This window comes from Uloborus diversus, chromosome 7 (assembly GCF_026930045.1).
Source record: "Uloborus diversus isolate 005 chromosome 7, Udiv.v.3.1, whole genome shotgun sequence".
NCBI classification, from domain to species: Eukaryota; Metazoa; Arthropoda; class Arachnida; order Araneae; family Uloboridae; genus Uloborus; species Uloborus diversus.
Genome location: NC_072737.1, coordinates 170,651,666 through 170,723,754, shown reverse-complemented (window position 1 = coordinate 170,723,754; position 72,089 = coordinate 170,651,666). Strand labels below are relative to the sequence as shown.

Sequence of the window (72,089 nt, the reverse complement as noted above, 5' to 3'; positions counted from 1 at the left end):
GTATGAAAAAGATTGAATTGAGTACTATTTCTTAGCGAATAAAATCACGTTTTCATTTACCCCAGAGTGTTTTCGCTTTTCAACGAGATTAAGGGGCTAATGAAAACAGTGATTTCTTTTCCTACGCAAATGATGTGGGTAGATAATCACAATATACACAATCAGTTTAAAAACTCAAGAAGTTTCATACCAACAATACTCAATCTGGGACCCACAGATTTAATACAACTCACTGTAATGTATCAAAAAGCATTTAAAAAGAAAAATCACAAAAAAAAAAAAACTGCTCTTAATTTTTGCAAAATACACACAAAAGTGTTAATTACATCAAAATTCAATCTTCCAAAACAAATAGGAAGAATGGCGAATTTGTTTGTTGTCTATTTATCCCGGAATACAGCATTTATGGGGTGGATGGAAACACATGAATTGCACATCAGAAACAGGAGTTAAGGTGAAATTTATGAATTGTAAACTTTTTAGTAACTTTCCACATTCCAAATAAAACTACTAGTTGCAATCAGTTACTTCGCGTTTATAGGAATTCAGGAGAAGAAAATACAAGACCGCTAACAAAAACAATTTTTATTTCCGTGTCTGTGAAAATATTATTTCTGTCGCATGTGGTCTGCTTAGGATTAGGAAGGATACACAATAGGGTGTATCGAAAAAAACTTTTTTTCGAAATTCAGTTTGTCAAATTGACAAAAAGTTGCCTCTAAGGACCCACATACTACATAAAAATTTTTATTCCAATCAAAATATATTTAGGTGTCCCGCACGAGGCCTAAAGTTTGTAATTTTCTTCAAACAATCAGTTTTTTCTTTAAAAAAATTTTGAATAACAGAAAAAAATTTTAAAATTTTTTCAAGTTGAAAAATGTACACAGTAAAATCGGAGAAAAAAGTAAGGGAAAGAAAACTATCATAAACAATATATAGATATCCCGCATTTAATTTAAACTTCCGTGATTTTCACAAAATGAGCTGATGTGTGCATCACATGACTTCCTTTTACTCCAATTTACTGTCATTTTCTCATAATTGGCAGTTTTAATATGATTCAATAGTTTACTTTCTAAGTATCACCAACAGTGGCCAAATTGAAACCATTTAAAAAAAAAAAAAATTAAAAAAAGTCATCAAATTTGTAGCTAAGTTGGCGACAAAACTTGGCGACCAAAAAAATGGCGATATATCGATAAGTGTCCGTCAAATTATAACACCACGTGAGTTTACATCGAAATTAACAATGATCCCCCCCCCCAAAAGGGGAAAATACCCCCTTTGGAGCATACGAATGCAACCAAAAAGGAAGGTGCACAACTAGGCCCCACTAGGAGTCTACGTGCCAAATTTCAACTTTCTAGGACATTCCGTTCTTGATTTATGCAACATACATACACACATACGCACATACATACGTACATACAGACGTCACGAGAAAACTCGTTGTAATTAACTCGGGGATCGTCAAAATGGAAATTTCGGGTGTCTGTACGTTCCTAGGCACATATCCACATGTGGTTGGGTTGAAGAAAAACTCAACATTCATTTGGGGGTGAGAAAAATCGAAATTAAGGTCGATTTTTGGGTGAAAATTTTTTCGCGAATACAATACTTCCTTTCTTGTAAAAGGAAGTAAAAAGCGCTTTACAAGGGTGGCTTGGTTAGAAACAGGGTTTCCAATCCTGAAACCCTGATCCAGAATCCTGCGGGGTTTCGGGATTGGAAACCCAAATCCCCGCAGCCATGCCCCGTATGATATTTTGCGAGATAATTCCCGTGGGATTGATAGCAAAATCCCGCAAGATTTCCAATCCCGCAAAGATTTTCTATGCAAACGTTTTCCAATTATTACCGCTCATAAATCAAATATTTTCACAAGCATCATTTGAAGTTCGAATCACCTTACTCGTATTTCTGCAAGAAGAGCAAGAAAAACTTAGTCTCATTTGATGAACGATGAAAATGAATTTGTATTCTTATTCGAGATTTCGGTTTCATACGTTCAGCAACTGAGAAAACGCGCAAAAGTTGTAAACGTTTTCGAAAATCGTCACTAAAATTTCAAACCCAAAAATTTGGGCTTTAGAAAAAATTGAGAAAGGTCAGTACAGATTGCAAAACCCGCTGGAGTAGCAAGAATACAATGGGATCGTTTCCAATATTTTAAAAGTATTTTTTTCTAAAAGAACATGCTTAAAAACATAGGACCTAACCATTTTTAAATAATTTGTTTAAGTTTAATATTTTTAAAAAATTACTTAATTCGGCGCATTTTCAATGTTTATGCTTCTTTCCGATGACATCACAAATGATGAAATGCCATTCTGTGTTGCCATTCACAGAGCAAAATATTTAATTCGCATCTTTACTCACGTGTATTGGCAACGATATGGTTGATAGCAAGCGTAGAGCGCAATTTTAATTCGCTGCTTGATTATCATAACGTGGAAACGTGGTACAAAGATGCGCCAAAAAGCATCATTTGTGACGTCATCTAGACCACGCCTTGTTTGAAAAATCGGAGATTTTAAAAAAATAATTAAAAAATAACTGTTGGGAAAATGAAAGAATTTTCTGGGTTCATGTTATTATTATTATTATTTTTTTCTTTTTTTTTTTTTTGCTTATTCTATCAATTTCAGTGACTAAAAGTACAATTTTTGACTGAAGGAAACAACCCCATTCTGGAACGCTTTAGTAAACTTAAAAAAAACACTGAAAAGCTTTAACTTACTAAAAGTGCGCAATACTTTTCTCCGAGGACGAAAGCAATGAAAAATCTATCATTATTCATGCTTTCTCACCTGTAGAAAGTGCTGGCCGATGTCTTTGTCGCAGTGAAGCTATTATAAATGTGGGTGGTACCTAAAAAGTTATTTTGTATGAATTAGAGGACTAATCTGCAACATTCGGCGAAGGGACGACAGAAACTTGAATGAAACACAGGATGACTCGCTGTACGTTAAGTGGCTCAAGTTTTTGAATGTCTCTTTTAAGTGAGAGGTAAAATTAGCGAAATTATATAAAAACTAATCAACGTTCACTACCTGCTGTAATGAATCAAATACGAGGGGGACCCAAAAGAAACCGGACTAATGGTGAGATGCCAATCCTAGATGTAGTAGAGTGTTCCCCAGCTAGATGACTCAAGTAGAGACCTTCACAAACCAGCTATGCAAGTGGCGTCAGTTTAATTGATACCCTCTGATCGTAGGGTTTCTCAGGTGCTGTTTCTTTCCGCCTGCGAACTCATTACATGGCAGATTTAAAAGAACAAACTAAACTTGAAATTTTGCTTCTCCTGCTTGAAAAGTCGGCAACGGATTAGCTTACCAAATGTTTCAACAAGCTTTCAAAACCGATGCTATGAGCCGTACATAAGTTTTCGAGTGATTTGGGCTCTTTAAACGGGGTAGCATGAATGTTGAAGATCATGCTCGCTCTGAGCGCCCTTCAACGTCTCGAAATGATGAAAACGTTGAAAAAATCCGCCAAATAATCAACGAGAGTGGTTTTTTTACGATTGACGAAAATTTAGAGGAAACAAGAGTGAGTTAGAGCTCACTAGGGGGGTTGGAAGGATGGTTCCTTCACAATGATAACGCTCCCGTACACACAACCTTTGCTATTAACCGCTAATTGGCCTCTCAGGGGTGTCCAGTCGTTCTTCGACTCCCGTATTCGCCAGACCTAGCCCCCCGTGATCTTTTTCTGTTCCCGAGGATGAAAAAAAATCTGAAAATGAAGAGTTTTGATGATGTAGAGGCTGTAAAAACTACTTCGCAACGGGCACTGGACATGGTCAAAGTTAGAGAGTTCCAGGGGAGCTTCTAGCAGTGGAAAAAAAGGAATTAACGAGTGTATTGCATCTAAGGGTGAACACTTTAAAGGAGACAAAAGAAATTTTGTGAATAAACTAATACAGTGGCTCCCAAAAGTGTTCGTACACTTTGAAATTTTTTAGTTAAAACCAAAATAACTCAAAACTGAATTCGAATATAAAGTCCAATATTTTTTCACATCATTCCTATGTCATTCTAAATATAACCCATTGGTTTTTTTTTCTTTTTTGAAAATATTGACGCATCTTCTTTTTGAAATGGATCAGAAAACGAAGAGACAGAGAAATAACCCGCCACAAAAGTTATCGTACACTTAAATATTTTCGAATAAATTCATGATTAAAATTATCATATGCCGTTTTATTAATATTTTTGCATTGTGTAGACCCTTATAAGTCATTTGGCTTTAATTTTTTGTTTATTTATTCCTTAATATATTGCTTATTACTGTAAAATGGCTGGTATTCGTAAAAAACCGCAAACGCCGTTCAAAATTTGAATTTTTTTTCCACAGTAGTGGTAAATCGGTTTGAAATGTCTCTAAATTAGTTAATTTATTTGTTTGTATAGTAAAGTGCTTGATAAAATGCTTTAAAGAAAGGAATCGGACCGAAAACAAGGTAAGAAAAGGTCAACCGGCAAAGTTTACAAAACGTGATCGTAGATTTAAAGTTAAAAAATTTATGAAAAATACACATTTGAGTGCTGTAAAAGTTTCTTCAGAGTTAAAAGAAACATTTTACATTTACTTTTCACCTAAAATTGTTCGCCAAGTTCTTTGATTAGCTGGATTAAATGGGACCTCTTCCCGCAGAAATTTCTTGGTCGTACGAAAAACAGAAAGCTTACGCTTTCCGTCCCAAAATCAATGATAAATAAGCTAAAAACAGTTTAGAATCATGTCTTACTTACAGATAAAAATTAATTCAACATTTTTGGTTAAATTGTTGTATGACTGTAAGTAGACGAAAAAATTAGGAACTTAATCTTAAGAACTTAGTTGGATCAGTTAATCGGGACGGTGAAGGTGTTTTAGTGTGAGGGTGCATATCAGCATCAGGAATTGGTAGTTTGTAATTTTTTGATGAAATAATGAATCATGCTGTTCCTTTAAATATTTTAAAAACCAATTTTGAACTCTTAGCCAAAAATTTGGTTATTGGAAACAACTTTGTTTTTCATCAAGATAACGATAAGAAGCACACGGTTTTCAACGTTTGCGTCTAGTGCCTCGAAAATTGTCCTAAAGTTTAGAAAATAGCCCCTCAATCTCCAGATTGCAACTTAATGTAACGTATTTAGAGATATCTGGAGCCTAGATTACAAAAATAGGGCTTTAAAACGAAAATAGAGCTAGAAATAGTAATACTCGAAGTGTGGTTGAACACTTACTCAGAAATTACGCTAAAAAAGAAAGAAAAAGAATGAAATCTATTCCCAGACGTTTAAAAGGTGTTATGAATACTGTATGATATTCTACTAATTAATAACTTAATCAAAAGTTAGATTATTCAATAATATATAGACTTTTTATAAAGTGTACGAAGACTTTTGTGAGATAAAATTTCCGGCACCTTTCGGTTTTTGATTTTTAAAAAACTAAGTTTTAATATTTTTTAAAAACTTTTCATGCAGTTTTGTTAAACATTGATCATAGATCTTATAATTAAATTCCTATCCCGAAATATTAATTCTAACCAATGATTTGGGGCCTTTGAAAGTCGTAGGTGTACGAAGACTTTTGGGAGCCACTGTATATAAATATTTTAGAACACAAAGCCGGTTATTTTTGGGTCCCTCCTCGTACACTGATACAATGAACAACGTTAATGTAGGGAAATTGGATACAGCAGTACACAAATCAAAGACATCATATTTGTCATATTTGTCCGAAAATTTCAGTTTTGAGTAAAAGCCAAACATGAATTTCATAAGAGAAGAAAAATATTAGAAAAAATATCAGAAGGTCATGAGGTTTGTAGAGATCTTTTGTTGAATGTCCACAATTATTTAAACTCTGAAAAACTAACTGCTATAGAGCCATAGCCCGCGTTTTCATCAATTGCATTACTTTTTGGCCAAAAATTCCTTCCCATCCATCCCATACGAAGCGAAGGGCGCACTTTCGTGTACCAAACCATAGTTGCTTATTATTATGTGACTTTGCAGTACTGTACAAATGGTGTACTGAAAAAGCCTCCTGCAAAACTCATGCATCCTCTTAGAGCTGTTAAAAAATAGTAGTATGGAAAAAAACTTGATATAATAAGATAATGTACATAATGTTCTACATATGTTTTGGTGTTTATTTTTTTTATATACTTAATCCTTGTTATAACATACTTCTATATAAATAAAATGAAATCGAAGTTTGCAAGATTATTTTACAATTTTAATTTTTTTATTTATTTATTTGAACTTCACAAAACTAATCTTCCAATCTAATCAGAAAATAAATTCAAATATTTTTTATCTCTTAAACACAAAGAAATGTATCAAAAATTCTTCAATAGCAAAGAAATTTTTAAAACAACATTTGTAAAGAAAAAAAAATAAAAGCTAATACATTTACAGTGAAACCTCTCTGAGCGGGCACCCTTCGTTCCGCAAAATTTCGGCCGTTGAGAGGGGGTAGACGCTATAAAATGTTTTCTCGGTATAGCTGCAATATAGTTCTATAAAACACAACTTAAGCAAGTCTAATACATAGAATGAAGTTTGAGACCGTTCTAAAAGGGAAATAGTATATTATTTGATTATTGTTTACATTTTTCGAAGAAAGGGTACAATTTGTGAATTAAGTTTTCAATCTTCTCCAACAATTGTTTTCAAAATTGAATTCAAAATGTTGCGTGTTGTAATTCAAATGTTTTTCAATGCAAAATGACAAATAAATTGCTGTTATTAATATATTTGTCATTGAATCTGAACTTTCGATGACTTTATTTGTTATCCCCTAAATCGCTTCAGTTGAAAGTTTAGTTTGCTCATGATTGCAAAACATATTAGTAAATTCATTGTCAGAGGCCGAATTAGTGCCTGAAAGGCACGAAAATGTATTTGTACAAAAGATGTTAGTAATACACACAGTGAACTGATTAGTTAATTTAAACCAACCCTAAGCTAATATTAGATTTGATTGAAAAACGCTTATTTTTTCGCTGACTCGTTAAACAGAAAATGTTTCTCAGTCGGCAGTGTAATTATTAAAGCTCTCCAATGCTGTTTCGTGTTGGAAAGAATTGGAAATCGTACTCTATTAATTCTCCCGCCGATTTTCCACGTTCATATTGCTCAGAATTTCAATACGAAGTTCGAAATTCATAAAATGATCTCCGACAGTCTTGTTTGCAACCCAGATTAAACATACACACTGACCAACTAATAAAATAAACATGAGTGACATTTTTACTCCAAAATTATCGGAATTCGTTAAAAGTCAATAAATATTCTCCTCTTCGTACTAAAACGCTGCAGATTAGAAACAGAAAGTGATTAGATTTTCCTGAAAAATGGAATGGGCGCATCCACTTGGCGTTCAGAAGGGTTAAATGGCCGTTGCTAGGGGTATTTTTAACATTAAGTCTATGGGCTAAAAAATCCGTGCCGCAAAAAAGTGGCCGTTGAGAGGGGTGGCCGCTTATGACAGGTGGCCGTTCAGAGAGGTTTCACTGTATAATGAAAGTTCTAAAATCCTTATTTTTGCGTACTCTGCTGGAACCTAAATGCCGCACGAGAGCAGAACCTATTATTTGACGATAATTCCTGGCTTTATTTCTCACAATTTTCAACTAGAAAAATTTTTTAACATTTTTTCTGTTATTCAAAATAAATTTAAGAAAAAATTGATTTTTTGGAGAAAATTATAAATTCTTTAGGCCTCGTGCGGGACACCTAAATATTTCTTGATTCGGATTAAAAAAATTTATGTAAGATGTGGGTCGGCAGGGGCAACTTTTTATCAACTTGACAAATTGAATTTCGAAAAAAAGTTTTTTTCGATACGCCCTAGTACACAATTCTAAAATGGAAACTACTAGAAAATTAATTTGTCTAGTTAAAAAAACAGGGGCAATGGGAGATTAACGGAGCTCACGGTGACATTCCCTTTTCCACAAATTTTGCTGACGATTCGGAAGATTTGGAGACAATATTGCAACACTTAGATTCTTTTTTAGCCTACTTTCCCAGTAAAAGTCAGGGAAAGAAGAAAAAAGCACGAAAGAAGGCTTAATGCATCTTGAAAATGTCGCGAAAAACAAAAAAAAAGTCAAAAATTAAAAATAATAATTAAACAATCGAAAAATTAAAAATTGGAAAGTATGGTATTGAGATGGGGAAAAATGTCTGTCGATCTGTCTGTCTGTCTCCCCCCCCCCCCCCCCAATAACTTTTGAGTGAAAGTCCGATTCGAACAAATTTTTTCTTGTTCGAAAGGTTCTCGGCGAGGACACCTCATTCCTATAGTTCACTTTTTGATCTGAACTGTTTTTCGTTCAATTTCGAACAGTTCAAATCCCTTAACATTAGCGCCTACGGGAAACTGAAAGTCAATGTAGATTCCGCACTCGAAGGTGAATTTACTTCAAACAAATTTCGTTGGAACTAGCTCTTGACGACAAACTCCTGACTCCGAGAATTTTGGGGCACTTGACTCCGACTCCTTTGCCCGACAATTAGTCGGACTCCGACTCCCCGACTTCGACTATGACTTCGTAGTTTTGGCAAAATTTATACACGGAGGAAAAATGACTGACTTCGATTCTTGGATATTCGACTCCAACTCCGACTCCTTTATCCCAAAATAAGTCCAATCCCGACCCCGCAAACATTGGCAGAGTTGCGTACTCTAAGGACAATGACCAATTCTAACTCCAAGCCTTTGAAGTAATTACCTTCGGCTCCCGAATCTGACACTTTTATACCAAAATGAGATTGACTCCGATTCCGCAGTCAAAGTTTCAGATGCGAAATAATTATTGTTAATATGACTTGTTTTTATTTTCACTCTATAGTTTTAATTTATGTATTCAGTTTTCGGCGGATAAACTCGAAGTCCTTTATGTTTCTACATTAAGATATGCGCAGACGATTTTTTTATTTATTTATTCATTTATTTATTTATTTATTTATTTATTTATTTTTTTTTTTTTTTTGACATTGAAAAATATTTCTTTAAGTTGACATTTTATTGCTTTTATTTGTCTTGGAAAGTGCATTAATTCATGTAGAAAAAATATTTTTTGGCAACAGGGGAAAAACAAACGATTTTTTCGAGCAATTACATTGCTTATTGTTTTCATTTGACTTTTGAATGATGTCTTTTGATTTTTCCCCCGCCTCCCTCTGCAGCACCACCGTCAACCGGCCCCTCCCGATACTGCTCCTCTAGCGAAAACCGTCTCCAGGTTGCGTCCATATCCTACATACACACCTACACACACACACACCACCACACACATACGCATACCCTCACACTCATGCCTGCACACAGACCCAAACACGCACGCCTACATACAGACACACACACACAAACACTCGTGATTGCGAAAAACATAATTTGAATTGAAGATGTCAAAATTCAAATTAATTTTTATTATTTATTTATTTATTTATTTATTTATTTATTTTTTGATATGATGTATTTAGTTTAATGAGCTTATTATTTTTTTTTTCTTTTTGAAGGCGGTTAAAGAATTTTTTTTTAATGGAAAAAAGTCTATTAGCTACTTTATTTGAAAGGTGCTGCTATTTTATTTGTTCGTTTATTTACTTTTTCTTTTACGCATCTAATTCTTCAGATGAGTGAGGCATATTTTATTCCTTGAAATCGGCTTAAAATATTAAAAAATTATGTTTGAAACAATTTGCGATTTTAGCTATTTTTGAGAATATTTATCAGATACTAGAAAGTAGATATGGGTATACGGGAAAGTAGGCTCGTTTAGTTCTAGACGGAACTTCTTGTTCTTTTTTTTTTAACTTTTAAACTGTTTTTAACAATTCCTAATGTTTCTTTCATTTGATGTATGTACTCTCTAACCGCTGATTGTATGGAATCGACAAACGTACAGTTAAGACGAGTCTATCTGAATGAGGGGGAAAAGTAAAAATTTGATGCGTGTGTTCCGCTCACTTGAATGAGACTCTGAGGCTAACATGCATCTGCGAAGCTGATATCCCTGAAAACTAATAGATGCGTCCATTTCCGCCTGTAAAACGGATATTTGCCTTTCCATACAATCCGTGGTCAGACAGTATCGAGAGTGATTACAATACCGGTATACTGGCATTGGGAGAGCTCTTTTGCAATTTCGTAATACAAGTATTTTCTCAGGTAAAATACCAGTAGCTAAAACTATTGATTAATTTTTAATTTAGGAGCTTTCAAAACAACTTATTAGAATTTTAATCATATTTTAAGTTCACATTTTTGAGCAATCACGATTGCTTATTGCATTCATTTGACTGTTTTGATGTCCTATGATTTTATTCCCCCCCCCCCCCCCCGCTACCCTCTGCAGCATCACCGTCGACCGGCTCCTCACTATGCTACTCCTCTAGTGAAAACCGTTTCCAAGTTGCATCCATATGCTACACTTACACGCATACATACACGCACGTACACACACACAAACACATACACACACATACATACGCCTACACACATATACACAAACACATACACACACTCAAACACATACACACACGCATACATACAGACACCTACACATACACACACACCTACACGCAACTACCCACACACTCATGCCTGCACACAGACACAAACACATATGCCTACACACACATACACATCCTCCCCCCCCAAACACAAATATTCATACACACAACTATCCACACACTCATACCTGCAGACAGACATAAACACACATGCCTACACACACATACACATACCCCTTACACACAAACACACGTACCAAATCCATCCATTGATGTAAAAAGTTCACTTCAAAAGTACGAATTATAGAATAGTAACAAACAAAAGTTACATAAAGATTACAAGCAGATAGTTTCTTCCCTAGATGGTGTGCTGAATCGCATTTTCTTGCGTTATATGCATCATGTTTTATTTTTTCCCCATTTCCTTATTCACTCACTTTCCCTTTTGTAAGAGTTAATTTCAAGTGCAATTACGCATGTTTTTGTACAATGAATGATTTATTTCAACCATCAATTACAGTAATACTTTATGATATATTTTTTGAGCAATCACGATTGCTTATTGCTTTTATTTGACTGTTTTGATGTCCTATGATTTTATTTTCCCCCGCCACCCTCTGCAGCACCACCGTCGACCGGCTCCTCACGATGCTGCTCCTCTAGCGAAAACCGTCTCCAGGTTGCGTCAATATCCTACACTTACACGCATACATACACGCTTGTACACACACACACACAAACACATACACACACACAAACACATACACACACATACATACACATATGCACACATACATACACCTACACACATACACATTCCCAGTCCCACACACACAAATACTCATACACACAACTACCCACACAGACACAAACACACATGTCTACACACACATACACATACCCCTCTACACACATAAACACACACGCCTACATACACACACACTCGTGATTGCGAAAAACATAATTTGAATTCAAGAGGCCAAAATTCAAATTATTATTATTATTTTTTTAAATATTTGTTTCGACTGTACTAAATTTTGATAGAAATCTTTTCTTGTTAGTGTGTTAAATGGCAATTTCTGAACCTCAGATACAGAGGAATGTGAGTCACATTATGATTATTTTACAGTTGAGAGTTGTACAGTTTACTTTTTTCTATCGCATGCAAAAGATGGGACGCGCAATCTTTTAACCCTGCTAAAAAATTTAAAAGAATTTTCTTTTTCAAGAATTACGTTCCCCATGGCTCGATACGGGATAAACTTCTACATACAATGCACTAATAAATAGAACATTGCAATTTTTGGACTTGCGTCACTCTGTTCTGAAGTACAGACTTGTTGCGACAATACTGTCTAACCATCGATATCCGGTTTATGAGCGGAAATGGACGTATCTATTAGTTTACAGGGGTGGTAGTTTGTTCGTTACAAATGTGCGCTTTTGCCTCTTAATTATTTAGACGCACTTTTGTACAAATGACAATTCGTTCACTGAAATCATTCGTTTAAATTTAAACTATATCCGATCTATATTCTTACTACAAAAATTATTACATAATTTTGAACTTACCATTTTGTTTTTACAATTCCTGACGAAATGAAAACATTTTCTTCTTTTTGTTGTTTCCATAGAAACTCTGATTCAACTTGGAGAATGCAGTAAATTAATTACGCACTAGTGACATTATAAAACACGTTCATCAAAGTCCCATCACTATTTTCCCTTCTCCCCTGCTAGATTCATTCAGGTGAAATAGTCTTAACTTGGCCGATTGCCAAATTACATACAATTCGTGGTCAACTGTACTTTCGAAATAATATCTGTACCTCAGGGCCAGAGCGACGTAAGTCCAAAAATTGCAATTTTCTGTTTATTAGTGCATTGTATGTAGAAACCTATTCCGCATCGAGCCATGTGAACCTAATTCTTTTTAAAAAAAATTATTTTCAATGTTTTACCAGGGTTAAAACAGCGCGCATCCGATCTTCTGCATGAGCCAGAAAAATGTTTATCCTGTTACTGTAAAATTATCATAACGTGACTTTCGTTCCTGTGGTTCTGAGGAACAGATATATAGCAGTTATACAGTGTCTTGAAAATTTACATACAGGAAAAGCATAATCAACTGGAAAATATTTTCAGATATTTAGAAAATTTTAAGAATTTTGAAAAGAAAACGAAAGCAGATAAAATAAACAAATAAAAAGATAAAATTTGCTCATCGTAGGTTGAACTAAAGGGTTAATAGAAAAGTGATCACAAACACTATCCTAATCATGAGGAAATCGTTGAAGTTGATGTAAAAAAATTATTTCTAGAAGATAAATTACAACGAGGTATGAAAAAAATTAATTTGAATTTTGACATCTTGAATTCAAATTATGTTTTTCGCTATCACGTGTTTTTTTTTTTTGCGTGTGTGCAGGCAAGTGTGTAGGGGGGGGGTATGTGTGTATGCAGGCGTGTGTGTTTGTGTCTGTGTGCAGACATGTGTGTATATGTGGGTATGTGTGTATATATGTGTATGTGTGTGTATATATGTGTATGTGTGTGTGGGTATGTGTGTGTGTGGGTGTGTGTGTTTGTGTCAGTGTGCAGGCGTGTGTGTGTGAATGTGTTTGTGTCTGTGTGCAGGCATGAGTGTGTGGGTATGTGTGTGTGTGTATTTGTGTATGTGTGCGTGTGGGTATGTGTGTATGTGTGCGTGTGGGTATGAGCGTATGTGTGTGTGAGTGTGTGTGTGTGTGTGTGTGTGTAGGCATGCAGGCATGCGTGTGTGTGTATAGCAGCATCGTGAGGCCGGTCGACGGTGATGCTGCAGAGGGAGGCGGGGGGGGGGGAATAAAATCATAGCACGCCAAAAACAGTCAAGTGAGAACAATAAGCAATCGTAATTGCTCAAAAAAAGTACAATACACAATACAACTGAAACACACACACAAAAATGACTTGTCCAAAATCAGCACGAAAACGACCGAATGATATGAAGATGAAGGACTTATAGGCAATTAGTAGAGGTGGATGTATCGCGCATTATTAACCCTACCACCGACTTGTGTGAATTCAGAAAGAATATTTTAGCTTTTATTTCAAAAAGAAAATATCTGCACTAATATGAGTCCCAGGCTAAGTAACAATTCAATAGATGCGTTTTGTTTCTTATTATGAATGATTTTTTATTGTGGCATTTGGTTTTTCATTTTATACTTGCTTACAATAAGTTTTTATAAATAATGCACTTTTTGCATAAAGTTATGAAATGTGGCAGCAAAGCAATACGTTTTTGATCATTTTTTGAGAAATTCCGAACATTAGTATTAATATCGGTATTGCAGTATCCATTTTATGTACCGAAAACTAGTATTGCATTTTTGGTTCGGTATTGCAACCTCTATGCATGCATATTGCATATGTGTGGTCGTGTGGATGATAGTATTTTATTATTCGATAAAATTAAAATTTCTTTCGGCAAATTGAGAATTTTTCTGCTCACAAAATATTTAGTTCTGGTGTCCTTTGTGGATATGTTTATTTATTATGTTTTTGCAACAGGGGTGCCCACAGGGAGGGATTCTGGCGCAAGATGCGCCATCATTTTTTTAGAGAGAGGGGGGAGAGGGGATTTTTTAATTTTTTAGCTTATTTATTTAAATTTACTTATTGATTTCATTTTTATTAAAATAATTTATTTTATTTTATTTTATTGTATTCTGTTAAAACTTTATTTTGTTTATTTATTCAGTTTGTGTGAGTGTTTATGTCATTGGCGTAGTGCAGAACTTTTCTAATAAAATAACAATAATAATAACAAAATAAAACGAGCTGATGTGTGCATCACATGACTTCCTTTTACTCCAATTTTAATGTCATTTTTCCATTATTGGCAATTTTAATGTTATTCAATAGTTTACTCACTAAATATCACCACCAATGGCCAAATGGAAACCAGATTTTAAAAAAAAAAATCGCCAAATTTGTCGCCAACTTGGCGACCAAAAGACTGGCAACATATCGCCAAGTGTCCGCAAAATTATAACACCACTTGAGTACACATCGAAATTAACAATGATTAACCCCCAAAAAGGCGCAAAAGACCACTTTAGAAACAACCGAATGCAACCAAAAGGGGAGGTGCACAACTAGACCCCACTAGGAGTCTACGTACCAAATTTCAACTTTCTAGGACATACCGTTCTTGAGTTATGCGACATACATACGCATATCCGCACATACATACATACGTACATAAGGACGTCACGAGAAAAGTCGTCGTAATTAACTCGGGGAATGTCAAAATGGATATTTCGGGTGTTTATACGTTCTCAGGCACTTATCCGCGTGTGGTCGGGTTGAAAAAAAAACTCATCATTAATTCGGGGGTGAGCAAAATGGAAATTAAGGCCGAATTTTGAGTGAAAAATTTTTTGCGAATACAATACTTCCTTTTTTGGAAAAGGAAGTAAAAAGAGCTAAAAATGAAAAATTAAAAGGGGAAAGAGGGTTGAGAAATTTATTTGGAGGGGGGGAGGATTTGCGCCATTGAACTTAGGAAGGGGATGGGCACCCCTGTTCTGTAAGCATCGCGTTTCATTTGCACCGCCTAAAAACCTGCAGCAGAACTGGAACAGTCCCCCCTGTTTTTAAAATATACTTACACATAACAATAAAACTTTTCAACGACACGTATCCAGCGCTACAGTTCTTGACAGGGGTGCCCATCCCCCCCCCCCCAAATTCAATGGCGCAAATTTCCCCCTAAAGTTTTCTCAACCCTCTATCCCTTTTTATTTTTTAGATTTTAGTTAATTTTTTAACTTTGTTTATTTTTTAATATTTTTTTATGAATTATTTTTTACAATATGTTAATTTATTTTTTTTAAATTTGTTTATATACTTTTATTTATATTATTTTAAAAGAAAAGTTGTATGTCTCGCCAAAAACATATACACAGTACACACACAAACTAAATAAATGAATGAAACAGAATAAAATAAAATAAAAAAATAAATTAAAAACAAATCAATACATAAATTTAAATATATTAATAAATAAATTCAAATAAATAACTTCCAAAATCCCCCTTCCCCAATTTTGATGGCGCAATCCCTCTCCCCCCCCCCCCTGTGGGCACCCCTGGTTCTTGACGATATCGCAAATTCCTGAAAACGAAATTGAGCTTAAGTACTCGTTTAAAATAGCCAGACTCTTTTAAAACTACGAAAAAGGCTGACGACGGTGAAAATTGTTTTCTTTTATCTTGATTAATAGGACCAGTCTCTCTCGCAAGCTCATTTGCATGTGCCCATGGCCACCTCTCTCCGGCTCATGCATTTAGGTTACTCTGGACGCGTCTGCCAGTCTATCTTTATTTTTTTCTTTCCATTTCTGTCAGGGGGCTTCCAGTTCTAACAGGTCACGGACATTTTATGGACATGATGGAATAAACAGAGAAGAAGAAAGAGAGAGAGAGAAAACTTTTGATGATATCGGGTAGTGAACTTCTTACTAAAATGCTAATGCAGTGCATATGCACTTGTTATTTTCGTCTGTCAAATATGCTTTTTTTTTTGGGGGGGGGGGGGAGGGGATATTACCTGAGAAAAATATTTAAAAGTAAGCTTTATTCGTCCAGTGCAGCACGGATATTACGGAATTTCCTTCAAGCAGTAATAGTAGGTGAACATTGCAAAAAAAAAAGAAGCTATGAAATATTTTTAACCGTAGTGGTCACATTCCACTAAAAAAGAATGAATAATGGGGTAGTTTCCTAAATTTTAAAAGTATTTTTTTTTTCTGAAAGAGCATGCTTAAAAATATAGGATCTGACCATTATTTAAATAATTTGTTCAAGTTTAATATTTATAAAAAATTACTTAAATCGTTGCTTTTTCATTGTTTACCCTTCTGTCGTGTGACATCACAAATGATTAAATGCCATTCAGTGTTGCCATTCACGGAGAAAAATATTTAGTTCGCATCTTTAGTCACGTGTATTGACAACGATATGGTTGATAGCAAGCGTAGAGCGCAATATTTAATTCGCTTCTTGATTATCATTACGTGGAAACGCGAAAGAAAGATGCGCCAAATTGCATCATTTGTGACGTCATAAAACCACGCCTTGTTTGAAAAATCGGACATTTTAAAAAATTAATTAAAAAATAACTGTCGGGTAAATGAAAGTATTTTCTGGGTCCATGTTATTTTTTTTTCTATCAATTTCAGTGACTAAAAGTAGTACTTTTGACTGAAGGAAACAAACTCATTATAAGAAAAAAACTTTTCCTCTTGTCAGGAAAAGTTAAATACTATATACTGTTTGTTGTCGATATCTCAAAGTATCCCTTAAATTTCGTAAGTTTTCGTAAATGTTTGCAAACATATGAGTTCCTTTACATGCAAAATTTCAGAAAGATTCAAACATAAGAGTGCTTTTCTTTTCTCAGATACAGTGGATAAACATAATATTTCATAGGCGTTCCCTTTTTGGAATTGTATTGAAAAAATTGCTGTTGCCATTTCATCTATTAAAAAAAGTTTGAAACATTAAGTTTTTTTGGGGAAAAAAAAAAAAGAAAGCACGAACTATTCATTCATGGAGTGCGTTTATTCCAGGGCTATAGAGTAAGAGGAGAAATGACTATCTCCGGCTCCGATTCTTAAAATTTTAAAGCCTTTGACTCCGACTCTTTTACCCCAAAATCAATTCGACTCCGACTTTTACCCCGTAGTCTTGGCATAGTTGCGAACAAAATGACCTAGCCCGACTCTAGAACTTATAGTCTTCGACTCCCGACTCCGGTCCCTTCACCCCAAAATCAGTCCGACTCTGCAGATCTGGTTTATTCACTGGTCAGACAACCCTTTTTGTATTTTGTAGCTGTAAACAATTTGGAAAACGAGCTGATGTGTGCATCACATGACTTCCTTTTACTCCAATTTAATGTCATTTCCCCATTATTGGCAATTTTAATGTGATTCAATTGTTTACCCTCTAAATATCACCAACAGAGGCCAAATTGAAACCAATTATAAAATAAAAGAAAGAAAAAATCGCCAAATTTGTCACCAAGTTGGCGACAAAACTTGGCGACCAAAAGTAAAAAAGTTGGGTAAAAAAAAATTTCGTAGCTGCTATACTAGTGCTGTGTTATAGTATAGAATAATTGTTTGCTCTGTAATTGTGTATTTATTGGTATATCAATACGAATTCTTCTACTTTGAAACAACTATAGATAATCAAGTGAAAAAAAAAAACATGACAAAACTGCAACAAACTTAATTAATAAAATCTACTCCGAACTCAACTAAAACCAACATTTTTCCGGTAAATTTTCAAAAAATTTTAAAGGAGGATTCCCGGAATTCTTGCTGCAGTGGTGCATTCAGGGGGGATGGGGCACAATACTGGTGACTCTTCCCACAGAATGCTGAGTTGATGCTTTTAAAAAATATATTTTTCATTATTGAAGAGAAGAAAAGATCTCATTTTAGGAAAATGCAGTTATTTTAAGAAGAAAAAAATAAATAATGTTGGGGGAAAACCTTAATTTATTTCAAAAAGAGAAATATTGACCTTTAAGTTTTTCAACAGCTTTAGATTATTGATGGAGAATTGTGTGTATCCTCCCCCCCCCTCCTCCTCGCACAATCCACTTTCTTTCATACTCCCCCCTCCTTTTTTTTCATTTTTTCATTCTTTCTATTTCGTTTTCATTTTTTCTATTAATTCTCAATTTTTTCTCCCCCGAAGCCCTCTTTCTTGCCAATGTTATTACAGAGTGTCTTAATTTTCGTTTTTTGGGCTTCAATTTCGCAACATTTCCAAGGAAGATCCTATGATCACCTAAAAACATCGAAAATCGTTTAAAATTGCGTTTTCAGAGCTTCAGTTTTGGAAAACTGCAGTGTTACTAACGTTACCAAATATGGTCTTCCACTCGTGTTTAAGATTTTAATTTTGGAAAATATTCCAAAAATGGCCTCCCACCCCCTTTCTCTAATTATCATCAAAGATGTTAATATTTTGGTTTTGAAAACTATACTATTTCGTGATAAGTAGGAGAATTTCTTTTGGGGACAGTAGCCTTTGAAATACTCTTTTTAATACCATGGAGTATTGCATAATTACTTCAGTTTTAGGACTTCAATTTCAAAAATTTTCCTGGGGAAATTGTCCACCATAGCGTTTTTGGAACTTTAATTATAAAAAATTAAAGAGGTAGTGATAGGGGGGGGGACATATATTTTTCAAAAAATCGATTGTGGTCAATCCGTGAGTGTCATTCCTAACCCAAACTATAAATATGGACTATGATCACATTTATAAGACTAAGACTAATTTCTAAAAACAGCCTTGGAGCCCCCCATGAATCATTCTTTCCCCTAAAATATCACCAAGAACACTAAAACTGCGTTTTCAAAACTACTATTGCAAGTTTTTCTGGGACGTGAATCCATTTCAAACCAGAAGCTGGATTCGCCCCTTGCTTCTAACAACATCGACTTTTGTTTCAAACTTTTTCTGCAGTTAGAGATGTTAAGAAATGCTGATCTCCTAATGTTACTAAATATGGTTTACATCTCGTTTCTTAGACTTAAAAGTGCGTCCTGGCATGAAATTATTTTCTGATTTCGCCACTGATTTGTTGAAAACCCCCACGCCCGCCCAGATCCCTGTTATTGTTGCACCCCCAAAATTTTCGTCCTAAATCCGCTTATGCAGGGGGGGGGGGGGAGATGACTCGCTAAGCCATCGCTTGATTGTAGTAACCCATGTTTCTTTTGTTTTCAACTGGTTTTGAAGTGCATTCATCCAAGGATGAGCGCCAACAATCCTATGGTGCTCTATAATTGATACGGTAAAGTATAATTTTAATAAAACACGAATCAAATTTCTTCTCAGTAAAAAAAGAGCATCTATCACATGCAAAAGAACTTCCTGAAACTTTCCGCACAAACAATTTTACCTTTGTTACCTGTGTATTGCTCGAAGAATAGCGTAATTTATTCTCCGCTAGATTCTATTTCATTCTATTATCTCTTTGGGGATAAAGTTTGGAAAACTTTTATTATTAACTAAAAAATCATCCGCCAAGATATGACTGGTGAAAATGGCTCCTACATTTGAACGAAGCCATTGCCTGTTTGGTGATATTTTGATAGTTGAAATTTTAACCCTAACCCCGGTGGATTAACCATAAACTCCAGTTGAGCCTTGTCACAATAAAGCCTTTCCCTACAGTTAAATATTACCAAAAAATATTATTCGCAGTTCTAATAAACTATAGGGGCGCTGCAACTACAGTATAATGGCGAATGAAAAAGGTAAAACAAACAAATGCCAGAACTTATAACTTGCTTTAAAGCTTAATGAATGACAGAAATTTATCATCGTGTTTGTGAGAAGCTTTCTTTTCAATTCCTCTGAAATTACATTACACCACAAACTGTCTGAAGCCTGTAATTTACTAGAAAGAAAACACGTGGAGCGGAATATTTTACCTTTTTCGGCAGTATTGTTAATCACCGCAAGGTAGCGTATTCGAGCTCTGGAGTTGCGAATCAAATTATCAAGCCGTGGCGCGAGTTTCATTGTTGATGACGTCAGTGTTACTCAATCATTCGCTGTTATTTATATGAGGATAACCGTTGTATCAACTTACATGAAATTTATTTTCACGTTTCACGCAATCCAGAAGCGGACGTGTTCAAGCGCTTATCTCAAAAACATCACCAGAGCAAATGTGATACTATAAAATAATTGATGCTCTCGAAAAATTCTTGATCGAGTAACGACGCAGAAGGATTAGAAGAAATAAATAAACAATCATTTCATCGGCAAAGTTGATGGTTTAATAGTAATCTCAAATCTGCGTAGTCCAGAGTTCTGTCATCAGCGACCATGAAAACGACCGAACAAAAGCATAAACATGAAAGATTCTAAGATGACCGACTGATCCCAATTATCGAATGCCGCATCCCCAGGCGCCAGAAATACGAGCTGCAAAATTCAGTTTTGCCGACCTCGTTAAGTGAAGATGAATTTTGTTTGAAAATCTACTTTCAAGTGGACAGACAGCAGTTTGAGAACTTAATGAGTTGACATTTTGCATTTCTTTGCGTTTTTCGTTTTTTCTTTTTCTTCTTGTTTATTCATTTATTTCTTTACTAGTGGTACCCGCACGGCTTTGCCCGTAATAGAAAAATTAAAAGGTCTTTTGGTTCGCCTGTATATTTACAAATAACGTATGTTGAGTTTTCTCGCCAATTGGCTTGTACCCATGTTACGGTTCCACGTTATGATAATTTCGTAATTTACTCGTCCATCTTATGATAATTTTGTTCTTAAAATTGGAATAGAAAAAGAACCACATCGAATTTTCGAAAAATCGCTTCGAGGTGCACACCCCCATGGTACAAACTAACTTTGTGCCAATTTTCATGAAAATCGGCCGAACGGTCTAGGCGCTATGCGCGTCACAGAGATCCAGACATCCAGACACCCTCCTGACATCCAGACAGAGACTTTCAGCTTTATTATTAGTAAAGATTTTTCTATAAATTTGTAATCGAACGAATAATGGCTGACTATTGACTTGAGACGACGTTTGAGCCAGAACTATTCGCGCTCTTTGACTTTCCAAACCAAATCCATAACCTTGTTTATTACCAAGAACATTTGTAAATATTCGTTTGTAATACAGTAGGCCCTCGTTTTACGCGGGTTTATTTTACGCGGTTTCGATAAAACGCGGTTTAAGATTTGAGACCTTTATTTTATTTTACGCGGATGAGTTTCAGTTTTACGCGTGTGCGGCAATGCAAACAGATAAAATTTTCCCCTCTTTCAAAATCCATACTCCTAAACATTGCAGATTACAAGTAATAAACTGCATTTTGGCCTACTAATAATCGATATTGGGCCACTGGAGACATTTTATGCGATTGGTTCCAGAGCTCTTTCCAGAAGTAAAGTTATTAAACTCACACAGTTCAGAACTCACTGGAAGAAGAGCTTTTAGGAGTGACAAAGGAGGCCAAAACCAGCGAGGATACCGACGTCGGTGACGCGCAACCAAAAACGTTCACATTGTAAATTTTGAGCCATTCCTAGACAATAGAAATGATACATGAAATACACCGCCAGCTCATCAGTCATTCCATCCGAGGACTGCAGTTTCGTGCTTATTAGCACTCATCAGCCCGGAATAGGAAATTTCTGAGCTGGAAGTGGAAAATCTTGTTTGGCACTTTTGGCTTCCTTAGAGGTTTTCCACCTCCAGCTCAGGCACTTCCTATTCCGGATTGATGAGTGCTAATAAGCACAAAAATGCAGTCCTCTGATGGAATAACTGATGAGCTGTCGGTGTATTTCACGTATTTCTGCCTTAGCCCTGACTATAGAGCGGTAACTTACTGAAAAAAGAAATAATCTTTCTGATTTGTTAGTGAAGGAAGATTCTAGCATGGAAATGACGCAAGTGATCATGGATGCGTTAATGCTCTGCAAAGAATTACGGAGGAAAATATCTTAATGACTGCCAAAAGACTATCATAGCCAACTTCTCTTTGTAAACAGAACAAAAATTAATTTATGTTTTCTTTATGCATGTCGCGCATAAAAGTCGATATTAGTACACATTAAACTTATTATACAATTAGGCATCACTAGAATGAAGTACAGTAAAACCTATAAAGTTGACCAGCTGTCTAAGTTGACCGCTTTTTTTCAGGCACAAAATGAGCCCTTATCATGTAAATCAGCCTCTGTAAGTTGACCACCTGTTTAAGTAGACCACTAAAGTAGTGCACCGCAGGCGGTCAACTTACACAGGTTTCACTGTATTTTGTTATCTATACGGAACCAAACCCCTATTTTAACACTAGTATTAGGTCTCAATGTACGCGGTTTCGATTTACGCGGCATTTCTGTGGAACCCCCGCGTAAAACGAGGGTTTACTGTATCTGTACCTCAGAGCCTGACAAGGGTGCCCATCCTCCCTCCAAGTTCAATGGCGCAAATACCCCCCCCCCCTTTATTTTTTATTTTCAGCTCTCTTTTTTTATTCTATTTTTTAAATATTATTTTTAAATATTATTTATTTATTTATTTTTATTTATTGTTATTATTGATATTTTATTCGAAAAGTTCTGTGCTACGCCAATGACACACACACACAAACTAAATAAATAAAGGAAATTGAATACAAACAGAATAAACTGAAATAAAATAAAATAAATAATTTAAATTAAAAATAAATCAATAAATCAATTTAAACTAAAAATGAATCAATAAATCAATTTAAATAAATAAATAAAACAATTTTAAAAAATCCCCCCCCCAATTTAGATGGGAACTCTCCCCCCCCCCCCTGTGAGCACCCCTGGAGCCAGACTGGAGTAAGTCCAAAAATTGAGATTTTCAGTTTATTAGTGCATTCCATTATTCCGCATCGAGTCATGTGAACATAGTTCCAAAAAAAAAAAAAAATCTATGTTATTATTTACTAGCATTAAAAGAGCGCGCGTCCCATCTTTTGCATGTGCCACCTCTCCAAAACTAAAATCATTATTTTCAAAGCGTCTAAACCAGTGGTGCCCAACCTACGACCCCCGAAGTTAACTCGTGTGTGGTCGAATGTATGGTTCAATGTTACAAATAAAAAAAACACGATTAATTAAAAATGTCAAATTTGGAGTCAAATAATAAGACATTTTTTTAAAAATTATCAGATGCAAACGTGACATTAATGGAATAAACATTTAATGTCAGAGGTGTTCATTCCCCCTCGCCCCCAAGTTCAATGGCGCAAATCCCCCCCCCCCCAAAAAAAAGAGAAAATCTAAACCCTCTTTCCCTTTTTATTCTTTAACTCTCTTTTTTATTTGATTTATATTTTAAATATTTTTTTATTTATTTATTTTTAAATATTATTTATTTAATTTATTTTTAATTATTATTATAGTTATTATTTTATTAGAAAAAGTTAATGAGCGAGGCATATTTAATTTTTAGGTATCAGCTTAAAATGTTAAAAAGTTATGTTTGAAATAATTTGCGATTTTAGCTAATTTTGAGAATATTGATCAGATACTGGAAAGTCATTATTGGTAAACACAGTAGGCTTGTTTAGTTCTGGACGGAACTTCTTGTTTCTGCATAAAAAAAAAAAAGCTTAGCTTGAAATTCGAGAAGACTTAATCAAAAGTGATATTACAGTGTAACATTGTATGACATAAAAAAATAAGTAAAAAGACAGAAAAAGAAACTTTATTCAGTACAGTTTGTATGACCCCAGTAGATGGCGCTGACACCTTATACGGGTAAGCTGATCATGGGAGGCTAAAAAAAATTTTTTAATGCTTTTAATCCTCCCAGGTGTGTGACCGTCGATAGCTCAGTTGGCAGAGCGGAGGACTGTAGACGAATAATGCAGAGATCCTTAGGTCGCTGGTTCGACTCCGGCTCGACGGAAAATTCTTTTATTGCATTACGTTGTCTTTTCGGTTACTCTCCCCATCTCCTTCGAAAAAAAAATTTTGGTCACTGTTCTAGTTATGTTGCTGGCTGCAACATATTTAGCACACAAGCATTATTTTCTTTAACGCCATCAAAGATATACTAAAATTGATTTCAAGATTGAAAATATTTTGGGAAGAAAATCCAATCCTTGTTGGAGTAGGCCTTACGCCACTAGATACAGTCTACATTTATGTGTTTTTCAGTTTAGTTGAAAAGCTTACTGGACAACGCCCCCAAACCCTCCCCAATATCTTCACGTATACAAAGATAGCCTAAAATTGCTTTTTTTAACACTTCAATTTCGGAAATTTTATTGAGAAGTCCCGACCCCCTAGCGTCATCAAAGAAAGCTTAAAACTGATTTTAATTTTGAAAAAAAAAAAAAAAAAAGAAGAAGAAAAAAAATGTGGAGGGAGTCTAAGCCTCTTTTCTATAAGCATTTCTAAAAATTGCTTAAAATTCCGAATTTTGACTTAAATTTTGGAATTTTTCGGTGAGGCTCCGAAGTCCCCCCCCCCCTTTTTTTATTCTGCTAGAAAAATAAGAGGGGAAAAAAAGTTTATTTTATTCTTTATTAAAATACTTTTGACGCTTTAATGTATTAACCACTGATTGCAGCCCACCACCAAATCTTCAGTTGCAGCTGCGGCCCTCGAACAATGATCTAATTACGTTTTCTATTCTTCTCGTTTATGTTTGCTTCGAACACTTTTTTTTTTTTTTTTTCAGTGTTTATGTATTTGGACTCCAAAACTCAGTGTGAAAATAATTTAATGAAAGATCCAAATAAAATAATTTAATAAAGATCCCACTAATTTAAAGATCCAAATGTGCACAGAATTACCTTCTGAAAAATTCACATTGAAAAAAAAAATGTATTAAAGATTTAGGTACTTTGAAAGTTAAACCTTGAAACTCCAACTGCCTCTAATAATAAACGCGACTTTGCGAATTGGATCGCTAGCTAAATTCGTACTTCATTGAAAACCATATGTAAAAATACTCAAAAAATATTTTTTTGCTGTTGTAATTTCTTCTTCTTTTTTTTTTTTTTATTAACACGCTTATATTAGCTTCACCTGTATGTAAATACATATATGTATCTTGTAATGGAATCTTGCAACTCAAATTGCGCCCAATTCCTGCGATTGGATTCTTTTAAAATTTGGGATTCGACCTCAGATCCGAAGACTATGCAATATCCTATAATCAAATTCACTAATAAATTGTTAATTATTAGTTTATTCCAATTTTACTCATTTTTGCATAAATCCATTAATATAAGGTCGAAAAATGCTCGCAAAAATTAGAATTAAATATCGGAACAAGCCCCTGTTTTTTCTGCATCAGACAAAATTTGTTCCTATGTTTCAAGGTAACTAGAACAGGAATTATAATTGTTTTAAACTAATTTCATGTCAAAATGCAGGTAAGCCTTCAATTGGCAATTCATTGTTGATCAGGGCCGTAGACAGGGCAGGGACCGATCCTCCCCCGAAATTTTAAATTATCTCAAAAAAAAAAAAATAAAGAAACGAAGACAATCTAATCAAAAACTCTTCCTTCGATTCCTCCTTCACTATCACTTGACCTTGTTATACAAATCTTCTTTCATTCAGACCTCTTCTTCTTTTCGCCCCTCCCTCCACACCACCCTACAAATTTTTTTAAAAATTTTTCAAAAAGTCCCCATTTTTTCACACCTTGGTCCATTACTGATTGCTAACGACTCTTGTTATGGATAACATTTTAAAAACATTCTTTGATATACACTTCAACAAGAGACGTAATAGATTTACATGATCAAAACTATCATTTTTAATCCTATCATATTTTTGATTACATGCTTAATTTTGTAGATTTTAATAAAGTAAGTCTTTAAGAATATTAATTTATTTTTTGATGTGGTGAGTGTAGATTACTTTTCAACTGTGAATATTTTCACTTATTTGCGTGAAAGTTATTCTAAAAGACCCCGACGCATGCATTTGTAATTGCAAATATGTAATGAACACTGTATCAAGTGTTATAGACCGTAAAAGCGTGCGCAGTCCTCTTATTTTGTGAACTCATTAATAAATGATTCCGATGGAACATAAATTAATTATCAAATATTAATGAAGTAATTAAAATAATTATCTGGTACGAATTTTTCAAATACATTGTTGATTAATTTTTGCAAACATAATAAACATAATTTTTAAATGCTATTTTCCCACTTGATTACATGTCCTGGAACCACCTTTGCTCGACCATGTCCCTCCCCGAAAAACTATCCTGGCTACGGCCTTGTTGTTGATCACTGTCATTGTTGAACAATGCTTTTTTTGAAATGCATCTCAAATTTTTAAAGTAATATAATTATGATTTTGACACACATATATTGATAACTGGTATGGATTAGTTGAATTAGATAATTGCTCGACAGGCTATTTATCCAAGCAATTGAACGTTTTCCGAGATCCCCGTTTCGAATGTTGCCCGAACCATGTATTCATTTTTTAGGAAATTTCTTGAATATAAAAAATCTTGAGCTATGTTAAAATAAATAGTTCTCCATAAAACAAGTAACACTTAAAAAAAAAATATATATATAGTTTAAAAATCTGAAGAAAAATAAACACGTTTTTGTAGCAATATGACCTCAAAAATAAAATAGTTTCTGGATATTAAGAATGATAAAATAATTGACCTAACAATTAACTTTAATGGAAAAAAAGCACGGGGTGCTTCATATCAGTTATCTTAAATTTCTTCCATTTGTTGTAATTGCAAAATGTAAATAGATAGCACTCTACAGTTTTTCGACATAAATGTTAATTGTTTGGTCAATTTTTTTTATCATACTTAACATCCAGTGATTATTTTTTACTTTTTAGGTCATATTGCTACAAAAGAGTTTTTTTTATTTTATTTTAGTTTTTTAAACTATAAATTTATCATTTTTTGGCTTTGTGGCGGTAAGTGGTATAATGTTCTTTTTAAGAAAATGAAACAGCCATAGGCTGCTCTTACGAGTGGGCAAGGGGGCCAACTGCCCCCCACCCCCACTTCCAAAAGTAAAGAGGACTTTCCCCCTCGCCCACATTTTTCAGAGTTAAAAATTAATGATTGATTTAAAAAATATTTTTACAGGGTGGATTGATTTACTTTACGCAAGTAAAAACTAAAAATTCCAAATTAATGAACTTTTCTCATCTTACTTCATATGAATGGAACTTTAACAAACAGAAAGTCAGCTTTTAGGGCCACACCAAATCATTATTCCAAACATACATGTAAGCATAATGAATGGAGCTGATGTAGACGTAATACAATTACCTTTACAAAGAGATGTTTCCCTTTCAGACTTAAAAAAAAAAGTATTCAGATTTTATTTAAAAAAAAAGTCTTTTTGCAGTTTAGTTGAAAAAGAATGCCAAAGATGGCAGCACCATGAATGATTCAAATCAAGAAAGTTGGTTTCGAAAGGACTGGAGGAAAAAATTCAGTTAAAAAAGCAGATACTAAACATTAAAAATCAAGCTTTCCTCTGTGTAATCAAAAATTAGAAATAATAATTATGTGTTGAATAAATAAAAATTCAAAGCAAAAAGTGATCACTTTTATTGTTTTAATCATAAGAATAAATTAATTTTGAGCTTCAACATGTAATGGAATACACTAGTTATTAGTTTACAAAATACTTTGAAAATTAATACTGTATTATAATTATTTTAATAAAATGTCAACACAAATTGCAGCAGAGTGTTTAAAATCATATGAATTTTATAAAAGTTTCAAATTACATTGGAAATAATATTTTCAAGTTCAAATTAAATAATACTACATACACTTGATAAATTTGAATATCAAAAGAAAACTGCACCGAAAGAATGTTATTAAAAATTTATTTAAAAAATATGACAAAATAAAAATTCTGTAATTTATTATAAACACATTCGTAACCAATCTGAAACCAAAATTTAATTTTAATAAATCATAATTTTTACATATAACATCAGTTTAAAAAATAAATTATTATACACAAAATTAAAGATTTTGATTAACAAACTTCTTACTGATTGGAATCAATTCATAACATTTTTTACACACTATTTTCTTGCTCATCAGTTAAAACAAGCTCTTTTATAAGAATTTTAAAAAACATAACAAGAAATGAATCAATCCTATTTGAACTTAATATATTATGTACCACCATAAAATCTAAATAAAAAAGTTTCTTCCAAGATATCTGGACTTAAACATCAATTCAAATACATGTATCATATTAAGTTAGAAGACAAAAAATTAAATACCCAATGTTAATTTATTAAATACTAACAATAAATATAAATATTGTCGGAGATCTCATTATTATGATGCAATTTATTTCATAACTCAATCATGGAGATCTGCTGAATAACAGTGCCCTGCAATAGTGTGGCTCTGATAAGTTGAGCTATGACCTTGATTATGTTTACTTCTTCTTGGGATAATAGGGAAAGAAAATTGGCTTTGAGTATAGTTGGGTAACTTTTGCAGTAGATTTGCAAAAGTATTCCAACTCAAATATGCGCAAATAACACGCTTTTTTTTTCACCGAATTTCGTAAAACATCGACATTTTCAAGGTCATAGCTACACTACCCTCTCTATGAATACTTATATACTCTAATTCATGTGACCAAATATATATAAACTTAAGCAAACATATTTTTTTCCCCTTTCAGACGAATTAACTTTCAAAACTCATACACAGCCACATACTCGCAAACCTGCAAAAAAAAATCAATTTTTCCGAAAAATTTCATATTATTTGTGCTGTGCATTCTGCTTTAGCACTGGCTAATGGCGGTAATTCACTCAATATATTTAAGCTGTGTTTATTGGGTCAGCAGTAATATTAATTATTATGCTGTTATTATCTTTAAAAAATTTTAATGTAGTAGACATGATTTGGAGCAATGCTTTTTGAAAATTAAAACAATCTTTGCTGCTTATAAAATAACCAAAATAAAAGTTCTCATCTCCAAAAGGAGAAGATTTTAAAATACATTTGTTAAAAACTACACCACACCAGAAAAACATAAAATATCACCAATTTCTCTCAATTTAATGGTGAGGTTTTAGTAACGATCTAATTTATCAAGCAAAGATACACGATTCTCGTATGGTTTTATCCCCTTAAAATGCTAATATTGTCCTTTCAAAAATATGATAGAACACCTCTTAAAAAACTACATTATTTAGTTATAAAAATATTTACCCCTCTACTGCCCAAATTATTACTTCCAGTAGAAAAAATATCAACATGCACAGAATGTTAAAAAATAATGTATTTAACACAAAAGGCAGGTTTTACCTTTGAAAATGTTTTATAATTTCAAAACAGGTTGGGACTCCCACTGTGAATAATACTCCCAAAAAGAAATATAATGATGAAATTTGATGTGAGCTCAGAGTCACAGTGGGTAGTTGAGTGATAAACAGTGATGTTCCCATCAATTTTTCTGAGGGTGTACTCCCAGTAATCAGTTATGCACAATATGTGTATGCGATCATATACATAATAGGAAAATTTTTGAAGCTTCAGGGTATAACACTATATGTTTAAAAAAGTTTGAGAGTATATGGCATATATGTAGTATAATACCCTATGGGAACACCAATGGTGTTAAAAGGATTCAAAACACATATTTTATGCTTATAATCTCAAAGTTGTAATTTTTATTATGCATTTAAAAAAAAAAAATGAAATAACTAAAATTTTCATATTTACTCTAAAATAACATTCAATGTCAGAACAAGGGCGCCCATATAGGGTGGGGGGTGGCAAGAGGGGACTCAAGCTCCTACCCCCCCTTTGAAATTAGAACTTTTTTGCTTTTAGTACTTTTTTCTTTGCAAAAATGTAAAAATATTTCTTCTCCCGCTGTTAATGAATAAATTATTAAAAACGTCAAATTTTAATAACTCTAATCTGCACTAAAATCAGTTTCCATGAGGAAAATATCCAGCTAAACCATGGGGAAAATATCTGAGCCCCCCTTACAATTTTGCATGTGAAAATGTCATGGTATCTCTATGAAATATAAACACCATATCTCTAAATTCTTATGTTCAATTTATACAAAAATATTTTTTCATGTACATAAAATTTTGTTTCTTCCATTGCACATACAAACATCTTCATAAACGAGATCAATAAATATTTGAAACATTCTTCACTCACTTATTTCATATTCCAAGTATTACACCTTTTTCAATTTTAATATGACATGAAAAGTTTCAGATAGTACTTCACAAAAAACTTTTCATGCAATGCCAATGTAACTCCTTTTTAAAGATTAAACTGATTCTTTTCCTAATAATACATAATACAAGACGAGAAAAGTTTAAAACTTCCCTTTAGAGAAGAAAAAGTTAGCAAATTAGAAATTAACTTTCCAGTAATCTATTAATACAAATAAAAGTAATAAAATAAAAAAGATCTATACATTTATATGTACACACACGAAAAAACAATGACCATAAGAAAAAATGTACATGGCAATATAAGATTCAATACAATTTTTAACACAAGACACTTATGTTCTCTGAAGATGCATAAAAATAACTTATAATGGTTTGAATTGAACCTTCGTAATAATAATTCGATAACTCTTTGTAACGGAATTCTCTGCTGTAATGTTGAATAGCAAACTTCAGAAAAAGTTCCTTGAGAAACCTATTTCGCATTAAAAGTTTTTTTAGGCAATATTTTTCACAAAAGAGTATTTAAGCAGAGCTTTAAATATATTTCATAGTATGAAGCTTTAGATTCATATTTTATTAGTTACATATACAGTGAATTCGCGATAACTCGAATCTAAAGGTGTCAACGAAAAACTTCCGACTTATCAGAAGTTTGACTTACCGCTGGTTTGGGTTTTCAACATTTTAATATTAAAAACCATCAAATGTTTAAATTAATGTATACATATAACAGACAAAATTACAGAACTTAAAAGTTTTTAAGCACAATATACACAGTTTAATCAAAAATATCAAGAGAAAAAAATCAAAAGCATGGTTTTGATTTTGATACTGCTAGAACCACTTGAATAAAGCTGATTCTAATTAAGGGAAGGTACACATCTTCATTCGTTTCAAATTCAGATTCATGGATTCTACCGCCTTAGAAGTTTCTATTTTTCTTTTAATATCATTGACAGTACTTGCTTAGCCATTACTTTATTCCTGGAATTTTGAAGTTTGGCTTTTAATTGTTATTATATTCTAATATAAGGAACCCTTATGTGTCGTAATATGAAGCATCAAACGTTCTAAAGAGTTTTCTTTTGCAGTCAATTTGCGATAACTCAAATCTAAAGGGACCGACAAAAAAATTTGACTTATCGGAAGTTGACTTACCGCTGGTTTGGGTTTTCGACAAATTAAAAAACCATCGAATATTTTAATTAGTATAACATATAACAGACAAAATTACAGAACTTAAAAGTTTTCAAGCATAATATGCACAGTTTAATTAAAAATATGGAGAGAAAAAAATCAAAAGCATGGTTTGAATTTCTATACTGCCGGAACCACCGCCTTCAGGAAAGGTGCACATCTTTCTTCGTTTCAAATTCAGATTCATGGATTCTACCGCTTTAGAAGTTTCGCTTTTTCTTTTAATATTACTGACAGAGTACTTGCTTAGCTATCTTTAATAGTAAAGAAAACTCGCTGTTTCTTAGGAACTTATCAGCAAATAATCCAACTAAAGAATGAAGTGTAACGCATCTTAAGTAACTTAGGTCAACCTTTGAATAAAGGTACAATCAGTTTACTTGACAACTTGACAGCTTGAAAGCAAATTCGTAGTCCAGCAACATGTCAAAGTGTAAACAGTAAAGTACAACAAAAGAAAACAAGCTAACTCATTTCCGCACGTGTACCTCGTTCCTTTATCGTACATTGGCTCAACAGGTGCTCTTCTTGCTTTAGAGGTTATAGAGGATATTGTGCAGGAATTGCAAGTGAAGGTGTATTAATTTTTCTCTCATATTAACTTGTATCTTTCCTTTTTTTTTCGTTCTTACGAAATAAATTTCAAGTCATCTTGGAAAAAACTTCAACTTAAAGGAAGTAACCTTCGAGATATAGAGAATAATTAGCATGGAATTAAAGACAAAGGGGGTGGGGACTTGATAAAACTTCGAGTTATAGTAATATTCGAGTTATTGGCCTTCGAGTTATCACGAATTCACTCTATATCAGCTAATTTTCAGCAGTTTTTCTTTCTTTAAACCACTTCACAGAACTTCTGAACTAGTTCAAATTAGTACCAAAAAAAGGGCTTTTTGCAAACATTTTCATACAGTGCAATTAGTAATAAGTAAAATATAACACTAACACATTATTTTGATTCAAATGAGCAAACTAAAAAAGTGTAAAATCTAACAAAATATACACTAGTCAAGTAAAAAGAAAATGGTGCAAGAAATTCATTTAAAATTTATAACTCATAAAATTTCATTTTTTTTTTTTTCATTTTAATCACTTATTTTAGAAAGGGCATGAGTCATGTGTGTTATGCAATTGAATTAGCAGTAGTTTTGTCATATTTTTATGAAAAGAAATGTAGGTGATCATGAATTTTGTTTAATACGGAAAACACATGATCAACAGATGCATGTTATTTCCCTTCTCAAACAAGATAAAAGCAGAGCTGGTAACCTGGCAAGTTGAAAAGTAGTACAATTTTCTTCTAATTCATATGTATAATTGAAAATTAGTATAATATATTCCACTGAAAATTATAACATACAAACACTTTCATTTGGTTAATGAATACATCAAAGCAAAAAAAAAAAACCTTTTCCCCCCAAAAATGAAAATTTGGATATTTTCAATGAGCATGCACTATCTCAAATGCATTTGGGAAGGGGGGGGGGAGACTAAAAAAATGATGATAAAAAAAATCCCCTTTTGTTGCAGACAAATAGGTTTTCTGCAAACAATTAAAGAAATTTTCAGAAAAAGGACAAACCAGAAGTAGATGCTAAAATATTGCTACACAATTACACACAATGCATTAAAATTGTGTAAGTCTGTTTGTAGTGCGCCAGTGCATACGAAAAATGGATAAAATTGTTAGCATAATATGAAAAAGCTGTACTCATACAATGTAGATGTCAATCAGTTCGAAGTTATTTTATGAGTCAATTTTTCTTCAAGCAAAGCAATAAATACCTATTTAAAAATGCAGATGATTTTTTTTTTTTTTTGAAAATGGCAATTTCTAAAATTATTTTTGTGAATTTGAGGATTTTATTACAATATTTTTGTAAAAAAGAAAAAAAATGATTTTGCAGCAACAATTTTTCTGAAAGTACACATAAATACCAGTAAAATCAGCCTGTATTGGGTTCTGGTTTCCATAATGCTATAAATGGCAAAGCTGACCCATCAGCATTAAAAAGGATCATAATTTCCATCTTACATTAATAGCTTTATGCATTCATACTTCGACTTTTTTTTTCTTTTTGTCAGTTTATTATGTTTTGTTACTGATTATATAAACGGTACAAGTTCTAATTTAAAAAAAAAAAAAAGTAAAATTGATTTAAATAACTAATAAAACACACTTTAAAGTGAAATTGCTTCCTTTCCTTACAGCTAGAGTAGCAAATACATTTTTTGAATCTATATCTATGAGTAAAATAAATATGTTGAGTTAAATGCTTCATGCCCTTTATAAAATCAAATTCATTTGTACAACATCAAAGACTTAGCATAATTTTCAATAGGTATTTTTGAAGCAAAAAATAAAGCTCATAAACTAAAACCTATAATAATTGATTTAATTATAAACAGAATAGTTTCAAAGATATAATTATGCAAGTAGATCCATATAATTAATAAAATCCATAAATGAAACAAATACATAAACTCTTTGGAGCATTTACTTCACAAAAACATATCTACTTCTAAATCAGTACACACTTTTGATAACACATTTTGCAACGTTTCATACCTTTTCCGAGACTATTTTTAAACATGGGAGGAGGGGGGGGGGGGTATTATCATAATGTGGAACATGCTAAGTTAAAGAAAAAATATCCTACTGTTTAAACAGCTGCAGGCTTTGTTGCTCCTCATTGTTGAGCTTTACATTTTAAGATGCTTTTCTTGTTAGTTAATGGCTTGTTTTTTTTTTTAAATATTTGGCAGATTATTCAGTACTTGAATCGCTAAATTTGGCTATTTAGCAAAATTTTTTCACTTTCATATAATTCTTAGTCTTCTTAATGGCTTATTTTGTTTGAAAATTAAACATTAAATTTCAGCAATAAGGATTTTGGCAATGTCTGACAAGCATATAAGTGTTTTGTTTTGACTAGTTTTTAGGAAATTTTTTGAAACCACACCCAGTGTTCCATATGATGATAATTCCCCCAGTAATTTAAAGGACTGACATTCTTAACGATTAATTTCTTTTGAGGCAATTGAATATTGAATAGCATGGACGGCCAATAGTTCAAAATACTGTTCGTTGTGAAAGTAGCTCAAATTCAATGTTTTAAGTAGAAAAATGTACATTCATTTGCATCCTTTACAATTGCATTCACACACAATATTTAAAATTTCAAGCCTTCTTTTTCTTGAAAAACTACTTTACACAACCATTATTTCCCAGCAGAGTATTTCAATGATTACAAGAACCTCGAAAACACCCTTCTGATCTAATCAGGAAGTAAGGAGGCTCTTTGAAATAAAAATGTATAAAAAATTTACACGGCATGTAGGTAACTGTCAATTTTGTTGAAATGAAGGGAAGGTCCACTAAATGGAGAAAACCAAACTAATGAAAATCGCCCAAATACAGAGCGAAGGCTGCGCCATGGTGATCTCTTCTGCCATCGTACAGATTCCTTCTTCAATTGCTCAATGCCCTGAAAAGAATTTTTAATTACAATGTTTTATTTATAATAAAAATGGGAGTCATCTTATGTGAAATAGAAACTTGAAAATGATTTCCTGATGAAAATAAAACTAAACCAAAAAGCAAGAAAAAATCTTAATGTAAAATAAATACAGCAGAACCCCGATTTAACGAATTCACCAGGACCTAAACTTTTATACGTTAAATCTGGGTTATTCCTAATATTGGGGTGGGAAAGATATTGGAAAAAAAAAAACATTTACCTTACCTTAAAACCCCTAATAAGCAACTGCACAAAATATAAATAATTAGAAAGTGTACACTTTTTATTCAGCATTCTATGACTTATTACACACTACAGAGTTCATACTCTATTTGCATGAAAAAATTCCGTGACTTTTCCAAGACTTTTTCATGACTTCAATGAAAATTTTCATGACCTCGTTACACGAAGAGAGTAGCGCTATTAAATCTGAAACTTGGTAAGATTTGGAAATGAGCATTAGCAAAACGTCTATATGAATGCCACAGCCTCATTGAAACATTTACTCGTAATGGAAAAAATATAAGTGCACACTTAAAAAACTAAACTATTCTTATTTTGTCTTCATCGTGTGAATTTAAGTAAAGTAAAAATGCAGTAAAGCGAATATGATGATGCTTAAATGTCTGATTTTTTTTTTTAACAGGCAAAATGATATTGAATGGGACAAAGGTTGAATGAGTCATCATTAAGTTTCAAAAAATTAGCTTCAAAAGTTACTTTTTAGTGTCAACAGTGCCTTTAATCATCCACGTAACTTGACAGTATTTTGGTTCTTTAAAGTAAAGCCACATAGTTTAGTTCTTTATGTTTCTAAACCAGATCTTTTTTGAAAAAAAAAAAATTCAGTGATGAATCAATTTTCTGATTCAAAAGTATATTTGTTTTGTTTACAAATTTGCATATTTTCAAATGCATATAAATTATTAGGTTCAGAAATTCCAGAGCACGTTTAATTCCCGACATTGAACGTAGCAGTGGGTCGCATGGATTAGTTTTGCGTGCCGTATGTTGGGCACTACTGTTTTAGAGCATTAGAATTCCTTCTTTTCTGTATTCTATCGCCTGACTTAAGATCTTTATTTTCTAAAACATTCAACAAATTAAGATAAACTCTGATAAATTTAATAATAAAGTCCTTATGAGTGACGGAATCGAACTTGCATGCAATTGAATTGATTTTTTTTTCTTGAGTGGGCGTGGCAAAACTAAGAACGTGAAATTTTACTACTACGGAATATGAAACATAAGAAGTGTTGAAAATAACAGAAGATTCAAAATATGTGATGTCCAGGCAGTAAAATCACATTGCACAAATTGCAAGCGGTTGCGACAGAAGTGGATGCAATGAGATTTCAAAATTCAGATTTGATTTTTGGATCGTTCAATTTTCCACTTTTAATAGCTTTTATGTGCTATACTGTTAAATCACTCAAGATTTCTAATGCTCCTTTAGCTACTGTTCCTTTCTCTTTGTCCAGAACATTTTTCCATGACTTGAAATAAATTTCCATAACTTTCAATGAAAATTTCAATTTTCCATGACTTTTCCAGGTCTGAAATTCTGTTATTTTTTTTCCATGACTTTCCAGGATTTCCTTGACCCGTACGAATCCTGACACTAGTTAATTTGAAATTTAAACTACTGAGTAATAGATGTTTGACAATTTCCTTGATACTGGACTCTAAATAGTTCTCTTTCAACTTTATGAAAAGAAGTTTTTTTTTCGCAGCCTTGAAAAACTAAGTTTTATTTGCGAGTTTCACTATCGCTTTCTGCATCAGAATCACTATTCGTTGGTTTCCCTCGTGTCCTCGCCCGTCAAAAATTGCCGACTTCAAGAAAAGTCTTTTTTTGCTTCGGACAATATGGATTTAACATTTGTAAAACAATTCAATATTTCCTAACTCAAATCAACAAAAAAAAATTTTTTTCTGCTGCTAAATAACTCATTATTTTGGGGTTATTATTCCGTAAATAAGGGTTTTTGCCTTCATTTTAGTCAGAGAAAAAGAAAAATTCGCTAAATCCTGAAATTTGTTCAATAGAGGTTCGCTAAATCGGGGTCCGACTGTGCATGATTGTCATTTTAAATAAGTAATTCACAAAAATAAGCTTAAAAAATGATCTTTCATGCTTTTTATTCCCCTTATCAATAAGAGCCTAATCAATCCTGCAAGTATTTTTGAATAGAAAAAATATATATATGCTTTCAGTTTCTACCTAGTTGGAATCAATGGCTAATTGACAGTTTAAAAAATGCAACTTTTAATTATTTTTCCTAACTAAAAACAGGAAAACTACTTTTTTATTTACACTGGAAGCATAGGTTGAAGTACCCTTTTCCAAAACACTTCCAGAAACAGGCACAAGAACTCTGAGGAAATAATATAATTTTTTCATTCAATTATAATTTTGCTTTGTCCACACTTTAAGGACCTGGCTATAGGGAAGGTAACTTACTGAATGTACCATGCCTTGCCTTTAATCTTTGAGTTGAACCAAACCATTGCTTTGGTCACTCGTCTGGTCAGTGTTAATTCTATATTAGCTACCAGTTTGTTTGGTACTCTTAGCTTCCTTAAGAGGTTTTCCACCTCTAGCTCAGTCACTTCCTATGCCAGGCTGATGAGTGCTAATAAGCACGAAACTGCAGTCCTCGGCTGAAATGACTGAGCTGGAGGTGTATTTCATGTATTTCTGGCTTAGCCCTGGCTATAGGGCAGTAACTTACTGAATACCCCTAATTATTGTTTTTCAGCAACATAGCCAGTGCTCATATGTTAATACTAGATGACCCATTTGAAACATTTGCACTCGAAATTGGTAGCCCTGCTGTGAAAATACCATGTAAAAGCAGAGCAGTCCAGTTGAATTAATTTTAATACCTACATTAATTTTATGCAAAATGCTTGCATTAAAAAAGATATACCCCTCCCCCCACCACTCAATCAGGGACTTGAACTGAAGACCTTTCAGTTGAAAGTCCGAGGGTCAGATGAGCTACCCAGCTTTCCCAAACAATATAAGCAGAAGTTAACAGTTCAACCATTTGAACCCATCCGAATTTTTAAATTAGTACTTTTTTAAAAAAACTGTCAAAATATGAATTGTTTGCTAACTTTCACTGAAAGTGAGGGAAGGCAATTTAAAAATGATACCTAACTAATGAAGTCTGATGATAAATTAAGAACTTTATGGCGTTCCCACCAAAAAAAAAAAAAAAACAACAACATTGGAGAAAATATATACATGATTGAAACAAGCAAGGGCATTTATGAAGCCTAACACACTCCACCAGAACATAACAAATGTTAAAACTACAAGGGACGAAAATTTTGGTTGTGGTGATGCTTTAGACACATTGTTCAAGTGCTACATACATCTTCAATATTCTACATCTAAGTTGAACTTGAATCATATTAAGATAATTCATTTTTTATTGTAAATTATTACAGTAATTTATCAAATTTTGATACATTTACAGAATATGTAATAAAAATAAAACTTCAGACACTAAAATTTGTTCAAAACGAACAGAAATGAATTCTTTTGAATATTTTAACTCAGATTTGTACTTGATAATAATAAAAGAAACAATTATGAAGAAAATAAATACATAAAAAAAGGTAAATACTCACTGTTTCATCATTCCAAATGGCTTGTACTTGGGTACTAAACATGACAAATGTGAAAATTGCAAAAAGAAGAGCCTCAAATATTAAGAGAAGCAGAAGAATTACAGTAGCAGGTGGAGATGCACTGGAGCATTCTGGTTTCATAAAATAAGATATATCAGCTCACTGTCATTCAAAAATTCAACAAATAGAATAAATTTGCATTACAATGTGAAGCATAAGTTAGTTATAGTGACCCTTGTTGTTAAAGAAAAAGTGTTGCTATATAATGTAAATGTACAAGATATTACACATTATTTAGTCATATTTAAAAAAAAGGAATTTTTTTACAAGTCATGCTTCATTTTAAAAGATAATCAAAAAACTAACAACGTAATAAATAATTATGGGTATCATTTTTTTTTCCATTTTATGTTTTCATTATTATACATAAATGACTTATAACTCTAAACCAAACTAATTTAACCATAAAACACCTTTAAAATTCTTAAATTAAGAACCATGGTTTGCTTCTGCCTTGTTTGAAATTTTTTCAAAATTTATTTTGCTTCATGTATAGTAGAAGCTTTCCGCTTCCAAAAAAAAAAATAAATAAATTATAGGGTCTATCATTTGTAGTTTTCAAAAATTATTTGACCCTTTTATCAGCAAGTAATAAATTTTAATGGAAATATTTGACCTATGGGATTATAAACATTTTAAATATTTAAATATTAGTTTATTGAACAGATAGTCATAAGAACTGAACAATAGTTGATACTATTTTTGGATGTTTTAATGAATTTAAAAATAATATGGCATCTATAGAATAGCAAGCAGGACTTATTGCATTGCTTGCAATAATGGAAAGTCGTTCTAAGGAGCATTGACTGTGTTAACTATATTTCGCTATGCAATAAGTGCTGATTAAATTGTTAATGAAAAAAGTTCATAAAAATGCATGATAATTTCAGATTTGGCAGATCTAGTCACTTGGGAGTGGCAGGCAGAGCCTGTCTACCGAATAGGCCAAGTAGGCCTAGAGCTCCCCATTTTGAGAGGCCCCAAATGACTAAAACTAAAAAGAAAGAAAAAAATATCACCTCTTTTATTTATTTTGTCTTTCTTCTGCTTACTAAAGTTGGGACATCTTCTGCACCCCAAAAAAATTACAAGCAAATGATTGAGCACCACAGCACCAAAGTTCATCAAGTTTGCCTACATCAGGCCCTTAAAAAGTGTTTTGCCCTGGCACCCCCCCCCCCCTCCTCCCATTTTAACAAGGCCCTGATAATCCCAATGTAGATACACCCCTAACTATCAATCAAATGAAGAAAAAAAAAGTTCAAAAGGAAAAAATGGTAAGAACTACAGCTGAAATGAATGAAGGTCTAACTTTTGACGCTGACGAATTAGAAATAGGTTGAAACATCATTTTTGCTAAGATGCTAAGAATGCTGGTATTTTTAAAACATAGTACGAAACAAAAAAATAATTACTCACAAAAACAAAGTACTTGTTAGAACAAAACTTGACACATATTTCCCAAGGAAAAGTTTAACGCAAAACATTAACACTCAAAACTACAAAGAAATGTGCCACTTAGGCTTAATCTGATCATGGGCACCACAAAGTAAAATTTTTTGGGGGGAGAGGAGAATTCTCAATTTGCTGCATGAAATTCCGGTTTTACCGAGTGATAAAACATGAGCACACACACATAACATCAAATGGGAAGGAACATCAGGTATCATTAGAAACATTTTAAAAAGATTTTGAAAAGAAAACAAATTCCGTTTGTTGCATTTATTTGAATTTTGGTGTCTTGAATTCAAATTACGTTTTTCGTATACCTCAAAACTCAAATTTTGAATTGGTAGCCAATGGCAACCAGATCCTCACAAAATGGTAGCCAAATCTCAAAAAATGATAGCCAAACTTTTTAATTTAAATTACTTAATTTATTTTATACCATTTATTTATTTAGTATGTGTGTATATGTCATTGGCGTAGCAAAGAACTTTTCTTATACAATGATAATTAAAATAAATAAGTAAATAAAAAATATTTAAAAAAATTAATAAAATAAAAAGCGAGCTGAAAAATAAAAAAGGAAAAGAGGGCTGAGGAAACATTTTGGAGGGGGGGGGGATTGAACTTGGGTGGAATGGGCACCCCTGCCCAGATATTATTTAACACATCTTTTGCAAACTATAATCTGCATTAATTTATCTTTAAGCAAAACACATCACGATAAATAAATAAAGAAAGAAGATCATTATTATTTTTTTTTTCAGCTTTTAAAACTTCTAGAAACATCACAGCTTTCAACCAAAAGACGAGTTAGTTCCTTGATAAAGAAAACAACAAAATACCAAAAACTTGAACAGCATGTAAAGCCTAAACCATTTGCGATTCTACAAAAATATTTTTTTGCTTTTTCAAATGCATGCAAAATTTTATAAAAATCGAAGCCTGAGTGTCAAAAAATGAATAAATAAAAAAAAGGCAAGCAATATAAAACAAAACGAAAAAAAAATGAAATAAAAGATCCAGCAGAAGAAAAAAAGGATTTCAGCAGTATTCTTTCCACCTTCTCTAGACGCAAGGGTTCCATTTTTTTTTTATTTATGTGTTTTATAAATACAATTGTACTTCTCTTTATTTATTTTGGAACAGACATTTTCTTCTTCTAACTGGTGAAAAAGGACAATCTACAACGTGGTGCTCTTTTGAAAATGCGGGACGCCATTTTGAAAATTTACCGCGAAACTTAAAAATAACAATATTTTCCAGGAGAAATAAAGTAAATAAAAGGATATGTCCTCTCCTCCAGTAGGTTTTATATTTTAAAAAAGAAAAAAAAGGGAAAAACAAACAATATGATTCAAAAAAAAAAAACTCACAAAAATTTTTTTTTATAGCGATATCATTTTTACCTTGTCTTGATGCATTTTGACTCAAAGGCGCCATTTTTGTTTATTCATATGTAAACCAAATGTACAAAATTAATTCTTCTCATTTATTTTGGAAAGGACATTTTCATCTTAACTGGTAAAAATGAACAATCTAGCAACGCGACGCCATTTTGAAAACGTGTAGTTTAAAAATACTGCAAAACGAAGAAATAGCCATTTGTTAAAGAGAAATAAAGTTGAAAAAATGAATTTAAGATCAAAAAAGCACAATTTACTAAATTGGTGTATGAAATTTGTCTATTTTTACGATCGCGTGTAAAGAAAGCAGAGTTTTCGAAATAGCAAGTTTTGTAACGAATTTGCAGTCGTGATTGCGATTTTTGTTTCTATTCAGAACAGGAACACATAGCACAATTGCATATAAATATAATAGTATTTAAAATACATTAAAATATTTGCATTTTGTGGTAAAATAATTCTTAATGCTGAACGTAGAGACATCAGAAAGAGGACAATACTCCCCCCCCCCTTCATCCCCGGCGATCCGATAGCCGAACTTTTAGTGGACAAAAGAATTTGGGTAGAGGTCATATGTCAAGATTATAGGTCAGGGAAGGTTGCATTGGTAGCCACATTGGCGACTGAAGTGAAAATAATGGTCGCCAAAATTTGAAAATTGATCGCATTTGGCGACTGGCGACCGCGAGTTTTGAGCTTTAGTTTTTCGCATCCACAAATTGTGAACCGACTACTTGTTGGGTTTCTTGTTTTTACAAATAGAATGTTATTGTTAAAACATCCTAATATCAATCGTTTTGGGTTTTACTTTCTTCCGATGTCTACGCTTTATAACTGAATCAAAAGGATCCTTAAAAATTGTGAAATATGTTTGCAGTTTTGATGAAAGTTTCACAATTAATTGGTTACTGCGAGATCTATCACATTGAAAAGAGTTTTCTGTGGTTGGTTGTCTATAAAAGCATATATATATATATATAGTTATATTGCAGAAAAGTTAACCATTTTTTTTCCTTCTAGCACACTGTTAACTGGAATATTGAGTGTTATTAAAGTTTTCCCAAATATAAATTTGAGTTTATGTTATAATTTTCGACCAAGACGTATATCCTATATCATAGACCCCATTCTCAAAAAGTTGTTGATTGAAAAAAATAGAATTTTACTTTAAATATGTATTATTGTGCTTCTAGTTCGTATTTCAAGTTGCTAAAAATATTTGAATATATTTCGCACTTTAACTATAATTTGTACAATTACTCAATGTGATACCAATAGAATTACACACATTTTTAATTGCATCAAATAACTAAAAAAAAAAATTTTAATGCTAAGGAATTTCTTTTTTTTTTCCCCATTCTGAATTATGTGTTTTTAGAACTTATCTTGAGTAAATTTATATGCATGGACAATAACCTACATACCGGATAGTTTACGATGCAAAATAAAACTTTTTTCTCAAGTCATTTTTTTTTTTTTTAATTTTTTGTATTTAAAAAAAATAATGATTTTAACCTAACATCCTTCAACTTCTTTGATCAAAATGAAATTTAATGAGAATTTCAGAAAGGTAAGAAAATTTGGCAGCACTAAAAAAACAATGCTCCCCACACGTCATTATTAATATTTTGTAATGCTAAAAACTTTCCATTTCATCAATGTACAAATGTATATAGAGCAAATAAAAAACATACAATATTTTCAAGAACAATTTCAGCTTAAACATAAAAAAACTTACTGTTCCAATCACTATTCACACATGTAATAAAATGACTTATCGCAAGAATAAAGGCATGAGAAGATATCACAGCAATGTAAAACTGAAAAAGAACAGACTGTTTTATCATTTGAAGAAAAACACTGTTAATTTCAATAAAAAACAGGAACACAATGCTTGGTGAATGGAGTTAATGTTAAAAAATATTATCTAGTCAATGAAAATCTATAAGCTTTAACAGTTAATGTCACTAGGTATGTGCGGTCCCTGTTTGGGAGACATTCTTTTAAGAGGTAGTGTACAATACAAAAGTGATGACCAGCAACAGGCTCTGGGCCCAGCCAGGCTGGTCCTAACCAATTTATCAATCCCCAATGAAGATCAAGAGCTATCTAAAAAATATTCTCTCTATTTCTCTATTGCAAGTAACAGCTGCTTTTGGTAAACTGTTCCAAATACCTGCAACCCTGTTGAAGTGGTAATTTTTTGTGATTTCAAGATTAGCTTGGGATTTGAAAAACAACAATGAACCCTGGTTTTGCAATCTGTGCAGAAATTTAGCCCATAAATGTCCTTCATTCTAATTACTTTAAAAATCAGGATCATATCCTCTCTTACCCTCCTTTGCTCAAGACTATACATATTAAGCATTCTGAGCCTGGAATCATTATCTAAGAAAGCCCATTTCAGACTTGCCAACTTTCGAAGAAACAAAAACAGGAGATTCCACTAGAGGTATATAGGTGATTCACCAGCAACATATCTTCATAACAGAATTATTAAATTATGCTTTTAAATAACATAAATACAAAATTTAAAGTGATTTGTTTTTTTTTTTTTTTTTTTTTTGCAAATGTAAGCAAGTTGCAAGACAGACATACTGCAAAGGAAAAAACAAATAATAAGGAATAAATTTGCATCAAGTTTTTTACATTCCCCAGTCTCTACAAAAAAGTTGCTACAAAAATTTAATTACCGTATTCTGAAAAAAAAATCAATATATGATGAAAATAAAATATAAAATAAGTAAGTATAGGGTAGCACATGTTAAAATTACTTTAAACTTTCAAAATAATTGAAATATTTTCAAGATGCAAAAGGATTGAAATCAGTGGTTGGAAGTAGCGCGCTACAAGTAGCGACGCTACTGTAGTAGCTACATTTGTAAGTAGTTTGTAGTGTAGCGCACTACTTTTTTAAAAAAGTAGTGTAGTGAGTAGTTAACTACAAAAAATAGTAGTTTGTAGCGATTTCTAGAAACTACTTTTAAATAAACTGAAAAAAAATCAAGGTTCAAACGAATTTGACTGGCGCAAATTTTACACAAGTGCATCAGCGGATGCAATGAGAAATTGAGAGGTGCCATGAAGTTTTTACACATTTTATTTCTGTTTTAGTGTGTGAATTGACTAGCGAAATTACTTAATTTCAAAGACCTGTATCTTTTTTACAAATCAAATAAAAAAAAAAACAATATGTATAACATGTATAGTACTTGAATGGAATATTCAATTGGCCAGGAAATTTTATTTTTAATTCAATACTCTTTTCGTTTATAGGGGTCTAAAAATGTCATTTTTGTCATTTTTTCCGAATTTTGAGGGGCTGTAATCTATAAAGGGTGCACAAACACACAGCAACAGTTACATACTCTATTTAGCATGGTTCCAGTGATTATTTTTTGCCGTATTTCATCTTGTGTTTCCGTCCCCTACGTGAGTTATTCCCCTTTGAAATGAGTAAAATTTTTACATTTGGTCTTGAACTAACCTGTTGCCATTATTTTAATTATTAACGTACAGCTACGTAACTCAGCATGTAAGACTATCAACTTATGCATTTTAAAATCAAAGCGTTAAAATAACTGTCATAAATGTAATTCAAATAGATTTTGGCCAAAATGCAAAGGTCTAAAAGTCCCATTTTTGACTACGAAAATCACTTTTGATGACCTCCAAAAAATCAAAGTTGAGAGAAAAAATAAAAGAGGTTTTAAACATCTTTCATATGCAACTTTTAGGGATATGAATTTCAAAAAATTTAAAAATGGTCGAGCGCAACCATCCGTCGAACCTGTATGGATTGACCCATAAAACAGAAAGAAAATGCTATTTTTCTGAATTTTATTTTACGTTTGGAAATCAAAAACCAATTTCGAGTTTCTTCAAGCAAATAGTAGAAACACAGCTCTATATTCTTGAAAAATTTAAAAGTTGTCTGAATTTTTCCCTCATTTGAATTTTTGTGTGTACGTGAAGGGGAAAATCATCATTTTACAAAATGTCACTAAGTTTAAAACTGATTTTGAAGACAAATGAGTCAAAATACAACTTCAAAAGTAAGGTATTTCTTTTATGATACTTAGCACAGTATTGGGTATTAATTTCATCAAAGCTAATGCATTCCTTAAAGATTGAGATTAAAAAATAAAATGCTTAATTATGAGAAAATTGAAATATTTTCAGTTTTTGAGACTCGGTTAAAAGTTAACTATAATAACTTTGAAAATTTTACTGATATCAGATTGATTACCCTACTCCATAGATTGCAAAAACATATAACTTTTATGTTTTCATTAAATAGTTAACAAGATACAAGCCATCAAAAGTGCAACATTTAGCATTTATGAGAATGCTGTTCAATTTGACCAATTTTTAATCGCATGTAACTATTTAAATAAAAAATTTTAAGCAAAAATATTTTAGATATTTTTATACAGGCATAAAAGGAACCTGTATACCAAATTTCATAAAAATCTGTTTCCATGCGGCCACCACTTTTTTGCGAATTTTGCTGATTTCGCATGGAATGACCCATATATATATATATATATATATATATATATATATATATATATATAATATAATTTGAACAACGGCAGCAAGTGCCGATTATGTCTGAAAGTGTGAACGAGCACTTGTGTAATGCTAGGCCAAATTAAAATAAAATGTTTTTTTAGAAACTCAAAATTTCTGTTGATAAAACGTTGCTCCTATACCCCACATATGCACCACAAAAACATTTATTCAAATTAAAAACCATTTAGATATCCCACACGTGCCTAACATTTATAATTTTCTTTAAAAAAATTAAGTTTTTGATACACATTTTCAGCAATGTAAGATTTTACGAAATTATCAAGCTGAAAAATATAAACAGTAAAGTAGAAAAGTAGGTAATTAGCCTTAAATAGAAATTTTTGTTTTCCTGTAATTTTTAAGTCTCCCACATAGTACTCAAAGATCTGTTTTTTTCCAGGTTGAGTTTAATTTTTCATTTAAAATATATTATTTTTTTATTATTCGTTTGTAATTGTTGATCTGTAAATGTGTTCGCCAGGAATTTTTGAACTTCTTGATATTCTATTTAAATTTATAAGTAATTTTTTAAAAGATGACTGAAAAAAAAAATGAATTTTTTTAATAAAATTATAAATTTTAGGTCAAGTGTGGCATATCTAAATGTTTTTTGAATAAATGTTCTTGTAGTACATGTGGGGTGTTGGGTACAGGGGCAACGTTTTATCAACAGAATTTTCGAGTTCCTAAAAAAAGTCCCCCCCCCCCCCCGATTTGGCCTAGCATACAAGTACTGTTTTACACTTTCAGGTGCAAGTCGGCACGGGTTGCCGTTGTGCAAATTATATGAAACTTTTCTCACGATTGTTTTGACACAAGAGGAAAAATACAAGAGTGTATGATGCTTGAAAAATTGACTTTCATTTTTTGAGGGACAACCTACTGTGTATGCTTTTTATTTACTTATTTTTTTGGAAAGTAGCGAAGTAGCGACTACATTTCAAAAGTAGTTTGTAGTTGCTACATTTTTAAAAAAGTAGTTGTAGTTGTAGTTAACTACATTTGTAATAAAGTAGTTGTAGTTGTAGTTCGCTACAAAAAAAATGTAGTTTTTCCAACCACTGATTGAAATATGCTGCAGTTTTCGGCAAAGCACGTGCTTTGTTGAACATGCAATGTGGAAAGCTTCCAAAAAATTAATTTTTACCAAATGAGCTATTAATTGTAAAAATTCTTATTCCCTGACATTGGTAGACTAGAAAAGGGTGCTATCTATTGATAAAAAAATTAAACTTTTTGATGATTGACTGAAAAAACTGCAAAAAAGGGGGAGAAAATCCTAAAAAACGAGAAATCGAGAGATGGAAGCAAAAAACGGGAGTCTCCCGTTAAAACCAGTAGAGTTGGCAAGTATGCCATTTAGTAACCCATTAGTAACCATTGAATCCCTTTCCAATAAATTGATATCTTTATTAAGATAAGGAGATCAAAACTGAACAGCATACTCCAAATAAGGTCTTACCAAACTTATGTATAAAGCTAGAAGAAATTCCTTAGAAATTTGTGGAATAGATCTATTGTGAAAACCCAACATTTTGTCATGTTTGCTACATTGCACTGCTGACTAAGCTTAAAGTCCTAACTGATTAAGACACTCAGATCAACAACTGTTTCTTTTTTGCTTAAGAAAGATTCCTGTAACTAGCTCGCATACTTATTTCCATGATCTAAATGAAGCACTTACATTTTCTAACCCTACTTAACTATTCACTAAGAAATTTGATCTAAACCCCCAGATAATATTAACAAACACACCAATTATGGTTCTTTTTAAATAATAAATTTATAAAAAATTTCACTATTTTGTATCAACAGGTAACAAGTAACAATTACTCTCAAATATGATCATAAAATACAAATTAGTAAAAAAAATCTGAACTACCCGATTTAATTCACTGAATATTTATTTCAATTTCTCACTTTTCTCATTCAGTTTTACTCTGTTTTGATTTTTTTCTAAGACTGAAACCCATCAAAAGACGTAACTCTTTCAGTCCTGTGTACTAAAAACTCAAAATTTTTAATTGAAGGATTAATAATTAAGGAAATGCTTTGGTTCATTTGTTAATGTTTTCAGTTCATTTTGTGTAAATTAAGTACAACGGAACACTGTTTATATGTTTTACTTTGGATAACAGTAAAAACTTTCGGCAGTGAAAAAAGTATATACTGTATAACCTTGATATCTTGAATCTCTCGGGAAGGAAAAAAATTTGAGATATAGAGGTTTCACGTTATTAAGGTTTTGAAAAAAAATAAGTATAAAAAATAAGAAAAAGATAAATGTGAGATAAATAAGAAGAAAAAAAAAGTCATTGTAACTCTCACAATGACATGTAGATATATCACATTGCATAAATGACAAAAACTAATAATTCCCAATTTACTAAGTTTTAAACACACATTCCTTTACTTCAGGATAAGCAGATTTTCGAATTTTCATTTTTTTACAATTTCCTTGATCATAGTTTTTTCGATAGCTTGACCGTTTTTTCATTACTGTTGAAAGTAATAAAAAAATATACGTACTGGTAGGGATTTTAAAATTAGCAGCAATTTCAATTTTCTTCATCAGCATGTTTTCATCAATAAAATTCAAAATTTTAATTTTATCCTCAATTGATAACACAAGCTTTTCACCAGCCATTTTGCAGGAGTTAAAAATCAGACTGAAGAAGAGCCTGTTTTCGCTGGAAAACTGATCAACTACAAAAACTCGACCCCTTGTTGTCAAAGTGAGCACATGTTCCAAACCGGAAGAAAAGAGAAAGAATCTAACTTTTAGAGAAAACAGACAAAAGACATCAGCACACCCCTCATACCAACGCTCCTCTACTTTCTTACCCAAATCCTCTATCTATATTCTTATAGTTTCCAGGGAAGAAGGGTGAAGGGCTACATGCAGATGTATTCATAACTGGTTCTGCTACAAAATTTTACAATGGAAAAGCATAAATTAAATCTTGTTTCTGTGGCAAAAATTTAGACATAGCGAGGGTTGCTAAAATTAAATTTCAATATAACTATAGAAAACACTTGAGACTTTTATGCCAAATGCAGGGAAAAAACTTTTTTCGAGATATCAAGGGTTTTGAGATAAGGAGGTTCGAGATATCAAGGTTTGACTGTACAAAATTCACATAGGTACTAAGCTCGTTGTCAATGTTTCAATTTAAATTCATTCATCAAAACTTTTTTTGAAACACTCAATCTAACTTAGATCCAATCATAGTCTAACATTTAAAAATTAGCAAATTGCAGTGGAAACTGATGCATATAGCTCTTTATCTAAGGGAAAGTGAGGAGCTAAAATTCCTCATTAAAAAGATTTTTTGTTCAACTGGAAAGAGTTTGATCAATGACATGCAACTTTTGTAAGACTGGATGATCAGGAGGTAAACAGAGGTGGAAAATATGTTCTAACGCCTAAACTGGGTTCGGGGGAAAATTTTGCATTTAAGGGAACTTTTCAAAAAATTATTACTATTATTATTTTAGACAGTGGATTTTTGTTAAATATTTTGATGTCATTCAGAAACATATGATTGAATTTTTTAGAACTCATAAAATTATTTTTAAGAACTCATAAAATTAATTTTTTTTAAGTTATTTTTTTTTATAGTTTTTATAGATTGTTATTTTACGTAAGAATTTTGGCAACTGACATTGATTAGGCACATTCAAAATATTTATGCTGAATAATAAATGAGATTGCTTAGTTTCCCCCTCAACCTTAACTCTATAAATATAGGTGATGTAAATACAGTTTGGGGAAAAAAATTTCGTATAAATTGTTTGTCTTGAGGAAATTTCAAGCTTGAAAAATTCTATGCACTCCTGGAGGTAAGAATCCAAGTTTGAAATGCGCGTTTTCTCAACTTAGGGGAAAAACTATTTATGAAATTTGATATTTTCAAAAACGAAAAAAATGACAGAACATAACATTAATATTTATTGGATTCTGCTGAGGAAGAAAAACTATAAATGACAAAAAATGCATAAACAGTGCTTCATTGTAGTTCTGCATTTTACAATAAATGATAGAGGATTGAAAAACTCAATTTTGGCACATTTAACATCATTAATAAGATCTTTAAAAAATTTTATCATAAAATTAAAAAATAAACAATCCAGTTCAAACTCACAGTAAATAAAACAAAATATTTCTGGTTTTTTTCACCAACGCAATTGTTGACCCAAGGACAATGATGATCCATCTTTCGTATGCATCGCTGGCATACGCTGCAGTGATGGGCTCTCTCTGGTTTTATGCAGCAACATTTAGGGCACTTGTATACTACTTGGCCATCACATAAACCCATCTGTTGTATAGTTTCTTTTGTTGCATTGCCTCTAGGAACAGCACCCTAAAAAAATGTTAAAAATTGATGAGTGTATCGTATAGTAGAAGACCGTTATAATGCACACCTTGGGACCAGAGCTTTTGCGTTATACAGGTTTTTGTGTTATATAGATTATTTCACAAATTTTGAAACTAATATTCAGAATATATCTATAAAATAGCACAATAGCACTTCAGAGTGAGTTTTATCTGCAATGAGCATTAAAGCACTAACATTACAATTAGTCATTCACAAATAAATGTTTCACAATTAAAAGAAAGTGAAATATCCTGCACTTCTGCTAGCTTCATGGTTTGCATAACAGCTGCATTTTCAAGAGTCATCTGGTATTTTCTGCTTACTATGAATACTAATTTTCATTTAAAAGCTTTAAATTAAGATGGAAAGATAAAAAACTGTTCCAAAATTTAATTTGCCTAACAATTTTTATGTTTGCAAAGCAAAACAGAGGGATTTTTTAAACTACAAAACCTATTGTTTACTTTTGAAAAGTTGTGCGGTTTATAGAGAATTGTGTTACATAGGTCGGCGTTATAAAGGTATTCTACTGTATATACAATAGAGATGAGACGGGCTCAGTCTGGGCCCGACAGCCCGAACCCAAGTCCCAGTCCGAAGCGGGCTTGGGCTCTAGAACCGAAAATAGGTTTTGGGCTCGGGCGAGCTCGGACTTAAGCAAATATATTCAATCATCAATCTCCAAACAAATTCAAAGCAAATAATATGTTCCAACTGTGAGAAAATGAAAAGAACATTTAAATCAGTTAGATCAATGTGAAACTTGAACCAAAATAATAATAATAAAAAAATAACGCTTATTTTTTAGTGTTTTTTTGCAATTACTATTGCAATATGTCATACAGTAATGCATTTGAAGTGGAGCATTTTGAGAAAATTTAGAAACTTCTGTTAATGAAGAACATTTGACATAACATTTTTCATTAACAAAGAGATCATGTCAGATTGTAGAAGGTTCGGTTTTTGGTACAAGAAAGTTTCTTTCGGGCTCGGATTTTTGTCCGAGACAATATCACCCGGGCTCAGTTACAAATTTTCGAACTCGGGCGAGTCCGGGCTCTCAAAAATGAGCCCAAACTCATCTCTGATATGCAAGAGGTTCACCACCAATGACAAGACATTGATATTTCAAAACATTGATGTTCAAAATTAAAATATCAATTGTACTGATAAATCAACCCAAAAACATTGAACTTTTTAATATATATTGAAACATAGTAAACTCTAACAAATGCTTTGTTACTGGGAGAACTAAACTCATGGTTTTCTAACACTAATCATACTAAGTGTAATTTCTAACATAATTTGTATAAATTTAGCAATGAAACCTGTGTAAGTTGATCACTTGCGGTGCACTACTTTAGTGGTCAATCTAAAGAAGTAAAACTTACAGATGTTGATCTAAGTTACAAGGCCCCCTACAAATTATGTTAGGACTAAATCCGTACCTGAAAAAAGCGGCCAACTTAAGATAGGTGGTCAACATAGTAAGAGAAAAATATAAAGTATCTGCGCACATTAGGGATGAGTTCGGGCTCATTTTTGAGAGCCCGAGCCCAAAAGTTTGTAACTGAGCCCGTCCAAGCCCGAGTGATATTGTCTCGGACCAAAATCCGAGCCCGCCCAAGCCCGAAGGAAACTTTCTTGTATCAAAAACCAAGCCCTCTACAGTCTGACATGAGCTCTCTGTGAATGAAAAATGTTACGTCAAATGTTCTTCATTAACAGAGAGATGTTTCTAAATTTTCTTAAAATGCTCCACTTCAAATGCATTACTGTATGACATATTGCAATAGTAATCGCAAAAAAACACTATAAATAAACGTTAATTTATTTATTTTGTTTGTTTTTTTTTTTTTTTTTTGAGGGGGGAGGGGGGTAAATTTGACATTGATTTAACTGATTTAAGTGTTCCTTTCATTTTCTCACAGTAGGAAAATGTTTATTTGCTTTGAATTTGTATGGAGATTGGCTATTGAATATCTGCTTGAGCACGAGGCCAAAACCTATTTTCGGTTCTAGAGCCCGAGCCCGTCTCATCTCTAGCGCACATAGCTCAAAACTATCTGCAGGAATGAAAATCAACATGCAGTGGGTAGGTAAAATTTTTAGTAAGAAAATGCTCTTGCTTTCAATCATGCATTCGTAAAAGCAATAATGAACATTTTTCATTAATTTATCATCAAATTTTGAAGATAACCAGTGCTCAATATGGATATTATTAACCATTTTCAGCCAATGCACATATCGACAGCAAATGCATCTGCACAGCATCAAATGTATCCGCGCACGGCGTGCACGTGTGCAATTTAGCTATGGTGGTCAACTTAACAGGTTTTACTGTACATATATTTTTATATTTGATTTTTATATATATAAAAAAATATTTTGAAGTGACATTGTTTTAAAAATCAGCAGGCAGAGGGTAAAGTAACGCACACAAATTTTTCATTGAAATACAGTTGGACTTCCGTATATCGAGTAGCAAATTGCCGGAAAAAAAGTCGATGTATAGAAACAACCTTATTTTATCCTAAAACATTAAAATTAAAGCTAATTTTCGTGTATGAAATCCAATTTCTAATTTATACGAGCACCGAATTAAATAAAAGTTAATCATTAAAAAATAACAGAAATTACATTTTTGCATCTTCATACATCTTCATTCTTCGGCAATTCAACTTGATCCGCAACATTAGGGGATTTTCGTTTTGACAATGTAATCGAGAGAAAACTAAAAAATCAATCTACTTAACTGGAATGATTTTTACTGCAGCTAAAAAGACTAGGAATGATAATTAACAGACAAAAGGGATAACTTGAAACTGATTTTACAATGTCGCTGGTTACAACTAAGATTTGAAATAAACTTGAGGGAATTTAAGAACTCCAGAACGAAACAACGACCTTTCTACACACCCCTTAACCCCAGATTCCTTATGAGTTTCATAGCAACCTTTAGTGAACATAATTTTCTCCACTAACCTTCATTTTTCATGAGACAAAGTCTAAAGTAAAAAAACAAAAATCTACGAATATCTCGAAAAAAAAAATCGAAATATAGAGATTTTTTCCATATATATAGAAACACTTTTTTTATGTAATGAACATATAAATTTGCTGGGATTTTGATACATAGAAAATTTTGATACGTGGAAGTTTGATATATGGAGGTTCGACTGTACTAGATTATGGCATGTAAACAAAGAGTAAATAAAAAATCAAAAACATAGCACAAATTCAAAGTCAAAAGAATACCTTAATTTTATTTTATATAGTAAACTACATATTTATTTATACATTAATTTTAAAAAATGAAATATCTTACTGGATCTGAAAACATCGTTCTCAGGTGTGATATGATAGCTAGGAATGCAAGAGATTGGAATATGACAAAGTTCACAGCACTATAATATGGATGAGGTGATGGTAATAAGATGATGAATACAACCACATATTCTGCATACAACACAAGCATCCATGTCAATATGGCACAAATTATCCCGCAAATGTCTTGCACAAACCATACTCGGCCCCAACAACAGCGATTATTCGTATCGGTGCCAGGTTCTGGGGGATTTAGGACTGATGCCTGCCGCTCAACTACTCTGTTGTTTCTCCTGCTGCTGAAATAGTAAATTTTACGTTAGGAGCTTCGAAACTTTAGAATGTTATAAAAAGATTAGGGTATTTCCAGAGCCTGATTACTGCAGGGGCATGCAGGGCACAGGCCCCTCCTCTTATATTCAGAGGGGTCCAAAATCCCCTTAATTTATCATGCTAATTAAAAATAAATGATGATTTCACTCAGAAACTAGAGTATAACGATATCATTGATATTTTTGCAAATGCTGAGACAAGGAAAAAAATCTCTTATTTGTTGATAAAAATTCCTGTTAAAAACTTGATCTCTCTGCAAATCCTAAAACCACTCCTAGTTTAGTCTGTATTTACTATTAAAGGTTATATCACAGATAATGTTGATATTTACGGTTAACTGCAACAAGCAAAATTTAACCACATCGAATATAATTATCGTATACTATATCTCTTCTACTTTTTAAATGTATAATACTATATTTTGATATGATGTACTACCAAATTTAGCATGGTTGTGTTAATACGCAATTATCGAAATATTTTATAGCTTCATTATATAGAATAGGCGGGAATAAGAGGGGGGGCACAAAATGAATTTCATGCCCAGTGTCTTCAAAAATCTTAGTCGGGCCCTGGGGGGGGGGGGGGCTGAATTAGAACTGTTCCCCTGTTCAATATCACAATGATCGGGCTCTGGGTACTTCTTATTGATTAAACACAAAATTATCACCAAATATCTCCACCCAAAGTCTTTCCAAAATCAGTAGAGCAAGTTACCCATCTCCATCATTGACCCCAAAGCAGAATACTACTAAAATTGCTACGTACGTCGTAGAAGAGATGCCTGAGCTGCAGAACAATTCTGTTCAAATGTGAGAGGAAAACTCAGACAAATTTTCTGCAGATTTCTGTGAAATTTGGGAAGAAACTGCAGATTTTCTGCAAATATCTTCCAACGCAAGATAAAATTCTACAGATTTCTTTAAAGTAGAAGAAAGTCTAAAATTCTCGGAAATTACGATAATTCGGCCGAAGGCTCGCAAAATATGTTGAATTCGATAAGTCATCCGCAGAAACTTTAGATTTACTTTGAACTTAAAGAAACGCGCAGAACTTGTGCAAAGTTCTATCTTGAGTTGGAAGATATTTGCCAAAAATCGGCAGTTTCTGCATAAATTTTATATTTTAAAACTAAGAAGATTATAATTTTTCTAGCGTTTTTAGCTCCCCTTTTGTTTTCTTATTTTTCCCAATCCACCATCATTTACAGCAACTTCCTCCATAAACGCATGTTTTGGAAGCATGCCAACATTGCAACTTGTTCAACGTCAAAAATTACAAGTCTTGCTCGAGATTTCAATCCCTTTGCAACCTGAAAATACTTTAATTATTTAGAAAGTTTTGAAGTGTTTTACTATTTGCAACCTCGACTCATTTCATTTATTATTTTAGCAATTTATTTATTTATGAACATTATTTTAATTTCTCCTTCATGCCATGTTAAATTAACCAAAAAGATGTGGTTTGACACCTGGGTTTGAATTTTTATAAAATTTTGTATCTTTGCTCGTTTTATGAATTTTAGAAATCATAAAATATATTTTTGGAGAACTTAATCGGCTTATGTTCCACAGAAATGCATAGCAACAGTAAAGTCTTAAAAACTGGAAAAAAAAACTGTATCAAATGATTTTGATTTAGGGGTTCTGATTTGTGGAAAAAGTCACGTTGGTTGCTTGTGTTGAAGTACTTGCAGAACAATTTTGGTCAAATGATTTTACGTTGCATAACATCGTCAAGTATTCTGCTTTGGGATCATTGGCAGTTTATTACAGATTTTGCTACTGGTTTGGTTTTGCAAAATTTTCAGCAGGATAACAGGTAAGTGCCAAGATTAGCTTTGAGAAAAACTAGAAAAAATCATCTTAAAAATTGAAACTAAACGAAAGACTCGTAATAGTGCTTTATTTTTCAAAAGTCTACAAGAAATAAGATAAAATAAAATTTCTCAACAGTCATCTGAGGGGTCCCAAACTTCAGTTTTTAGGAAGAGAGAAATTCTCAATTCATCAAACAGATCCAGATAATGTAGATAAACACACAAGTGCCGTTCTCAGAAACTTTTAAAAGTTAGACAATTCTGATTTTTTTTAACAAATTTTTGAACTATTAAATTTTTATTTAGCAAATGACAAATATGTCTATTTCCAAAGTCACCGAAGAATTTAAGTAATGATCACAGCATGCTAGTTTAGGGTATTTTGAAGTTAAATCTAACAAACAGTGATTATTTATTTATTTTTTTTTTTTGTTAAGCTTTCTGAGGTGGTACAACTCAATGAATTTCATTACTTTTAGTTAAAAAAAAATAAATAAATGTCCAAAAATATAAAATCAGCGAAAGCATAAATGAAAGAACCAGACCCATCATGCCAAATTATGGGCCTCAATGACAGCTGCCATGATATTTCCTCACATGGTTCTTGTTCCTCATCTCTGACAAAATATACATAAATTGAACGATCAGAAAAAGAATATAATCAGAAATTTACATGCATTAAAAAAGAAGATCTTGAGTTCTCTAAAGAAATCTGTTTCACAACGTCACATCAGCAACAACATTACATTAGTAAAATAGTAACTGTTTTAGTCATTAATTGAAACAGTAGAAGTTTACACGAAATAGAAACAGAAGACTGATGAGAGTAGGCCCTCAGTCAAAAGTTGGTAAAATATTATTTGTACTGATGTTCTTGTTTATATTGCCACCAAATTAAATTCGCATGGTATTTTAAAAGCCAGCATTGTTCAAACGGTTAACATTTTAAACTAACAGCAGTAACTAGCAATAGTATATTTCAATTATTGCACACATTTGGCGTTTCAAAAAACCAATGATTTGGCCAATTGAAAAGTATAAGAATCAATCAATACATCGACTACAATTCCAAAAATCTAGATAAAACCAATTTTTATCACCAGTTTAACATAAAGTTCGAAGATTTGAGCACCCTCTCTACTTACTTTTCATTTCCTGATCCCATCTTAGGATAATCTTATCTAATTATGATTTTGATGGATAATAATATCAAAGAATACCTACCAGTCAAGCCTTCGTGCCATGAAATGGCGCCAAATATTAACATCGGATCACTTATATCGTCATTTTAAAAATAAGCTACTGCTAAAATTCTTTTAAAATAAATTTCTAACACAAATTACCACGTAAATATACATCCCACTGTTTCTGATCGAATATTCTTAACTATCCGTCGCAAAGGCTTGTCTGGTTGGAGCATTCAAGAATTTCTGCAACCAATTGAAAGACGCTACTTTGGTTGACTTCACTTCTGCTCTGGGATGCCGTGATGCTCGTGACAGTGACGTCATTATTGGAGTTTCTGGATCCGAAATACAGTCGAGTCCCGACTTACGCGAGGGATGCGTTCAAGACCCCTCGCGTAAGTCGAAATTTCGCGTAGTTTAAAAGGGTATGTGTAAAAACTTTTATAAACATACCCATATAATTAAAGACACTTGTAAACACCACCTCAAACTGTTGAAAATTATTTCTTAACAGAATCACTGTTTCTCACATAAAGAACTGAATTTTTATTTATATTAAAAAAAACGTTTTATTCAACATAAAAAAACTGCTACAATGCACAAAATAAATGATCAATGGGAAATAAAGACTTAAAATAAACCACTACGGTACGTATATTATGTAGTAAGTAAAACAAAGCACTATAGTTGTACTGGAAACTGTACAATAGATCCAGTAATGATATTTAACTTAAAAAGGCGCAGATGGTTATGGTTCATGCTGCGTGATCAAACCGTTATTCTTATATAATTTTAATTGCGCAATACAGTTGCTTCACCAGTTCTTTCATAATATTTCCATTCTTCCTGGTTTCTTAAATTCACAATAAAAGAGCAGCTTCCATTTTCATAATTTTTGCATTTTGCTTAGAAACTACTCGGTGAACTTTTACGGATTTCCTTTTCTTGCTTTTTAATTGCAGATATGGAAAATTCACTCATACCTAATTGTCGTGCTACCTTCGACGCATTTTATAATTGTTCAAGAACATGATCTTTAGCTTTTCTTTAATTGTCAGATATATATTTTTTTTCATTCTATCTTCAAACTTTAAAATGAAACAGCGCTCTTATATATATAGGTGGCATTATATTTCATCAACTTCTATATATAGAGTGAAAAAAATAAATGGAATATGAAGAATAGAGTTATTTGTATAAGCGATGTTCAGACTAGTATGGTGTGGGAACTTCCACTCTCAGTGATGCCAAAGGGATGAAGGTCTATACAAGAAAAAAAAAATTTTAGTATCCAATAACTAAGCCGATACTTACACACCGCGATTCCCTTCGGAAAATTTTCGTGTTGCGGGCGAAGAATTCAAGTTAGGTCTAAAATTCTTTATCGGGGAAAAAATCGCGTTATAGCCATTTTGTGTAAGTCGGATCGCGTTGTAGCGGGAGTTGACTGTACCAATATTTGGTTTTGGGGACACCGATTAGCGGTGGAGGAGCTAGGATATTCCCGACAGGGGGGGGGGCGCAAGCTTACACGACAGGGGTTCAAGCTTACCCGACAGAGGGAGCATAGACAAATTGTACTTTATAGGATTTCTGATACCCCTTTCCCAAATTTCTATAACTAGAAAACAATCATTCTTGAGTTTAACAACGCGAATATCGATTTTGTATTTGTAGTCTACTTCCCCACTAAAATTAAAAGTAAGAAACAGTAACTTAAACTAAATAAAATAATAAAAATGTACATATGGAACTTTATTTCCAGTAAGAATATCAGAGGTACACAAAGCTAAAATATGATTAAAAATGTAATTAAAAATAAAAAAAAGGCTGGAATTAGTCTGAGAATCAGGATTTGGCGAAAAATCTGAATATGACAGAGAGTAGAAAAATGTGTGCTGCAGACAGCACATGCAAAGAAAGAAACATAACAACAAAAAACTTAGTTTTGAGCGTAATGTACTTTTACATAGGTTATTTTACTTTATATAATAAAAAGTTAAATACGGGGGGTTCTCCCCCAGAAAAATTTCGAAATTGTAGCTTTGAAAACGAAATTTTAGACGATCTACGGTATTTTTATGGAGAGAAGGGTTCGGCTGCTCACTCGAAGATGTCCTAAAAACGAGATTTTGGTTGATTTGGAATTGGTATTTATGGACGGGGAGCGAAATCAGAGCGCTCCCCCCCCCCCCGGGAAAGGTTGCATTGTAAAAGATAAAAGGTGTGACGAGATTCCTAGTCGGTGTCTTGAATATGCTTTTAAAGAAGCAATTCCTAGTTATTGCGTAAGTTTTTCGGTGATTTTCTACGTGAGACTTTTTTATGCGGCTCCTATCTACATTAAAATATATACACTGCTTGACATTGAAAATGCAACACCAAGAAGGAGTGTTCAGAAATTTATGCATATTTTAGAGTAGACATACATCAATGGTTTACGTATTTGATGTGAAATGCGCAGCTCTCCGACGCACGTGAAGTAAGATATAAGAGAAGAAACTTGCAGAATGGGCAATATTCGTGTCGTTATTTCTAACTGGAGAATTATCGTAGAAATTTTGTTTTTGTTTTGGAGAATACGTGTAACACGAGAGAATGCCAGGCCGCCGTCAACGACGGCACTTCCAGCAGATAGACAATTTTACGAGGGGTATGGTGATCGGACTGAGAAGGGGAGGTTAGTCCGTACATCAAATCGTAGCTGATACTCACATGAATGCGAGCACGGTGCATCGGCTGTGCCGAAGATGGTTGGAACAACGAAATGTGGCAAGATTGAGGGGTTCAGAGGCAGCCAGAGTGACGTCAGAACGCGTGGATCGACGCATCCACCGACAAGCTGTAGCAGACCCACAAGTAACTTGTTCCTCGATTCTGCAGCAGGTGCAAGATACCCTGAATGTTCCCGTGTCAACCAGAACCATTTCCCGTTGTTTGGTCGCATGTGGCCTGCAATCACGGCGTCCGCTAAGAAGACTGCCATTGACCCCACAACATAGACAGCAACGTTTAGTATGGTGCCGGACTAGAGCGACGTGGATGACAGAATGGCGAAATGTCGTGTTCTAAGATGAATCCCACTTTTGTTTATCCAGTGATAGTCGCCGCATACGTGTGTGGCGTCGACGTGGAGACAGATCTAATCCGGCAGTAACTGTGGAACGTCCCACCGCACGACAACATGGCTTAATGGTTTGGGACGCAATTGCGTACAATTCCATATCACCTCTAGTTCGTATTCAGGACACTATGACGGCCCAACGGTACATAGATAATGTGCTGCGGCCGGTGGCAATCCCTGACCTTCAAGGGCTACCTAATGCAATTTTTCAGCATGATAACGCCCTACCACACAGTGCTCGCACTGCCAAAATGCTCTCCAAGGCACACAGATGCTTCCCTGGCCACCATACTCTCCTGACCTGTCACCAATCGAACATGTGCGGGATGTGATTGAACCACGGGCGGATTTATGGTCTATTCAAGAAGTGGCAGTAAACCGTAAAAGTCATCCCCCTCAGACCTGTCGGTATTCATTGACTTTTTATTAGCATTTTCTTGTCTTTTGAATACTAATCCCCCCTATCGCCCTAACGAATCTATGGCCCCTTTGAACTGCCAAATCCCACCTTTGTGGGCGATCACCCCCAGGATTAGCAACCACTGTTCTAAATCATGGCAATGTCTTATCATACCAGTATAGTGTAGCCCTGGAAGAAAGAGGTGAATAGACACATATATAAACATAAAAATTATTAAGTTTAAAAAGGAAGAGGGTGGAAACGAGCTTGGGTTCAAATTAAAAAGTGGGTAACGCTGTCCCTCTTTGACTAACTAACTCTCTAAGGTTAATTTAAAGCAAATTTGTGGAATTTACTAGATTAATAATAGTCGCGATTGCCAGTAATTTCTTCAATTCCACATAATTGGTTTTAGAAAATGACGGTCATGGAGGGAGCGGTCGCCCCCACCGCCCCCCTAGTGAATCCGCCACTGGATTGGACGCCGTTTGCAGACTTTGTCCCTGCCTCGCTCAGAAGACGAATTGTGGCAAATGGTTGAAAGGGATTGGAGAGCCATCCCTCTGGGCCATTTTTAAGTTTTAAGATAAAAAATATTCCATGCCGTAATTACTTAGCCCTTGAGTTGTAGTAACTTACTCCATAAGAGTTTTTTGAAAAAAAAAAATCTTTTTTCACAAAAATAAGCCAAGATTGTTGAACAACTATGTTTTTACTTTTTTCGGACGAACGCCTTTACTTCAGTTTTAATTCATTCGTTCAATAAGGCGGACTAAAATTTAATAAAAGTCATTTCTAATTGATTTTTCACACTTATAGGATGCATAATACATCGTAATTAAAAATTAAAAATTCATCAAAATTGAAAACTACCTGAATTAAAAAAACATTATTTTCTCAAAAATATAATGAAAAGTATTGTGGAATATACTTTTATCGGCGGCTTCCGGTGGACTAATTTACATATATCGATAGTTTAATCTTTCCTGCAAATAAGCAACAACATTTTAGCTGCGACCACCTGCGACTGCAGTCGTGGCAGATGTTTTTGTTTGACCTTCGCTATTTACGAATACGAATATAGTAAGGTAGAAAATAACTCGTCACGGTATGACGGGGGTAAATTGCATTTTTATCAAAGAAATTGGTCATCAAATTTGACATGCTCCAGAGTAACGTATGTCACAGTTTCACTACTTTGCAGGAGAGCCTAAAAACGTTTGTTTACTGTTTCCGAAAGTTGGGGCTTTTGAAACATTCATCAATAAATATAGAGGATTTTTTAAAAACAGATTTACGTTGTTATGGCTTAATGCAGAGCATTATTCTACATGCAATGCAGTAGTAACCTGAAAATAACAATTTTCGGACCCGTTTGGCTTTAAAGAAGATACATATGAGAAAGAAATTTTTTAAAATTCATACAGAATTCTATATAAAAAGTTAAATAACCATTCTGTTCGTAAAACAATGAAATGAGAAAATCATTAAACGTTTGAAATTTCTGATTTCCTTTTCGAAATCATTCTAGTATAAAGCTGTTCTCAGTTTGTCAACATTGCCAGAAAATATTGTTCGAGGGTATCAATTGCAATAAATAAACCTTCCGTGTGGCATACGACTGATTTAATTTATATTTTTCACTAAAAACAGAAATGAATTTGAACTACAGAGAAACCCCGATTTCACGTTTCTCAGAGGCCCGAATCAAACATAAAATGCATAAAATATGGGAAAACGTCAGTTCAAATCCAAAAACATAAAATATGGGATAACGTAAAATACGGGAAATGTATAAAAAACAAAAATCAGATAAGGAAACAAAAATAGTAATAAAGGTTGCTACGATGACGCTTATAAAATGTAAAAATACGATATTTTACGACAAAAACATTATTGTACACACCAGTTTAGATTATTCTAACACATTAAATAACGAATTCGGGCGTTTAGGTTGAAAATAGTCAGTAATACTTGAGTTATTGAATCCAAAGTAAATACAGCATCTTCCAGTGGATTGGAACACTTTGCAAAGTTTTTTCCTGTTCGTTATGATAAAGAAAAGAGTCTTTCACTATTATTAAGCTATTAAATAAAGTATTGAAAAAGAGACGAGTTGTGTTTCCTCTTCTTCTTGTTCATCTTCATTGGCGGCGGAAAAGTCTATAAGGTCAGCTACGGATGGAGCAGAAGCGTTTCCCGTTTTCATAGATTAACTTTCAACAGAGTGGATTATGTTTGAAAATGCACAGAGGGAAACACTTTTCTTAATTTTAAAACACTTTTTCTTTTTTTTTAACTGCCAAGGGAAAAGGTAAAATGCGAGAAATTCATAAATAACAAACTTTCCATCCGGGTTAAATTAATATTATTAGTGCACGGAAAAACTGAGACCTGATGATAAAAAACGTAAAATGTGGGGAAAACGTAGATTCGAGGGACGTAAAATCGGGGTTTCGCAGTGAATACGATCAGCAAGCATGAAGATAAGTATTACCATGCAACAATTTTAACAATTTTCCAAAGCATTTTTTGAGAATATTCAAAGTTATTGAATTTTTTCCGCTTTTTTGTCGTTTTGAACCACTGTGCGACGCTGTTCTCGCTCTATATTCTGCCTATCATTTTGAAATTAAGATCATTTATTATTCCTTGCTGTCTCTGTCTTTTTTCTAAGTTTTATCACCTTCTGACCACTCCTTCTGGGTGTTGCATTTTCAATGTCAAGCAGTGTATATATATATTTTTAAACTGTGCTGTGAAAACTATTGTAACGGATTCGGTGCGACTTCCACTTTCTTGAAATGAAGACACAGTTCTTGATAAAAACACAGAAAATTTATTTACACTATGTACAGGAAAGATCGTCAACAACTGTTAAATTATTCATCAACAATTAAGCAATTATCACACAACACCGTAAACTCAACGTTTACACACGTATTTACTTCCAAATACGAAAAACAACACAGCGAAATGCCTCGCAATAAACAGAGCTAATACACTCTCAGCACAAATTCTCAATCGAAACTCTCCCCTTTATCACGCAGGACGCTTTTATAAACATCGAAGAATTTTCCACAACATTCTTACCTCTTCTCGAAATGCGTAGACCGTTATCAAATTTTATCAATGAAAAGAAAAGAAAATAGGGGTCGTATACTTTAGCCGAATGAAAAGGGGTTGTATATTCATTACGGGAAACTATTTACAGGTTACGTTACTACAATAATTACTATTTACAGGATTTGTAACATTGCCCCCTTCCTAAGGACTGCACGTCCCGGGCAGTACAATCCCCAGAAAGGGTGCCAAACTTCTATCACAAGTTTACAAATATACACATTACTTAATAACTAACAGATACAGAAAACACAATAATAACAAGAAATATTACTAAACATTAAAAGCAAAAATTATCTACAACTTTTATGTTATCAACCATGGTTGTGTACGTAATACTCATGAACTATGGCCATAGTATGGGGCTAACCGATCATAATGTACAATCCCAGGTTTTGCATTAGGTGATTTTTGGATCCTCACTACGACGTCATTCAGTCGGTTAAGGACTTTGTAGGGTCCATCCCAATGCGACTGCAATTTGGGTGACAGACCTTTCCGTCGGATGGGATTCCATAACCAAACCTTGTCGCCTTCGTTGAATTCATGTCCAGTAGACCTTGTGTCGTATCGGGTCTTCATCTTCTCCGCCGCGATGTTGATTCGCTCTCGTGCGAAGTTATGAACGTCTTCCAACCGGGCCTGGAGATCCTGGATGTACTCCTCAGGCGATGCAGGCGCATCCGGAGGACGACCGAAGACGAGATCACAAGGTAGCCGAAGCTCTCGTCCGAAGAGCATCTGAGATGGGGCATATCCGGTAGTCTCGTGGACAGCACTGCGGTAGGCCAGCAGGAACAAAGGTAGCTTCTTGTCCCAATCCTGTTGATTTCTGGAGACCATAAGTGAGAGATTATTCAGGATTGTGCGGTTAAATCTCTCCACCATGCCGTCCGATTGTGGGTGTAGTGGTGTTGTCCTAGTTTTCTCAATTCCGAGAATTTGACATAGGCCCTTAAACACAGCAGAGATGAAATTCCTCCCTTGATCGGAATGAATCTGCAAAGGTGTTCCGTATCTCGAGATCCAATGTTGGACCAGAGTCTCTGCTGCGGTGGTAGCCTCTTGATCTGGAATGGGATATGCTTCCGACCATTTGGTGAAGTAGTCGATGGAATCAAGAATGTATTTGTTCCCATCAGCAGTTCTTGGTAGAGGACCCAGGATGTCGATCCCAATTCGTTCGAAAGGAGCTCCAACGTTGTACAGATGCAGCATCCCTCTGCTTCTTTTCTTCGGTCCTTTACGAGCAGAACAGGCGTCACAAGAATGGCACCACTTCTCCACGTCATCCTTCGCCTTGCTCCAGAAGAAGCGCTCCCGAACTTTATTGAGGGTTTTCAACACACCAAAATGTCCTCCAGTCGCACTACTACGTATTTCTTTCAGAACATCTGAAATCCTGGATCGGGGAAGTAGTAACTGCCACCTAGATGTTTTGCCGTCGTCAGATTCCCATTTTCGGTGTAGCACGCCGTTCCGTAAATGGAGCGAGTTCCATAAAGCCCAGTATCTTTTTGTTGCAGGACTAAAGATGGAAACGTCCTGCCAGCTAGGTCGCCGACTGTCACTCTCCATGAACTCCAAAATTGGTTTTATGTCGGGGTCTTCAAGTTGATCTTTTCGAACTTGGTCGTCACTCCACGCATCAGGTTCTGAAGATGTTGGAGTCACTGTCACCTGATAGGCAGTAGGGCTAGTCGTTCCATACTGTTTCTCGATTCGGGAACAATAACTGCAGTTCTCAGGACAGGGTCTCCTTGATAAAGCGTCTGCATTACCGTGAGACAACCCTTTTCGGTGCTTGATCTCCATGTCATATTCCTGGAGCCGTTGTATCCACCTGGCTATCTGGCCTTCTGGATTCCTGAAGTTCAAAAGCCAAGTTAACGAGGCATGATCTGTCCGAAGCAGAAACTTTCGGCCGTAGAGGTAATGATGGAAGTGTTCTACAGATTTCACTATGGCCAGTAACTCCTTTCTGGTGACGCAGTAATTTCGCTCGGACTTCGATAAGCATTTGCTCCAGTAAGCGATGACATGTTCATTGCCGTCAATTTCTTGGGATAAAACAGCTCCGATGCCCTCGTGGCTCGCATCAGTGTCCAGGATGAAGGATTTTTCAGGCTGAGGATAGGCGAGGATAGGCGTTGATGTTAAAGCCTCCTTCAGTCGTAGAAATGCATCTTCGCATTCTTTGGACCATTCAAACTTTTGCTTGCTCTCCGTCAGCTTATGCAAAGGTCGTGCAATGTTGGAAAAACCCTTTACAAACTTCCTGTAGTACGTGCAGAGCCCCAGGAAACTTCGCAGCTGATGGATGTTTTCGGGACGACTCCAACTCTTGACCGCAGATACCTTTTCTGGATCGGTTTGTACACCTTCAGAAGAGATGATGTGACCAAGATAGTTCACTTCCCGGCGGAACAAATTACATTTGGACGGGCTTAACTTCAGATTGGCTTCCTTAAGCTTTTGCAGCACCTTCCTAAGATTAGCCAGATGTTCTTCGAAACCGCGTCCCACGATGATGATATCGTCTAAGTAGAACAGACAGGATTCGTAGGAAAGTCCTCTTAACCTTTAGCCAACGGCGGTACATATGCTGTACCGACAAAAAGTGTTCTCTTCCTACGGCTGTGGTACAACGTCTGTACCAGTCCTTCCCTTCCCCCTCCAGTTACTTCCCGCAGTTGATAATCCTTTCACACACGCCTACGCAGGGAGAAAATGAATGAAACGCACTAAACCCCTTTTGGGGGTCTGTCAATCAGAGGCGTTTGGCATAGTTTTGTTCCCAGTGAAGGAATGTGTGGCGAAGTTTCGAAAAAGAGGGGAGAAAGTTAAGCAGAAGTAAAATACTTGAAGGAAAGAAAAATTTTTGATAGCCTTTTTCTGTTTAATAACCCAATAGTAAGGCTTCCTATAATTAATAACAGCATATTTTACTGAGTACAAAACACCTATTTAGTTTAAGCAGTGTAGATATTTAGGGAGCAGAGCGCAAGAAACATCATTCTCCAAAATATTTCTTTTGTTATGGTTTTATAAAAATAATTAAACACTTGAAAAGCATATCTTATTTTGCTAACGTTTCGAAAATGAATATCATGCTGAATAAGAAACAACTTATCAATTTGCGATTTGCCACTTTTCATTTATTTCTTTATTTACATTTTAACTGAAAATTATTACCGTTTCAACAAAACATGGAAAACATTCTAAAATCAATAAATTTGAAAGAGAGGTTCAATTAAGAATCTGTGTCGTGAATCTTTTGGTTTGAAAATTGAAAGTTAGACTAAATGCTCATTTTTTTTTAAATTATAAAAAGAGTCACTAGCACAGCCAGAATTATCTTCTAGAGGGGGTTTTCTGTTCAAAACGAGCCTTTTCATATGTAAAAGTTATTGCACTAGGGATGGCAAGAATGTAAAATCAAGGGCTCTGAGGGGTGTTTCCCCCCCCCCCCCCCCCCCTTCGCTACGCCTCAAAATCTATCTAATTGATCACTTATTGAGTGAAAAGCATAAAAACTTAATTTTGATATTTTAGAAAATATAAATGTATTTCCTTGATATTTTGTCTATAGCGAATATTATTTCAGTAGAAAGTCAAAAGGACTAAGGATATGCTGAATGAAACAAAATAAGTATGGTACACCAGGGCACGTTTACGAGGATTTTTTTTTCGCTGAATTTTTTAATTTTATGGTTCAACTTAGGAATTCTTAAACGTTATGGCCTTATAAAGCAGTTAATAAAGTATAAATTTGTGCATTCAGTTTTCCCCCTGTTTGTATTTAAGGGGCTTAAAATGTTAATTTTTTAGTCAAAGTCGGTTGCTCCTCTTTCTTCCTTGCGCAAAAAAAAAAAAAAAAAAAAAGAGAGGTTAGGCGAAAAGATTTATAAGAGCACCTGATATATCTTACTCAGTTTTCAATGAGAGTCTAATGTCTGTTTATTTTTTTCTGTTAATTAATTCTTACATTTGGAACTGTTTATGCCAGTAAAAAATGAAAGAAAGAGGTTGGTTTTCTGTTTACTCATGCGTATTTTTTTTTTTTTTTTTACTTATCTTCTCTTACTCACAAATAACAACGTACTGGGTAGTGAAAATGTATTATAAAGATAGTACATAAATAGGAAATGTTGAAAAGAGGAAAGACTTGGAATCTAAAACAAATTTGCCCAGATATTTTTCTTGTGCTTTGTGAAGGGAGCGGAACTTAATCCTTCAACAATTACTAGAGGTATTTCAACCACAATTAGAAGAAAGAGTGAATGGGGATATCAGGGGATTTGTAGGCTGTCTCTCCATATTATCTCACTCGACAGTGATTGACTTTGAAACGCCAGCTTCATATACAAAAAAGGGTGCCTTGCATGCTCTAAAAGATAGATAAGCGCTAACGTTCTTTATGTAAATGAATACGGTGTTCAAGCATATTCCGCTTGCACCTGCTCAGAAAAGCAAACCAAGGAATTGTTCGCTATTATTGTGGATTCTTTCTTGGACACACGTATTAGTGTCATCATTTTTCTGAATAGCCAAGCTGAAAAGCAAATTTGCCTCCCTTGAATCTAAGGTATTCTACATTGTATTTACAATGGCTTTGGTCTCAGTTGAACGCTATTTACCTCCGCATTTTAGCGCATAGATAAGGACATCTGGCATTTATTGAATCCAGTGGTCTACCTCACAAATAGAGTTTGATATTTATTATTTTGTTGTCGTTAGCCTTAGGTTAGATGAGAAGCGTTATTTCAGTGATTTCAATTTTAAAACTGAACCAAATATACTTACAGAAAATCTAAACCTAGAGAACCCCATAAGGAACAAGGAGGGAAAAAATTATTTTCAAACCATTGAATAAGTGATGACTAGCCAAGTATAGTGTCCCACTATAGTAACCCTGTATTGCGGAGAGCTCAGCGGTCGAAGTGGACATCGCCCCCTTTATGCTGTCCTATTCGGGGGGGAAGGAACTAAGAAAGCTTTCAGCCGTAGGGAGAGGGAAAAGATAATTGTATAGTTGCCGTAGCCTAAAGGTTAACACTGTCTCCATAAGACGCTCGAACGTAGCTGGTGCATTGCAGAGGCCGAATTGCATCACTTTAAACTGCCATAAGCCTTGTCCAGTTGTAAACGCTGTCTTTTCTCGGTCATCAGGGTGTATCTCAACCTGCCAGTAGCCGTTCTTCAAGTCCAGGGTCGAAAACCACTTGTGTCCGGAAAGAGTGTCCAAGGTGTCGTCTATCCGTGGAAGAGGGTAACTGTCTTTCTTGGTGATTTCATTCAGTCGTCGGTAATCGACACAAAATCTGGTGGAACCATCTTTCTTTCGGACAAAGACGATGGGAGAAGCCCAAGGACTTGATGACGGTTCGATTACATCATTCTCCTTCATCTCTTTCAAGAGTGTCTCAACCTCTTCCTTCTTGGCGAACGGTAGTCGTCTTGGATGCTGTTTAATAGGGGGGTGTTCACCAGTGTAAATCCTATGCTGCGTTAAATTCGTACGACCAACATCCTCCGATGCTGATGAAAACAGATGCTTGAAGTCGTCCACCAATTGTTCCGCAGCAGTTCTTTGATCTTTCGATAATGGCGCACTCCCAATTAACTTCGATGTCAAGGACTCGGAAGACACAGTCTCGGGGGAATTGATTCCTCTAATGATGCAGTTTACTGGAGTACAAGTTGCTAACACTTCACCTTTCCGAATTTCCTTGGCCATTCACTCACGTTGGCGACTCTCACAGGAATTACATCCTTAGAAAGGTCCACAAGCGTAGATGCTACCAGCACTCCTTTTAGATTATTGCTTAGGTTAGGGTATTCAATGAGTCCAAATCGAAAACTATTGCTTTCTTCAAGGGAGCCAGGTATTAATGACTCCGACCTTGAGGGAATCGATAAATCTGTTTGGGCTATTATTTGATGAGCGGATTTTACAACACTTTCTGCAGGGAAAACGGCTATGTCTTCTCTCATCGAGTGCAGCTCATTAGTCTTGAAGTCGAGAGTGAAGTCATATTTCTTCAAAAAGTCCAATACGAGAATGAAGGGGTCCGTGATATTAGCGACGAATGCCGTATGATGGTAGGTGGCATTCCCAAACACTATTTCCAAATCCACTTTACCGTCAATCTCGATTTTGTCACCTGTCACAGTCTGGAGACTTACGCGTGGCGATGTCCACAGCAGTTTCAATCCAAATTCACGAGCCACATCTGTCCTAATGATTGTCACATATGCTCCAGTGTCGACAATCAGTCTGCAGGGGTTCCCATTTACATGTGCGTAAATTAAATGAAAAGTCCATCACTGCCACTACTAGAAGAGGAAATCTGCAGAGCTCTGGTGGTGGTGATTTCCTTCCCTCGCGTAGCTTGGCGAGTCGGACAACTCCTTCGCAGGTGTCCTTCACTACCGCATTTCCAGCATTTCTGCTCTTGTTTCTTTTGGGCCGTTATGGTGCTCAGATGTCTTGCCAAGTCACCGAGTTGTCTTTCAAGTTCAGCGAGGTGGGACGACCTGGAATCAGACTCATCAGCTTCCTGAGTCCGGATTAGATGGCGATCCACACGGGTTGCTTCTTGGGCGGCCTCGTATCTCATCGCATATATCAAAGCGGATTTCAAGTCGTTTACCTTCGCCATCCGGAGGGCCTTCTGGATCCCAGGATTCCGAACTCCGTCGATGAAGTAGTTGAGTGCCAGGTTGTCTCGAACATCCGCAGGACAGTCGCAAAAAGCAAGATGCGACAGTCTCTCGATATCCGCCGCTAGCTCTTGCAGGGTTTCCCCGGTTTTCTGGAAACGGGACTTCAACTGGAGTCGGCTGAAATCTTTCTGGCACTTCTCACCGAAGCGAAGCTCCAACGCAGATGTGAGGGCGGCGAAATTCAGGCGCTGGCTGTCCGGAAGGGTCTGGAGAATGTCCGCTGCGTCACCTCTCAGGGATGCTGCAAGATGACAGGCCTTGGTAACAGAGTCCCATCCGTTCGCTTCCGCCACTATCATGAATTGAGTTTTGTACACCTGCCACGAACTTTTCCCATCAAATGTGGCCAGTTTAATGGACGGTCGAGCAACAGATGTGGGAGCGTCAAACTGTACAGAACTGCTTTCGACGGTCGCCAATCTCCGTTCCATGTCTTTAGTTATTTCTTCCTTAAATGAAGTAAATTTCTTGTCTTCTTCTTCCAACTTATTTTCCACATTGGCGATACGCTCTTCTACAGTATCAAATTTTTCTTCCAGAGCATCAACTTTATCTCCCATGGCGGTAAGTTGATTCTCCATCACGATTTTCATCGACGTTAGGTCACTTTTTATTACATTTTGACTTGTAGTAATTTTAGCAGTTAAATCACTATTTAACTGTTCTTGGTTCGTCGCCAAACTTTCGGTCAAGTCACTTTTCACAGCATTAATTGCTTCCAGAAGTTGTTTTAATTGGTCATCCATTGCGCGAGTAATCACCATAAAAACAAAGTCTATAAATTCTAACAGTCTTTATGAAAAAAATGTCCAAAGTCACACTTACTCCAAGAAAGTCTAGAAGAAGCCCCACGTTGGACGCCAAATTTTAACGGATTCGGTGCGACTTCCACTTTCTTGAAATGAAGACACAGTTCTTGATAAAAACACAGAAAATTTATTTACACTATGTACAGGAAAGATCGTCAACAACTGTTAAATTATTCATCAGCAATTAAGCAATTATCACACAACACCGTAAACTCAACGTTTACACACGTATTTACTTCCAAATACGAAAAACAACACAGCGAAATGCCTCGCAATAAACAAAGCTAATACACTCTCAGCACAAATTCTCAATCGAAACTCTCCCCTTTATCACGCAGGACGCTTTTATAAACATCGAAGAATTTTCCACAACATTCTTACCTCTTCTCGAAATGCGTAGACCGTTATCAAATTTTATCAATGAAAAGAAAAGAAAATAGGGGGTCGTATACTTTAGCCGAATGAAAAGGGGTTGTATATTCATTACGGGAAACTATTTACAGGTTACGTTACTACAATAATTACTATTTACAGGATTTGTAACACTATTTTCTATTGGAGATTCCAGCGGTCCAATACGCCCTCTTATGTCGGCGCGATTTACTAAAATCAACCCGATGGCACTGGTTTTCTGAATAGTTATCGCAAGTTAGTTGAAGTCATTTGTTTTCGTATTTTTTAATCACAAAAAATATTTTGGTCCTATTAATG

The 72,089-nt window shown here is 34.0% G+C and overlaps 1 protein-coding gene and 1 non-coding gene across 2 annotated transcripts; one reads left to right on the top strand and one right to left on the bottom strand.

The window, feature by feature from the left end:
* The first annotated feature begins 23,926 nt into the window (after positions 1-23,926).
* Trnay-gua (transfer RNA tyrosine (anticodon GUA)) lies at positions 23,927-24,014 on the top strand. Its single transcript is given in 2 exon segments — positions 23,927-23,963; positions 23,979-24,014. It is a non-coding gene; the product is annotated as a tRNA-Tyr (tRNA).
* A 10,807-nt stretch (positions 24,015-34,821) lies between these two features.
* LOC129226585 (palmitoyltransferase ZDHHC3-like) lies at positions 34,822-57,345 on the bottom strand. The gene is made up of 6 exons (XM_054861207.1): positions 57,231-57,345; positions 53,856-54,153; positions 50,291-50,512; positions 43,309-43,390; positions 38,659-38,789; positions 34,822-34,983 (listed from the first exon to the last, which is right to left on the bottom strand). Exons 1-6 carry the CDS (start codon positions 57,248-57,250, stop codon positions 34,822-34,824), a joined length of 915 nt encoding a protein of 304 aa, XP_054717182.1. The 5' UTR covers positions 57,251-57,345.
* Between the last annotated feature and the right edge of the window lie 14,744 nt (positions 57,346-72,089).

Bases quoted from the DNA above. Each gene is read 5' to 3' on its own strand.
- LOC129226585 (XM_054861207.1), bottom strand. From the start codon at position 57,250: ATGGCACGAAGGCTTGACTG. The intron at 54,154-57,230 runs GTAGGTATTCTT...TTACTATTTCAG, and splicing joins ATGGCACGAAGGCTTGACTG to CAGCAGGAGAAACAACAGAG. The intron at 34,984-38,658 runs GTGAGTATTTAC...AATTCTTTTCAG, and splicing joins CCATTTGGAATGATGAAACA to GGCATTGAGCAATTGAAGAA.